The following is a 72089-nucleotide window of genomic DNA, read 5'->3' as shown; positions in this document are numbered from 1 at the left end:
CTCAGCTGTTGAAAGAAAATCGCACAGACGAACTACAAACAAAGACACAACTCTGTGGCCCAGATGATTCACTAGAAGTTATGTCACAAGTACCACCTGACAGCAGTAAAGAATTGGTGGGATCATAAACCCGCAAAGGTCATGGAAATTGAACATGCAAAAATACTGTGGGACTTCCAAATCCAGACTGACAAAGTTTTGGAACACAATACAGCAGACATCACGATTGTGGGAAATAAAAAAGTCTGCATTATTGATGTCGCCATACCAGGTGACAGTCGCATTGAAAAACAACAGGAAAAACTCAGCCGCCGCTATCAAGACATCAAAATCGAACTTCAAAGGCTCTGGCATAAACCAGTACAGGTGGTCCCAGTGGTCATTGGCGCACTGGGTGCCGTGCCAAAAGATCTCAGCCGGCATTTGGAAACAATAAACATCGACAAAATCACAATCTGTCAACTGCAAAAGGCCACCTTACTTGGATCTGCGCGCATCATTCGAAAATACATCACACAGTCCTAGACGCTTGGAAAGTGTTCAACTTGTGATTTTGTGATACGAAATCCAGCATATAGATCTCGTTTGCTGTGACATAGTGCTTTTGTGTCAATAATAATAATAATAATAATAATAATAATAATAAGTAAAATAATAAATAACCTTGACTTGAATATAAGCCAAGGGGTGAAAAACTAGGCTTATACTCAAGTATATACAGTACTTTCTTTCCACTGCTTCCTCCATCTTCTCTGTTTTGCAGCCAGTAATTAACAGGCCTGTAGCCATCCTTATTCCCACCCATTTTTCCTATTCATTTTTTTATGGAAATCTGTAATTGCCTAGAAGGATCATGTCTAGACATAGTCAGGAAAGAATGCCTCTAGAACATGGCCATATAGCCCGAAAAAACCTACAACAACCTAAGACTATACAGTTTCCAGAGAGAAATAACAAAACCATTTGAATGTCTCCTTTTACCATTTGTAATATTAGTAAGCTTCTTCAAAGGTAGAGCTGACACGGTTATTATCCAAGTGTTATCTTGGCTGGCAAAACCACCTCTCAGTATTCCTTGCCTAAGTAATTTCCATAAGGTCACAGTAAGTTGTCAAGTGACTTGAACGTACAAACACACATCTTGATATAAAAAATAAGAATGCCGTAGGTGGTCTTTTCACACAGAGAGAGGATTAGAAACAAAATGGGCTATGCAGCTCATGCCTAAAAGCTATCACATAATACTATGATTTTTTTAAACTTTTAGTTGGCATATTGAAATCAAGGGAAGATTTTGGAAAATGTAGGTTTTGAACAACGACTTCCTCAGTCATTCTAGGTCAGTCATTCCCAACTTTTTTTTTACCACTCTCCAATAGTACCAAAAGGGTTATGAATCAGTTTTTGGTCAACTTTAGATTTGGTTTGGTTATTTGGGTTGCTGATTCAGAAAATTGCATTGAATATACCACATCAGCTGTAGTTTCTTTTTTGCCTCAGTAATCTGATACAGAACATATGCCATCCAGTAGTCGTCATCTGCTCACCTACAAAAAACATATTTAATAAACCTTGGCAATGTAAAAGGGTTTCACGAGACCATTCACTCTCATTGCAATGGTGTAATAACAATGAGGTCGCGAACCATATTTTCATTCTTGCGAACCGCTGGTGGTCCACGGACCACAGGTTGGGAACCTGTTCTAGGTGAATTGTACTCCCAAAATAAATAGCTACAAACTATGGCAAGTCTCTAACTTTTTAGTTATGTAAAACTAACCACAACCAATGGCACTAGTTTTGATACTGGATTGAGCTGCTGAAGTTATACATTTTAATCCTCTTTATGTGAGTTCTGGTCCAAGTGCGTGTTTTAAAAAAACCTTTGACATTGAAACTAAAATTAAAGAGCTTAGGGTGTTTGCCTAACTCTTAAAAGGCTGTAGCCTTGTTTTCCAATTCAGAATTTCCTGGCTTATTAATATTTAATTTGTGTACATGGTAATACAAATTTTATGATTTTCGTAAAAAATTATCAAAAGGGAAGAGTGGTCAAGCACAGCAGATCTGGGGCCACTATCATACCCTGGGATCCCCCAGAAACCCTATGGATTACTTTATTAAAAATGGGGGAAATGCTGAAATAGTTATATCTTCACTTCTGATTCTCACACATGAATCCTTTTTATGTTAAACTCATTAGAGTGGCATTGCAATTTATTTAAAGGGCAAACTGATTTATCTACAGCTTTCTTGTAGAAGCAAGTCATTTTTAATCTTTGTTTCATACACAAAGGCGTTAAATATTTTCTACTAAATTGCCTTCAGGATATGTGTATCAGGTGTATATGAAGCATTAATGACTTCGGTCATATCTCCAAGACAACTCATTATGTTTGTATATGCAAATACAGGGATTCTAAAATCTGAAATCCAAAATATTTCTGGCCATAGGCATTCTATACAAGGGATATTCAGCCTGTAGAACAAGTATGGGCAAACTTTGGCTCTCCAGGTGTTTTGGACTTCAACTCCCACCATTCATTCCTAACAGCCCCAGGCCCTTTTCTTTTGCCCCCTCAGCCGCTTAAGTGGCTGAGGGGGGCAAAAGAAAAGGGCCCGGGGCTGTTAGGAATGGTGGGAGTTGAAGTCCAAAACACCTGGAGGGCCAAAGTTTGCCCAAACCTGTTGTAGAAGCTTCCAAGTTCTAAAAGGGTGGAAAAACAGAAAAGGGCTCTCTGAGGTACCAGTGGTGAGATTACTGAGGCAAAAAAGGCAAACAGGGGGCCCTTTAGGGAATTATGTAGACCTGGACTGCATTGGGTCCACTTCATCTCATGACTCAATCTGCCTCTTTTGAATGTATTCCTATCTCCTGCTGTGTGTTTACCTTTTTAGATCACCACCACTAGGGGGCACTTTAACACCACATTTTCACAATTCAAACTAGTGATGAATTTGTCATGGTAGGCACTCCAAAGTTTCCCAAATCTTCTGTATTTGCAGGTGCCTCGGTAATTTTTACACCTTTTCCCTAGAATAGGAATAGGAAATTATGAAATAGGAGGAATGAACATGGAATGACTGGACAATGATGCTGGGTAATGATTTTTAACAGGATGACATCAGTGATTATATGTTTTAAATGGTTTAGATATGCTTTTTAAGGTTGAGTTGAATGTTTTTAACTGTATTTTTATGAATTTATGGCACTAGAATTGCTATTTTTGTGAGCTGCCTTGAGTCGCCACAAGGCTGAGAAAGGCGGGCTACATATGCTGTAAATAAATAAATAAACAAAATATAGATCTGTGGTGGCGAACCTGTGGCACCTTGCTACCCCCAAGTGCTCCACCAGTTTGGATACTCGACCTCAAAAAGGTTCACCATCAGTGCCCTAAACCAAATACATACCTAACCATTCTGTTATTGGGTTGCTGCAAGTTTTCCGAGCTGTATGGCCATGTTCCAGAAGCATTATCTCCTGACATTTCACCCATATCTATGGTAGGGATCCTCAGAGGTTGTGAGGTCTGTTGGAAACTAAGCAAGTGGGGTTTATATATCTGTGGAATGTCCACGGTGGGAGAAAGAACTGTTGTCTGTTTGGGGCAAGTGAGAATGTTGCAAACCCACCCCCACCCCCCGATTAGCATTTAATGGCCTTGCAGCTTCAAAGCTTGGTTACTTCATGCTATCAAGTAATGAAGTCCAACAACTTTATAAGTATTTCTATCCTAACACCCACCCACAGATACGAGAAGCAAGACCTCCCTCCTCCTACCTCTGGTGCTGTGGCTGCTCTCTAAATGGCTACCACCACTGTTTTCCTCAGTCTTGTGTCCCTCTCAAGCCCTGCTCCTTGACTATCCAACTCCTTGGCTGGAGAGCAGTGCAACACTGGGCTGGAGCGACAGCACCAGGCCAAGCAGACCCTTCTGAGGCGCTGTAGCTTCCCTGTGGCACGGTCCACAAAGCTAAGCTGGGCTGGGCGGAGAAGCAGAAATGAAGAGGAGAGGAGACAGAAGATGGCAATGGCCCTTGGCATGTTGCCAGGGGAATGAATCGACAGTTTTGGGAATGAGGGACAGGGCAGGAACGTGGCCCTTAGCAACAGGTTCTTTAGTGCAGGCATGGGCAAACTTAGGCTCTCCAGGTGTTTTGGACTTCAACTTCCACCACTCCTAACAGCATCAGGCCCTTTCCTTTTCCCCCTCTGCCGCTTAAGCAGGAAAAAGGAAAGGGCCTCAGGTTGTTAGGAATTGTGGGAGTTGAAGTCCAAAACACCTGGAGGGCTCACGTTTGCCCATGCCTGCTTTAGTGCATATGTACCCTACCAACCAAGATGGTTGCTTTCTCTTCCTCCTCTTGCAAGTGTGAGGTAAGTTGGGATCATACAATCATAGATTGGGAAGAAGCCACAGGGGCCATTCATTCCAAGCCCATTCTGCCAGGCGGAAACACACAATCAAAGCACTCCTGACAGCCGCTCCTCTCACCTAATTTCCCAGGAACAGGAAGAGGCAGCCGCCATTCTCATGGACATTCATGGGCTCTGGCCTGCAAAATGTTGCTAAGGGTCAAGTCACTACTAAGCTCATTTCTGTGGCTGTTTCCTACAGCTGGAAAGGTTGCTTAGAGACAAGTCACTGCCCTTCTCCTTTTTGCTATTGCTTCCTCATCTCAGTAGGAATGAGCCAAGGGAGAGAAAAATTAAGGCAGAATAAATACTCTGCAGCACTCTTATCATGTTTACTGTAACTCAACCAGTTCCTCTGGCACACAAGGGTGCCACATGCTTGGCGTCTTCTGCAGAATTGTGGGAAATGTAGTTGGAGGGGTTTTTTAAATTCTCACCTACAGAGGTGTTCACCTTCCCAAACTACATTTTCCAGCATTCTTCAGGAGGCAGAAGACACCAAAAATCAGACTTTAAAATGCTAGTCTAATGAGCCCTTAGTTCTGATGTAATTGTTACCAAACATACAGCTCCTTTGTGTGTAGAATTTTATGCATGCATATAGGAAACAAATGTATACAACTGGGACTAGTGTGATCTTTGCTAATATGAAAAACTTATTCAACCCCAGGAAGTGACTATGATGCACCTCTGACACAATGACTCCATTGAGAGCAAGGAGACAACAAGAGCCCAGCAGGAAAGTCCCAGCAAAGCAGAAAGTCTTCCCCGGAAACTCTCTGGAAACCAGCGGCTGATGGCTCATGGACTGGCAATGTTCCACAGACAAAAGGTTTTGAGCAGCACAACTTCACAATGCCAAGTAGTTGTGGATTAGGGCACTAAACCACATATATGACCCTGTTTGAAGTAGACAGGCTTTTGTTCTATTGATCTAGTGGTGCTTAATTCAAATGGCAGCAATTGTTCAAAGTCTTAGGCAGAAATCCTGGTTCCTGAAATCTTTTAAACTGCTGCACATAGATGTCCCATAGATCATATTTGGGAACTTACTGGTATATATATATAAAATATGCATTCTTCTACTAAGTTGTGACTATATAAAAATAACAAAAACTGCTAATTTTTGTGTTGCCTAGAAAGGAATAATAATCCCATCTCTTAACAGAATGAGGGTGTGGGGTGGTTTTTGCGAGATAGGTGTGCCATAGACTTGTTATACTTTCGCCTCTCCTGGCAAATGCCCAATAAAACTAGTTATCTTCTAGTACATAACTTATTCATGTCAAACATATTTACTTAGGTGATCCCTCGTTGTCCAGTAAGATTGTCCTCCAAGTACGGTGTCCTGGCAGTGGGTACATAGGTGAATGTGGAACCCTATTCTTGACCTGCATGTTCTCCTGCAGTGAGGACATTGGTTTCCAAGTGGAAGGCAGTCCCGGTTGGGGTTGGCTTGACACGCCTTCCTCTTGGCATGCTTCTCCCTTTCGCCCTCCATTTGTGCCTCTTCAAATTCTATAGTACTGCTGGTCACAGCTGACCTCCAGCTAGAGCGCTCAAGGGCCAGGGCTTCCCAGTTCTCGGTGTCTATGCCAGTTTTTAAAGTTGGCTTTGAAATCATCTTTAAATCTCTTTTCCTGTCCTCCAACATTCTGTTTTCTGTTTTTGAGTTCAGAATAGAGTAACTGCTTTGGGAGACAGTGATCAGGCAGTCGGACAATGTGGCTGTTCCAGCTGAGTTTATTGCTTCTTCCAGCATACTGACATTTGTCCGCCTGTCTTCCCAAGAGATTTGCAGGATTTTTCAGAGGCAACGCTGATGGAATTGTTCCAGGAGTTGCATGTGACGTCTTTAAACAGTCCATGTTTCGCAGGCATATAGCAGGGTTGGGAGAACAATAGCTTTATAAACAAGCACCTTGGTATCCCTAAGGATGTCCCAGACCTCAAACTCTCTGTACTCTCAAGAGTATTTCAGTGTCAATGTTGAGTTTTGTGGAAAGGTGGCTGCCAAGGTAGCGGAAATGGTCAACATTTTCTACTGTTACACCATTAAGCTGTATTTCTGGCATTGTAGATGGATTGGCTGGTGCCTGCTGGAAGAACACTTTGGTTTTCTCAATGTTCAATGGCAGGCTGAGCTTCTCGTATGCTTCTGTGAAGGTGTTTAGGGTGGCTTGTAGGTCTTCTTCTGAATGTGCACAGACAATGTTGTCACTTCATAACACAACACAGTATGTTCACTGTTGATAAATTAAGAGCTATAATAATGTTAACGCATGAATTACAGAGGCTTTGGTTGCTCTCCATCAGTATGGTAGTTTTGTGTCATGGTATGAACCAATCACATGTATCCACACAACTCCGATGTACAGAATCCTATCTCTAGAGACGTGTATTTAGTATATCTCCATCTCACCCTGCCCAATTATGAGAGTAACCAAACATGGAAGTTACAAGGTTCATTTTAATAGATTTTCCAGTACAAACAAAACAGTACATTTGAAAACATAAATCACTAGTACTTCCATAAAAGGTTTTAGCACACAATGGTAGTTAGCAAAATATCAAAGTTTACCCAATGAAATTTAACAGTGTACTTACAGTTTGGACTGTATCAATATAACCAAGATAACCAATGCAAAAATGCTAGTATTGTTGGTGTAGAATCAAATCAGAAATATAAACATGTCAGGAGCATAAAAAGAAGCAATATTTAATATACAGTAACTAGAAACTCTTTCTATGTATGGTTATGAAAGCGGGCAGTAAGGAAATCTAACGGGAAGACAGTTCATTTGAAATGTGGTGCTCTAGAAGAGCTCTACAAGTGCCGTGTGCTGCTAAATTGACAAATAAATGGATCCTAAAGCAAATTAAGCCTGAACTCTTCATAGAAGCCAAGATGGCTAAACCGAGAGTATAGTATTCTGGACATATCATGAGAACACACGACTCACTAGAAAAGACAATAATGCTTGGTAAGGCAGACGGCAATAAGAAAAGAGACTTTGGCCACAGCCCTGATTCTGTAAGGCCTGAGTGATGACAGAGTGTCTTGGCAGCAATGAACAGCAAAACTAGAAATGTGAGGAATTGATTTTCTTTACATGCATATAATACTTTGTGAAACCATTTTACAAACAAATGTTTTTCAGTTAATTAAACACACACCACCCACACTAAAAAAAAAAACACTATGGAGATGAAGTTTTTCATTTGTTTCTTTGAAAAGCCCACAAATAATCAGCATCCCAATTTAGACAACATTATCACTGCACAGATCATTAACACCTAAGGGATTTTGCACAAGAGACTTACATCCAAATGAAAAGACCAGGGGGTGTTTTTTTAAAAATAATTTGGCAGAAATTTGATGTATAAATAATAAATACAAGAATAAATGAAGTGAATAAAACACAACGATTCAGGACTATGACAAAAATCATATTCAAAATCTCCCAAATAAGTTGACTACAAATATTAGTTAACTGGGATTTATGATATACAACAATCAGAAAATTTTCCAACTTTTGCAGTAATAAAAACACTGGTTTTCTTCAAAAAAATTAAAAAGCTTATAGGATTTATTTAGTGCAATCTGCACTCTATTTTAAAAGGATGAATGATTTATTTCTTAATGCCCTGATAAAAAGTGTGAGATGTTGGTCCCATCTTTAGAAAACAACAGAGGTTCATACATTTGCAAATTAACCCTCCAAGTTTTTCAGAGATATGAGAGTTAATCTGAGACATGAGAATGTTTCCATGCTTATTAATTTTCAAGAATTTCAAGCAAGGAATGCAGCTATCAGGGGCAGATGAATAAACCTGAGAGTAAGGTAATACCAGGAGCCTGAGCAGAAGCTCTTGGTTCCTTCACATCGAGTGACTGAGCCTTTGTTTTACCCAGAAGCCACCTGAATCAACACCCAGAGACAACATATAGAGGGGAAACCCAAAGAGTAGGAATTTTTAAAAACATTTTTAATTTGTTTATTTAACCATTCTCTTATACACAAAGATTTGACAAGCACCTGGCAAATAAAGGAGTTGGAACTGGCTGGAAAGCAGAATGAAATGCAAAAAAGCAAAGGTCAGTTTGCTCAGTGAAATATGCTCAGCCTCCAAAGTTACCAGGCAGCCATAAGGGAATTAAGGGCAGCACAAAGTGCACACTTGGGAAATCCAAAAACGTCACTCAGAAACACTTTTGCTGAGAAAATTAAAGGCCTAAAATCATTTTGGAGTGTCACATGGAATTTGTAGCACAATTTTTGCCTGTACAACTGCCATGCTGCTGGAACAAACCTACCACTTTTTGTATAAATGAGCTACAACAATTGGTTTGGTGCTTCACATATACTCCCAAAGTTTAAATACTCATAAAATGAAATGTTATTATATTTAGAAGTCTTCTTGTTCCAATCTGTGATCATCAACTTGGCCTTTTATTAAAATAACACAACCCCCCAAAATGTCTTGGCTTTTTGGGCTATCCTGAGGTTATTTGGGATGCTGATTCAGAAAATTGAATTGGATAGACCGCATCAGTGCTAGTTTATTAGATATGGCTATCATGGTTTTCTAGGAGCGAGCAGAAATGTGACTGATATATGATCTGTATATCAAAAACTAGAGCCAATTGGGAGAAATCAGTGTCTTTTTTTGGATTCAGCACGTCAAATATACCTACAAAATGGGCTAACATTTGAGGCACCAAAATGTGTGTTGGCCAGTGTAAAACAATAATCCTGGATTAATGAACTATACTATTAACAACTTTGTCCTACTAGCCAAATCAAATGGAGAATGCAGTGTGCACCTTTATGAGCTCAAGAACAAACCAAACAGCACCTTTTCAAGAATGCACCATTTAATTAAGATACTGAGAATTCAGTTATAGTATTCTATATTCAAATCCACAAAAGTTAATTTTATAAGTATTTGCAAGACAGTTTAGTTGTTATTAACTGTACTAATATTCAGGCCTTTGTGGAAAAATACTCAAGTTTGGAAAAGAAGAACAGTTAATTAAAAGTTAAATAAGTAGGCACATTTGTAAAGTACTTCATTGCCACATAGTATAATCAGAGCTTTAAAAAGTTGAGTTTTTGCATGATTAATCCCAGAGCATTCCTTCCCCTCGAGCCAGCCAGTATGGCCAATGCCCAATGCACATTCACTCAGAAGGAGAATCACTGTTCAGTAGTGCTTACTCCCAAGAATGTCAATTTTGGATATTCAGAGCATGCTACATAACCTTTTCATTCAGCAAAAGACTGAAATGTGCAAAAAGAAGGAATTGTTGTTGCCATTGTGTGCCTTCAAGTCATTTCTGACTTATGGTGACCCTATTATGGGGTTTTCTGAGGCTGAAAGTATGTGACTCACCCAGGGTCACCCACTAGTAGGTTTCCATAGCTAAGTGGGGAATTACCCCTGGTCTCTAGAGTCATAGTCAAACGCTCAAAACACCACATCACATTGGTTCTCTATGGATAGGACTATTAGAAAATTTAACATATATTAGATGTTCTTCACCATTCCTTGTCCAGAATGGGCAAATCCTGGGAAACACTCATTCTCATCCTTATGCCCATTAAATGAGCAACAAAATAATATATGGAAGTACAGATACATTTCCATTTTGTACTCCTTTTTCTTTCAAGATCTAACAAAACTTGTGTCCTATGTAAACAATGTTAACATTTCTGTTTTACTTCTCATGTTTTAAAATGCAATAAAAATATCAACAGCACTATCTCAAGGGAAGAGAAAAGGATAGTCTAAGACTTCATAATGTTCAGGCTTGAGTAGAGGAGAAATAATTCCAGAAATATTACTATTTTCCAGAAAGCAGAGAGAGCACTTGCTCACTGAGTAAAGGTCAGGTGAAATCTGGGGGCAGGAAGAGTAGAATTAGCTGTTATCCTGCAGTTGCACAATTATCTGCCCATTCTTCTGGGAAAAACATATTTTGGAGCATAAACCAAAGGTAAGGTAAACAATCACAATGGTTGGCGAGGGAGTCAATCTTATGACTCTGGGAATCTGAAAGCGCTACTAAAAAGAGAAAACGGTAATGTACTTCCAGCTACATGTTGGAAGGGGGGTATTGTTGATGCTAACAGTGGAAGGGGCCCCTGTGACCTATTTAAAGGCAAGTGACTGTTCCTAGATGCTTCCAAGACAAATCTCTCTCTCTCTCTCTCTCTCTCTCTTTTCTTTTTCCTAGAAAATGAAGATCTAAAATGACCCCTGGAGGACATAAACAGTCCACCCTGTTGTAAAGAATGAGGAAAAACCCATGTCCCAAGGGTGTAATATTTACAGAGTGTAATATTTATAGAGAGTAGGCAGTAAAAATGCATAAAAGATTTCCCCCCACAAACACAAAGTAATTATTCCATTAAAAAACAATTATTCAACAACATTTTAAAGGCACAGAGTTCATGTTACAAGGGTTGAGATGCAGGCCTAAATCCTAGTGCTATAATGTCAGAACAGCAGAAGGTCTGTCCCTAATACCCTTGGAGCTGCCCAAGAATTGTTCCCGAAACCCTTTGAGGCAATTGCTGAAATAAAGGGGTAGGGTACACATGAGAGGATGCCTCCCACCCACATCTACATTCTACTGTTCTTTCGGCAGAAGCCCAGAACTGAATCCTACACTGGAATCTGTAAACCTGACTTTCTAGAAAAAGGCTGCCAAAATATTGACAAAGCCTATTTTTTTCTTGTCAAAGAGAATGTTTGTATTCCTTAACATTTCAAATATTTTTATTACTTGCCAATAGACCTTCTCCATTGATCAGTAATCAAAGGTTGGCCTTTGGGATGTTTAATGTACAGCTTGAGCATCACTTATCCAGAATTCTGAAATCTGAAATATTCCAAAATCAAAAACTGTCCACGTAGGTGGCTGAGATAATGACACCTTTGCTTCCTGATGATTCAATGTACACAGACTTTGTTTCATACACATTATTAAAAAAATTGTGCATAAAATTACCTTCAGGTTATGTGTATAAGGTATATACGAAACATAAATGAATGTGTGTTTAGATTTGGTTCCTATCTATCTCATTATATATGTGTGTATACACACACACACACACACATACATACATTAGAGTCTCGCTTATCCAACATTCACTCATCCAATGTTCTGTATTATTCAACACAGTCTGCCTCCCACCCGGATCCACAGCTGTTTCAATACATTGCAATGTTTTAGTGCTAAATTAGTAAATACAGTAATTACTATATAACGTTACCATGTATTGAACTGCTTTTTCTGTCAACTTGTTGTAAAACATGATGTTTTGGTGTTCAATTTGTAAAAACATAATGTAACTTGATGTTTAATAGGCTTTTTCTTAATCCCTCCTTATTATCCAACATTTTCACTTGTCCAGTGTTCTGCTGGCCTGTTTATGTTGGATAAGCAAGACTCTATATATGCAAATATTCCAGGATTTGTAAAAATCCAAAACATGGATCACTTCTGAATTTAAGCATTTCAGATAAGGAATAATCAACCTGTACTATTTATTCACACACAATTCATAATTTTTATCCTTTTCATACTAACAAAGATTCATACTAACAAAGATTCAGAAACAGCAACTTCATTTGTTTTCCTGAGACAGCATCCCATATATCTATGAGAAAGGAATCCGATGGAATGTCAGCCACACAGTAAACAAGTTGCTATGTTGCTCTATGAGACTATGGAATGTACCAACCAGCAACAACAACTCCAAAATCTAACAAACAGACTAAGCATTAGTGTGTAGATATGCTCATTCTGTTCCACAACACCCTTTGTGTTTCAAAAAGCACAACTGAAATGAGAACATGCACATTTTCTCGATAGCCATAATTTATTCCAAGCAATGAATGCAGATCTCTGGCTATCTTGATTACCATTTCACCCCAATTCTGTCATCCAGTTGAATCTGCTGATGAGAACTTTCAACAGTTCATAATAAATGAGTCCAGGGGATTTCCTTTAACAAATCAGTTTCTCCTCCGCAACTAAAATACACTGGCTGTTTTCATTGTTCAGAAGTATTCCTTTTCCCTTTCCAGCTCTTTTCTCTTTGTTCAAGCTCAGCTTCAGTGAAAGCCGCTGGTCCCCAATTTGTGATCATGTGAGGATTCTTGGAACCTGTAAAAACAAAAAAACAAAAAATACTTATTGTCATTTAAAATACATATGCCCAAATCCACCTCTAATTGCCATCTGGTTTTAAGACAGGAAGGTGCATCCACATCCCATCAAAAGCATTTACGGATTGATACAAAATATGTTTAGGCTACACCTTTATCTTTAAGATAACAACCAATTAATATATTTCATAAATCAATGCTAAATAACGTATCATGTTTAAAATGCCTGGGGAAATACTGAGGCAACTAGAGTCCTCTTTATGGATTTTCCTAAACTTCTGAGTCGTCAGGTGTAGGGAACTCTTTGATAGGGTGGTGTGAGCACCCCGTAGCTCACCCTGTTAGACACAGATGGCCTTGACAAGCCAGAGGCTTGCCAGACCCTCCTCTGCATCACTGGCATCAGCACTAGCCTTGGAATGAAGAGTTCCTACTGATAAGAACAAGACGAGGGAAAGGTGCAGAGCAGACGGCATGGACCATGATGTGAAATCACCTGATTGTATTTTAAACAATTCAGCCTGATAATGATTGAGTGACACCCCAAAAGGGTGGAACAGACCTGTGAAACTATAAAAGCAGATGTACTGTCACTGCTCCAGGTCCCTCCATTTGGGGGGGGGGGGCACCACACATATACACACTGTTTTCTAAGTACAGAAGTTACTAGATGGGCTACCAAGTGGCTTGGTGTGAAGTGTCCACAAAATACTCCTGACATCCAGCCCTTTTTTCAATATGCCATTTGATCAATTGAGATAATTAGATTGCATTTGGTAGTGGAATGTATGTTGGTCAGTAAAGCAAGGTTGATTCCTGACAAGATGGGATCACTCTGGATAGATGGTTTTCATATCCAGAGATCATGTGGGAGATGAAAAGTGGGAATTGCACACTCTCGACCTTGTCTTTGTGGCGGACGATGAATTGATCAGAGTGGAAGATCAAAACATCCTTCCAGTGTCATGGTCTGACCATCATCTGATCACATTTAGACTTACTGCGACCCTAAACCTCCGCAGGGGTGGAGGACAAATTAAGATGGTCCGCCCTAGGAGACTGATGGATCCGGACGGATTCCTGAGGAATCTTAGGGTTCTTCCTGCCTTGGAGCCTGGCGATTCTATCGACGCCTTGGTAACTCTCTATAACGGGGAGATGGCCAGGGCGTTAGATACGATCGCACCCGAACGCCCCATCTCATTGCGTCGTGACAGGCCATCTCCTTGGTTCACCGAGGAGCTGGCTGTGATGAAGCATACGAGAAGGGGGCTAGAGCGCAAATGGAGGAAATCTCGAGATGTATCTGATCGAACACGGGCTAGAGCCTCTCTTAAGGCATACTCCGTGGCCATACGGGCGGCCAGGAAGTCATTCACGACCGCTCGTATAGCATCTGCAGCAAATAGATCATTGGAGCTGTTTCGGGTCGTGGGAGAACTCCTCCACCCACCTGCGGTGGAGGAGGTCCCTGACGACCCCGCAGCTCGGTGTCGCGATTTCGCACACCATTTTGCAGATAAAGTCGCCCAGATATGCCTCGAGCTCGACTCCAATTCCATCGCAGTGCCAGAAGAGGTGACGGAGGCACCTGCTTGTCCAGTTTTATGGGATTCTTTTAGGCTTGTTCTCCCTGAAACAGTGGAGGAGATTCTTGGGGCTGTGAGAGCGACCACCTCATCTCTAGACCCATGCCCATCTTGGCTCATTAAATCAGCCAGAGGGGGGTTGCTTGATTGGTTTGTACTGATTGTCAATGCATCGCTGGAGCAAGGAATTTTTCCATCTAATTTGAAGCAGGCCGTGGTCCGTCCACTTATTAAAAAAGCTTCCCTTGACTCCACGGTGCTGAATAATTACAGGCCGATCTCCAACCTCCCCTTTTTGGGTAAGGTGCTGGAGAGGGTGGTCGCCTCTCAGCTTCAGGGTTTCCTAGACGATACCAACTACCTAGATCAGTCACAGTCTGGTTTCAGGCCTGGTCATGGCACCGAGACAGCCTTGGTCACCTTGGTGGATGACCTCCGCAGAGAACTGGACAGGGGGAGTGTGACCCTGCTGGTTCTCTTGGACATCTCAGCGGCTTTCGATACCATCGATCATGGTATCCTTCTGGGTCGTCTCTCCGGGATGGGCCTTGGGGACACGGTTCTGTCGTGGCTCCAGTCCTTCCTGGAGGGACGAACTCAGATGGTGAAGCTGGGAGACGCCTGCTCTGACCCCTGGCCTTTGACCTGTGGGGTCCCGCAAGGCTCTATTTTGTCGCCCATGCTTTTTAACATCTACATGAAACCGCTGGGAGAGGTCATCCGGAGTTTTGGAGTTGGGTGCCATCTCTACGCGGATGACACACAACTCTACTACTCTTTTCCACCTAACTCCAAGGAGGCTTCTCAGGTGCTAGACGAGTGCCTGGCCACTGTGTCGATCTGGATGAGGAAGAACAAGCTGAAGATCAATCCCGATAAGACAGAGGTCCTCCTGGTCGATCGCAAACCAGATCGGGGTATAGGGTGGTCACCTGTGCTGGACGGGGTTACACTCCCCCTGAAACCACAGGTCCGCAGTTTGGGCGTCCTCTTGGATTCTTCGCTTGCACTTGAGGCTCAGGTGTCGGCAGTATCCGGGAGGGCCTTTGCGCAACTGAGACTTATGCGCCAACTGCGACCATACCTCGTGAAGGCTGATCTGGCTGGGGTGGTCCATGCCTTGGTCACCTCTAGAATGGATTACTGCAATGCGCTCTACGTGGGGCTGCCCTTGAAGACGGCTCGGAAACTTCAATTGGTCCAGCGGGCAGCAGCTAGGATACTAACCGGAGCTCATTATCAAGAGAGGTCTACCCCTCTGTTTAAGGAGCTCCATTGGCTGCCATTTGTTTTCCGATCCCAATTCAAGGTGCAGGTGCTCACCTACAAAGCCCTAAACGGTTTGGGACCACCCTACCTGCGTGACCGCATCACCATCTACGAACCCACGCGCTCGTTACGGTCATCTGGAGAGGCCCTGCTCGTGATCCCACCCACGTCGCAAGCGCGCTTGGTGGGGACACGTGACAGGGCCTTTTCTGTGGCGGCCCCCCGACTTTGGAACGCCCTCTCAAAAGATCTCAGACAGGCCCCCACTCTAGCCGTTTTCAGAAGGAACTTAAAAACTTGGCTGTTCCGTTGTGCCTTCCCAGACTAGGAATCCCCACCCCAAGTCCTAGTAGCACCTTAGCATAACAAATTGTCGCTGCACATCGCACTTTTAACCTTACGTGCCTCCTGTCATTCAGCACTTTTAACCCTTGTACCCCAGTGCGCCGGCCGAACCAGTTTTTAATAATGTCCTGATGTACTGCCATTGTTGTTATTTTGCTTATTGTTTGATTTGCTTAGTATTGCGGTGTTATGTTATTTGCTTATTGTTTGATTTGCCTTGTTGTTGTGATGTTATATTCTCTATTGTATTGTGTTTGAGGCTTCGGCCTGTGTAAGCCGCATCGAGTCCTCTGGGAGATGCTAGCGGGGTACAAATAAAGTTAATAATAATAATAATAATAATATAATAATAATAGTTGTGTCCACATCTACTCCCTGGTCACTATGCTGGTATTCCATCAGATTTAGATCCTAAAAGCTATAAAATTACAGTTGTAATAAAATTAATAGCCTTTAATAAAACATGGAGGAAGTAGATCTAATGTGAGATTTCTGGTGGCAGCTTACACTTGGGAAGAATGTGGGGATTTTGAGGTGTGGTCACCAAAACGTGGTTAACACCACAGTAGTATCTGAAACAGGAAATATTCTCCTTATCATAGGGGATTTGACTCTAGCATTATATTTTCAGTTCCAGGTCAAACATATTTACCCCTCCTTGATGCTGGCAGAATAAAATGGGTTTTTAAAATAGGACTGAGAAAATGACAGCAATCCCCTGCAAAGGCATAACTTGACCTTCTGGAAAGAAACTCTAACATGATCTCGCATGTGCTAACCCAAAATTGCTTTGTTTCCTGAAATTTCATCAAAGAATAAGCTGACACAGTGAAGGTTTCGTAATATTTTTCTCTAAATACACCAAGAAGCTGGAGAATGGGTTATGTAGCAAGAACTAGGAAATGATTATCTTCCAAGAGATTGTAATGATCAACTGACTCCTAAAAGACAAGACTTCTACTGAATTTGTTAGCTTCATGGCATTTTCCCAGGTCATGTGCTTGGAAGTAGGGGCCTTGCAAACTGGGAACATTACGTTAAAATGTATGAACTTTGAGCTCCTGTTCATTTGGATACTTCTTTGTCAGGATGAAGGACAGAAATAGCATTCTTTTCCTTGATTCACCAGCATGGCCTGCTCATATTGCCCAGTGAAGCAATTCCACTTCACTTCCTTCTGCCTTCCATACCATAAAGAAAATACCCACACCTACAACACACCCCGAACTTACCCACATGATCCCTGAATTTGGATTTTTCATACTATGTACTTAAAAAAGAAAACATTTGTTTCACCTGGGCTGACAAATTAAATATTTTTGGTGGCAAAAAATAGGATTATAGCAGGAGGAAAATGGAACAGCAGCAACATCATGCAAAAAGGCTCCCAGCTTACTGATTCAAGCCCACCTCTGTTCTGTTATAAAAGCCTTCTGTGAAAATTAACATTAGTCAGCCAACTTAGTGATGTTTTCTGAAGGTCACTTTTTATCCAGAGTAAGGAATTCGATTTTTAAGCCACTAGCATTTTCCTAGGTTACCACCTGCATTCAACTCACATAAAAGAGAAAACAGAATTTCAAGCATAGATACACATAATGCTGTTTACTCTCTTCTCTCAAACATCATATTTGTCATTGTTCTGCATATTGTACAATCACATAAAAGCTACAAATAGCCATGAAAACAAAGCCTATTGTATTATGTCATGATAGTTTATGAGAAATCTGTCATGTAGGCATTCACAATCTCAGCTACCATTGTTTGCAACGTATGTATGGTCTGCATTCAGTGCTTATTTTAATTACACTTTCCAAACAGTGGCCTTTCCCAGGAAGTGCAACCCAGGGTGACTCAATAGAAGTTCAGACTTCTTGGAAACCACACTAGGATAAAAATAACTAAGAGCCACTGTGCTGACTCATGAAGTAAGACGTTACTTCCTACCTGGTTCAATCAATCGAATTAACCCTTCATGGTGAGCTACTTTGTCTTTCCAACTCTTGGTCTTGTTTGCTGCTACTTCCAGCTTCTTTTTCACTTCCTAAAACAAGATTAAATAAGTTTAAACATCAGCACCACATAGACAACTCAGGGATTTCAGGTCATTCTGTGACTACAAATTCTACTTTGTAAGCAAGATTATCTGAGGACCTGAAAAGAAAGTCACTTCTCACCGAGGCAGGGCATGACATGCATTTGCTGGCAGACACAGAATATATCTCTGTTGACACTTAAAATATAAACCTCTGCAAACACTGAAAGAGAAGTATTTCTACTGCACACAAAACCCATTAGGGAATAATCTTGTGCATGCTGCCAAGTCCACACAACTGCCAAACTACACACTGACCACCCAAAGCTGTGATATAGCTGGATATCACAGACCTCAAGTCTGGCTGACCTCAGAAATACTATTCAAACCCATTTTCCCTATGTCTACACACTATCTCATAGCTATCCTTGATTTAATCCTAACAAGATAATTCCTGTTAATGCCACTATTCTACACATTGATCGTAAGATGGCACGCATGATTTGCCAGAGTTATTGCAAACTTGTTGCAAAGATTTTAACTGTATGGCTGGGTATTAGTTGTAACTTTTCCTCATCCAACAGATTTCCAAGGCATGCAGACATTTCAATAGCTCACCTCGTATTGTTCAAGTGCTTGCTTCCTGTCCACTTCCAGTTGTTCCAATTGTTGCATGGCAACTTGAAGAGCACGTTCTTTCATAATTCTCTGGTTTTCCAGCTCTTGCTTCTCTGCTTCAGTCACCTGAATGGTCTGTTGCTGCTCTAAGTGCCATTTCTCCAGCTCTGCTCTTTTTGCAGATTCTTCTTCCAGTAGCCTAGAATAAAATTATAGTCATATATTAATTGGAAAATTACACCATTCAAGAACTGACCACTTACACCACTTTATAACTTCTCTTGGTGGCTTAAACAGCTGAGAAAATATAACCTAAAGCAAGAACAGTTTTCAAAATGCAAGGCTCAAAAAATACCATACTTGGGAATTGAAATCCTACCATAATGTTTTTACGTATTTCCTTCTCTGTTTATTTTTAACTGATTGCTCTCCACTTATCTAGTTTGATTGCTTTCCTGGATTTCTGCACAACCAAATTTGTGTTTGACATAATAAAGCCATTTCCCCTCTTTTTCTTCATCTATCATACAAGTTAATAGCTATCTACAGAAATATTTGATCTTCTCCTGTAGTTTATCTTACTTATCTCACCCGTTAGGTTTTAATCTATTTATAGATGTACAGATAACACTGGTTTGATAGAACATGTTTCCCTATCATCTACGCTGCAGAACACTAGAAGGAGCAAATGAAAATATAATATATAATACTTTAAAGACCAAGAATTATGTGGCATGCAGGAAAAAAAACAGGTGGAATAATTGCAACATTCAAAATATACAGACAGTCCCAAAATTAACACCCAATTTACAAATGACTCATAGGTTTTTAATATATATATATTCTCAAATTTATTGTGAATAGTGCTACACAAAATTACACAAACATTCAAAACATTTTCCATTGGTAACTCATGTTTACATTATTCCCCCTCTTTGTCTTGGAGGAGGTAGTTCGCTAAATATTTATACCATGTTTTTGTGTCCCATTTCTTTTGGTCTAAAGGGACTGAGGCTTTAATTGCATCTAACATGCAATTTATTAATCTCTCCTATTATTTAAATCCCTCTTCTCCTTCAATTTTCTGGAGGAAAAATTGTGTCTTATTCCAATCTATTTTTATCCCTAATAGTTCCCCCATTTCCTTCTTAATTATTTTATGAAACTTTTGTATTTTTTCACAATCCCACCACATGTGGGTGTATGTTCCGGTTTTCCTGCAGCTGTGCCAACAAATGACTCATAGTTAAGAATAGAGGTGAGACACAGGAAGTGAGAGAAATCTACCCCTTGGAAAGGAAACTTACTCTTGGAAGAGTTATCATGGGGAAAGGGTGTCTCCACTGAAGCTCTATCACTAATCCTTGTCTTCTCAACAAGCCAATTTTAAAAAAAATCTAATTATCACAGGGACAGAAAATGAGGGGAAATGTTCTGAACAGGGGCACAGACAGCAAAACAAACACCACAGAGGTGTTAATCTCTCTCTATATATATGGCGTCACACTTAAAAATGTACCTGTTCTGACTTACATACAAATTCAACTTAAGAACAAACCTACAGAATCTATCTTGTTCATAACTTGGGGATTGCCTGTTCCCTTCAAACCTCCCATTCTGTTATATAAAAAGGCATGTGAATCCTGTCAGTTTCACTCATTACTGATTTATTGATATTGTTACTAATTTATGTACTGACCTGGCCTGAAGTCTCCTGACGGTTTCCTCATCTTGACGTGCCTGTTTCTCATCTTCCAAGGCATCCTGTAGCTGCTTATACATTTCCTCTAGTTCCTTCACTCTCAATAGATATTGTTCTAGTTCAGAGGACTTCTGGGCAACTTGTTCTTCCATCTGCTGCCTTACCTAGCAATATGAATGGAAGGAATGCTGCATCACCTTTTGATACAAGTGAAAGCATTCATCTGTCTCTGAGAGCGAATGTCGTCCCCCACCATATCTCATAAGTTTGCAACCCTTTAGTGTTTGCTTTCCCTCCTCAAACACATGAACAAGAAACAGTCTTAATAAAAACAATAAACTGGGAGCTTGTTTGTTGTTTTGCTGTGCCTTGCTATTTACCATTTTCTCTCTCTCCAGTTCAAGGCTAAATCGATCCTGCAATTCCATTTGAGTTTGCAGACGCTTCTTCTCTTCCTCTGAAGCTCGAGCTGCAGCTTCTTCCAGTTGCTGTGCCAAGGAAAAGAACAACACTTGATTATTTCATGTACACACATTGTATGGATTAACGGTTTATTATGTAAATTTAATGTCATATTTTTGTATTGTTTGTATTTTATGATACTGTTATAACTTGCACTAGGAAAATTACTATACTATGGGTTGTAACTTTAAAATGTTAGAAAAAGCCTGCTTCCAAAGATGGCAACACATTTGCACAATCCTGCTTTGTTACATTTGTTCTACACTTGCAAAAAAAAAAAAACCCTCTGGCACATACATGCACAAATGATTTTCTAGCACAAATGATTCTGTTTTCTATTCTATCCCTGAACTATAGTGACTTACATACAAACAAGTGCCTGTGCACAGTTCAGCCTTCCATCACCTTATTATGTTTGGCTCTTGGATACTAGAAAGCAGTGATACTGTAAAAGACCAGGTTGGATGCCACCTTCCTCAGTCCATGATGTCAAATAAGTAGACAGGTGTCACTTTTTGCTCCAACTAGCCAGACTGATATAATATTTGGGCCACAGAGTCATGAAGCTTTAGGGTTAAATGGTCAGACATCCTACCAGCCTGAATCAACAGTTACACCTAAAGCATTTCAAACCGGTGGAACCAAATGGAGCAGTGCACTGGAACAGTGCTGCTCAAGCTATATAATATGGAAGATAGCTGTATTTTCCTCAATGTACCAAGGACCAATGCAATCTTTGTTTCATTTAACTATAACTATTTTTTTCTTTCTTGGAAATTCTCCACGAATCAGCAGCAGAAAGCTCAGGGACTGGCACCAATCCAAGGAATCTAGCTTTGGGTAGCACAGCTCTAGACAAAATATCAGACAGGATTAAAGTGACACTCTGCATTCATAACTCCCAAGCAGATAATGAAATGCGCAGATAACGCACAAATGAAGGCAACGGAATCAACTGGCTCTCCAGATGTTGTTGCATTGCAAATTCAAGCAATCCCAGCCAGTATTGCTCATAGCAAGACGTTGTAGGGATTGTAGTTCAGCAACCTCTAGAGCAGAAGCAAAGTATGGCCCTGGGGCTGGATGTAGGTTCCATAGGTATTTTGTGACCCATTGGTATTCCCCAGAGCAGGGGTTCCCAAACGAAGGCCTGCTGGTCAGATAAAATCTTCCATGGTCATTTGGTTGCTAATTTTGGCATATTAATAAGGTCCCCACGCTAAACTTTAGACTTGAAGGCACAACAACAATCATAATTAACTTGACTCTCTCATCAATCAAAAGCAGGCCCACACTTCCTATTGAAATACTGGCAAGTTTATATTAAAATCATTCTTCATTTCAAATATTGTACTGTTATTTGGTTTTGTTGGTTTTTTACATACAAATAAAATATGGGCATAGGATATCATTCTTTCTTCTTTTTTTTTCAAACTATTGTCCGGCTCCCCAACAGTCTGAGGGACCATGAACTCTGCTTATAAAAATTAAGGACTCCTGCCCCAGACTGCTAAAAAAGGCAATTTGCTACTCTTGGAAGCCTCTGGGCACAATACATTAGCTTTTAAATAAGTTGCAAAACTTGTTTGTACTGTTTTCTAAAATCTCATTTTGAAAACAGGAAATGGACTTCCAGTCATTTTGGTGGTTTGTTTTATTTTGTGGTAGTCTCTGTAAGTCCCAGATGGTCCTAGGGCATAAAAAGTGACCCCCAAAGCTATTACAGCTGTCCTTTCCTGATCTAGAGCAGTGATTCTCAACCTATGTGTCCCCAGGTGTTTTGGCCTACGACTCCCAGAAATCGCAGCCAATTTACCAGTTGTGATGTTTTCTGGGAGTTGAAGGCCAAAACATCTGGGGACCCACAGGTTGAGAACCACTAATCTAGAGGATTGCCAGATTCCTGTCTCTGTAAGAGTACCCCATGCCAGAAATGAGAAAGCGAGCCCAATTCAAAGTGCTGGCTTTGACCTTTAAAGCCCTAAACGGTTCTGGCCCTACATACCTATCCGAACGTATCTCGGCCTATCAGCCCACCAGGACCCTAAGATCTTCAGGAGAAGCCCTTCTCTCCATCCCGCCTGCTTCACAAGTGCGGCTTGCGGGAACGAGAGATAGGGCCTTTTCTGTGGTGGCCCCCCGGCTTTGGAATGCCCTCCCTACTGAAATAAGATCAGCCACCTCGCTAATGGCATTTCGGAAAAAACTGAAAACTTGGATGTTCGAGCAAGTTTTCAACTAATTCCGATGTGATGATGTTTTGATCATGGACTAGCAATCAAGGATAACGAATTGGATTACGACTTTAACTATGAGATGTTCCGGTCTGTATTGGTGGCCCAATACTATGTATGTATATGTATGTATTTTTATATTTTATTTTATATTTTTAAAGTGAATATTGTATTTTTAAATATGTTGTAAACCGCAATGAGTCGCCGCACAGGCTGAGATATTAGCGGTATACAAGTGTACTAAATAAATAAATAAATAAATAAGATGAAATACTCCAGGATTGTGTTATAGACCATAAAAACATAGGGTAACATACTTCATGCAGAAAACACAAGTGAATGCTGCTTGTATTCACAATTCTGCAACAATGGAGTTACAATACCTCTCTCAATAGAAAGAGAAGTGCTTGGTTTCTCCATACAACAGCACCTGTTTTCTTGAAAGAGACAAAATGCTGCTACTATGCTGTTTAGATCCTGGCCTATATCTTTTACACATATCCCCAGCTTTCCCTTCACTTCAACACCACACTGCCAAAATGAGTTAAGTTCCTCCTGGTATAAAAATTTAGAAACTTTTTTTCTTGCAACTCAGAATCCTTTAATTTCTGGAGCATTATGGAATGTTTGGTAATTTTTAATACCCTTACTCTGAGGTAGAAGACCCCTATTTCATGCAAGATTACTACAGCTCTTGAAAGCATTTCTATGAAGACCTGTCTAACCAGTTTGGCACTTTACAACTGATCTAGAGATAAGGAAGTAGCACTGAATGAAATACTTGCACAATACTTTGTATTTATTACACTGATCTTGCCAGCACCGTAATTCTCTCAGGGCTTATTTAAACTAGCCAAAAACCCCGGACTCACCTCAAATAGAAAGCTCGCACTCTTCATGACAAACATCTATTTCCTGTGAAAATCTCAGAGTTTATGGGTTCAAACTATCTTTGCATCACTTATATGGTAGTGGAGACTCATATAATGCAGTTCAAAGCAGATGTGAATTATCTGCTTTAATAAACTGATTATATGGCAATGTAGATCCAGCCTCAGGAGTAGAATCATAGAATAATAGAGTTGGAAGAGGCCACATGGGCCATTTAGTCCAACCTCTTGCTATGCAGGAAAATCAAAGCACCCCGACAGATGTCCATCCAGCCTCTGTTTAAAACCTTCGAAGGAAGGAGATTCCAGCACACTCTGAGGCAGAATGTTCCACTGCTGAACAGCTTTTGCAGTCAGGAAATTCTTCCTAACGTTCAGGTGAAACTCCTTTCCTGTAATTTGAACCCACTGCTCTGAGTCATTAGGAATAGTTCCAGGGCAGCAGAAAACAAACCTGCTCCCTCTTCCTTATGGTATACTTTCACATATTTATACATGGCTATTACATCTCCTCTCAGCCTTCTCTTCTGCAGGCTAAACATATCCAGCTCTCCAAGACGCTCCTCATAGAAATTCATGGTCCCCAGACATTTCATCATTTTAGTTGCCCTGCTCTGGATACTTTCCAGCTTGACAATATTTTTTCTGAACTGTGGTGCCCAGAATTGGACATAGTATCCCATAGTATCCCAGGTGAGGTCTAACCAAAGCAGAATAGAGGGGCACTATGACTCCTAGACACAATAATCTTTTTGATGCAGCCCAAAATCCCATTGGCTTTTTTAAGCTACTGCATCACACTGTTGGCCCATGTTCAACTTGTTGTCCACAAAGACTCCAAGATCTTTTTCACATGGACTGTTGTTGAGCCAGGCATCACCCATCCTGTATCTTTGCATTTCATTTTTTCTGCCTAAGTGTGGTATCCTACATTTGTCCTTGTTGACATTCATTTTGTTAGTTTTGGCCCACCTCTCTAATCTATTAAGGTCATTTTGAATTCTGATCCTGTCCCCTGCAGTATTAGCTATCCCTCCTAATTTGGAGTCATCTACAAACTTGATAAGCATGCCCTCTAAATTTTCATCCAAGTCATTACTAAAGATATTGAACAGTACTGGGCCTACGACCGAACCCTGCGGCACTCCACTAGTCCTTTCTAGGATGAAGGGGAACCATTAGTGAACACCCTTTGGGATTGGCTGCTTAACCAATTACAGATCCACCTAATAGTAGCATTGCCTAGCCACATTTGACTAGTTTGCTTACAAGAAGGTAATGGGGGATTTTGTCGAAGGCCTTACTGAAATCAAGATATGCTACATCCACAGCATTCCCTGCATCTACCAAGCTTGTAAATCTATCAAAAAAGAGATAAAATTAATCTGGCTTGACTTGTTTTTGAGAAATTCAAGTCATGCCAGACTAATCTTTATCTCTTCAGCTTCAGCGCAGTGGACAGCTGGATTGGGTCTGATTTGGCCCAGTCTGCTGTCCAGCACTACCACAGGGCTCATCAGGACTCAGGGAATCTAGAAGACCCGAATCAGTACATTTTATCTTCACTTACCCCCAGTGCTACAAAAATCCTCAGCTATGGGGTCTGCAATGAATACCATGAATGAAATATGCAACTAATTAAACTCTGCTATCTGTGAAATCTTGAGATTTCTAGTTATTGAGGTGCTTTTCTTTTTAAATAAAAACCAACATGTAAAGTTCCACTAAATCTGCAATGACCTGCAACATTACCCTGTTTTAGGAACAGAATGTGCTTTTCAAAGCGTTATTATCATTAGTTGGAATTGGTTTATTTATCTGTCCATGTTCATTACTAACTTTATATTTATTCTGCATTGTGCTAGCTTGATCAAATTTCTTCTGGAATCCTTCCTACTTTCTACTACAGCCTGGCTTAAAAACAAACTCACACTTCTTTACACTGTGTTTGCATTTTCTGACCAAGTATTGTCTGCAATCATTAAAACTCTTCAGATTATATGCATTAGTATGAAAACACTCCCATTCTCAGACTGCTCTCATCATCTTTAACAGTTTATTATACATGCCAGCTGAGGAAAACACCAAACAATTTTGAGGCCTTCCTTATCAAGTCAGAAAGCCCATGTCAACATCTTTCATTGAAGATAAAAATTGCTTTGGTTTAGTGCACTGTATGTCAATGTGTATTTAAGACATACGGAGGAAAACAAAAGACCTGAGAGTCTCATCTTCTCCCAGATCTGGAAATTCCCTGCAGGTTGAATTGTATGCCTGGCATCATCCAGGAAACTTCTTCCCCTAACTGCAGAACAGTCAAGGTAAACAATGTTCAGATTATTGGATTATTGGCGTAGCACTTTTATATTAGACCGGGCTTCAAAATTTAAGAAATGCTTTATTGCTTGGCATTTATATTCTGAAAAGGAAAAAAATGGATGCTAAGTGCTTAAGAATTTTTTTCTAGTGGCAATACAGGAGCAGAAAGAGGATATCTACCATCCCTATTCCCTCTCCAACTACAGTATATCAAACAACTGAATGGAGGAAAAATACAGTTCACACAGGATGAACATTATGCTGGAGAGAGAGACATTTTAAGACACAGATTCTACAACATTTTAAGTTGTATCTGCTTGAATATTATACTCCATCACTGCCTCACAAAGTACAATTTATAACCAAAGTGTAACACAATGTTCCAGAAAGACAAAGGCCTGAGGACTTCACCCACCTTTCGGACTGTCTCCAGTTCCTTCTGCTTGTTCTCATTTGCCATTTGGAGCTCTTTCATTTGCCTCTCCAGTTCCTCTTGTTCTGCCTGAAGCTTCTGGCGTAACTCTTTCCGTTTCTGCCGTGCCTCCTTGTGAGGTGGTGGGTTATTTAATCGTAACAGATTTATAGTTGTCTGAATGGCTGTTTGCATTGGATATAGGGAGATGGAGTGGTGAGAACAGATATATTATATTGATAAATCATAACATTATTTTTGCTTTAAGTCCACAAATTCCTAACAGCTGGCCTGGTAACACATTTCTTATGCCATGGTGGTGCAGCAGGTTAAACCACTGAGCTGCTGAACTTGGCAGTTTCAATCTGGGGAGCAAGGTGAGCTCCCACTGTTAGCCCCAGCTACTGCCAACCTAGTAGTTTGAAAACATGCAAATGTAAGATCAATAGGTACCACTTCTGTGGAAGGTAACAGTGCTCCAGGCAATCATGCTGGCCACATGACCTTGGAGGTGTCTATGGACAACCCCAGTTCTTCGACTTTGAAATGGAGATGAGCACCACCACCCCAGACACGACTAGACTTAATGTCAGGGGAAACCTTTACCTTCACTCCTTACACTAAGGACATTGAAAAGAGGTTTTGAAAGAGTGCCTAATTTGTAAGCAGGCAATCTCAGACTGAATTATCAAAATGATTCCAAGTAGCACTCACTGGGAAATACCTTAATTTGAGATGTAAGAAGCCATGACTAGCTAGCTAAGTTAAAGACAAGTTAAAAAAACTGGGCCAGTTGTAAGACTCAGTAGAACATAACTCATGTTGACTGACTATATTAACCACACATGCAAGAGAAGAAACGAAGTAAATAATAATAATAATAATAATAATAATAATACCAGAATAAAACAAAAGGGGAACTTGCACTGTATGGTATATGAAATCAGGCTGTGGTGGACAAAGTAAGCTCATAAGAATTGTTAAATTTGCAGCCATATTGCTCAAAAAAATTTTCTAGAGAAGCTAAAAGAGGCTAAGAGACAACATGCAGCGGAGAAAGGACGATAAAAAGCAGGACTCAGAAAGCAGTCTCTCTGCTTTCTGAGTCTCTTGGAACTATATTTTTAAAAATAACTTTTCTAGGATCAGTCAATTATTTTTAATGCTCTTTTAAAGAAATTAGATTTAGAAAACTGCAACTCAGTACCATATATAAACAATAGTGCTAAAAATAGCAAAGAGGCGAACAGATGTATAGTATTCCATGCTACTTCATTTTAGTTCCCAAGACCCATAATTATCTAAATATGTATTGTTAAAAAAAAGAGAGTTTGTGCCATTTGTACTACTGAAGGGCCAACATACACTGCTGTTAAGGATGTGGTTTAGTTATAAACTGATATAATTATAAGTGTCTATCATGCCACAAAATCACATGGTACTGTATTTATATACTTTGCTGCCTGCACTGGAGATGGGGGTGCAGGTTAGAGAAAGAATATGCATATAAAAGGAAGTAGAGAGTACCATTTCCAAAAGCAATAAATGTTTCATTGTATTATGTTGCTGCCTCTATAATCTCTTGGTGGGGGTGAATTTCTGTCATTCACAGAAAAATTATCTCTTGCTAAAGCATAATGATAAAAAGAAAGACTTACAGGGACCTTTGCTAAAGCGCCATCATATGTCATGCATTCTTACCCCACCCTCCAAAAAATCTGCACAAGAAGCTTTATTTCAAAGGAATATCTTATTTCTTACTCTTAACAATTTTTTCTAAACAACAATGACATAAATATTTTTATAGTTTCTGAAACAAATGAAATCTCCAAAGCTACTTCATAGAGTAGACTGAAAATCCCACAAAGACTCAGACTGAAAAACAGGCCCCTGCTGCTTTTTTAATATAAATAATAACAATACTCGTAATGAATTTATTAACCGCATCTCCCTGTGGCTCTAGGCAAGATACAACATCATTAAAACAAGAGATAAAACACCATTAAAAGACATACAACAAAATACACAGAGTTAAAATACAAGTTAAAGTCAACTGATAATTATACATATTTTACAGTATACATATTTCGATATATATATATATATATATATATATATATATATCTTCAAGGCATCTATCAACTTATGGCGACCCCATGAATTTCATAGGGTTTTCTTAGATAAGGAATGCTCAAGAGTTGGTTTTGCTATTTCCTTCCTCAGAAATATTCTACTCATAATTGCATGTTTCAAAGAAGATGAACAATTTGTTGTGAAACAATACAAACATTTACTGAGATAAACAGCTACACATATTTATCTTTCCATGGGTCTACATGTGATTTTTGCAGTCAATAAAAAAGAAAAAAACTGGGTCAAAGGTTGTAGTTGTCAAGTTATTTCTTGCGTCTTCCAGTTTATAAGAGTTTGTAAATTAAGGCAAAGTGCCAGAAGAAGAAGAAAATAAATCAGAACTTTTGAGTCGTGCAAGGGGATTCCTGCTCAGCAAGTGCCAAGGAGTTTCCATCAATCCCTACATATGCACTTGAATTTGCTGAGCAGGTCATTAAGGGTTTTCAGGCAGATTGCATTAGTATGCTTATGATATTCAGCAAAACTTCTTATCATTAAAATTGGTTGGGCTGTGCAGATGTTGGACCAGTGCCTGGATGCTATAATAGGATGGCTAGGGGCCAATACTGGCTCCCATTCATCCTATTTACTTGCTCCATTCATCCTGTGTGGTCTTGGAACTGGGTAGATAATCAGTCCTGATTCCTACTGAAAAATAAGTGAGCAGCTGGGGAGAATTCCTAGATCCTTCTCTGTTACTGGAAATCCAGGTGAACTCTATGTGCTTCAAAAGATCCATCATGTGCTGCAACTTTTCCTGCGCAGGGATAACCTGGTAACTTCCAGTTAGACTACTTGTATTGTGCTTTTAAATGGAACTGCCAGTGGACAAATTGGAAACCACACATAGAAAAACACAGCATCTAGATATAACAATGGTCTTTAACGGGGATGCACTGATTACCTTCCAGAAAAACTTGAAAGAGTACCTCTCCCTACAAATACCTAACTGAGGTCTGCAGGGGGCCTACTTTTTGTTCTGCCAGTGGGGACAATACACTGTAGATGAAAGTAAGAAAGAGCTCTCTCTACTCAATGACGCTGTCTGATGCATCCTCTCCTGGAAACCTAACTGGTACCAAGCAAAGCCTTTTAAAGCCTTTTGGGACCTACCTGATAAATCCCAATTGGCATATGCATTATGGTTCTAAATGAAAGTGTTACATTTATTTCAATTGTCTTGTTTTAACTTGTCAATATTGGGGATAATGGATCACGACCTGTTAGGATAACTGACCATCGGGGTATATAAATCATGAACTCTTAGGATCACAATCTAATTGGGGTAGCGAAGTTTATTTGGTAATGAATGATCACTGGGCATGTAGATATTTTGTTTCTGTTTGATGCTTTCAGCAGACAATGATGCAAGCAGATTTCTTTTAATGATAAGTTTTGTTTACTGATAAATTCATGTATTTAAAGATACAGGCATAATTTTTGTCGAGGGTTAAAGGTTTCAAGTAATGTTTCAGAGGGTTTGTATCTTGAACTTATAATTGATAACAGTTTCTTCATAAACTATGTTGCTTTATACAGATCTCTTTAACAAGAGTTTATACTTTCAAATAAAATACAAGCCTCAACACTTTCTAACTTCCTAACATGAGTTTCTGCACTCTGACAGACTTCTCTACTCAAGCTCATTCAAGGTACAATACACTTCTCTAGCAGTCATTTCTCAACTGACATTACCTGCCATCCTGTTTAAACCTAAACATTCTAAACTGTCACTAAGTCAGTCACATCACCTGCAGCCCCTCCCACCTCTTTAGGAATATAGAGATAAGGAAACTACAAATCAAATTAGACATATACTTTAGGTTATAAAACGACACATTACAAAACAAACATCATATAGAGGAGGTTGCTTCCTCCAGCAGTCAAGTTGTTTAGTATGTTTTAGTTAGCTTAAATTACTTTTTAATTTAAAAAATAAAACTGTTATTTCTTACCGTGAATCCACTCCTGTTTCTTTTTCTTATCAGATGCACTAATCTCAAAACATTTCTCAAAACTGTTTATAAGGAACAAACATTTCTTTCCATCTTTGTCAGGTAAGGCCTAAGGGAGGGGAAAAAAGAAGTTTTATCTATATAAATAAAAATGTAATGTTAGTTTGTGGGATTAGCATAACCCAAAAACCACTGGACAAATTGACACCAAATTTGGACACAATACACCTATCAGGCCAACGATTGACCATCCCTCATAAAAATACTGAAAACACAGCAGAAGAGACTTAAAAAGCAAAAAAATACATGCACAAAACCATATATATATATACATACACACACACAAATACACACACACACACACACAAAACACATATACACAGACCACAGCAACGCATGGCAGAGGACGGCTAGTATAAAATAATAAAGAATATGCCATATCCTAACGCTGATGATATATTTCAATACAATTACTGCTTGCTTAGAGGAATCGTCATTTTGATTCACAAAAAACAAAAGAGACTCTGACAAAGATAATAATGGAAGTTACATTATGTAACAAGAACTGAATAATGATAGCTAACATTATGCTTTTTTCTGTATCAGCACAATTTTCGGGAGTTTCTTTCCCTAGCAGAGGGTTTTGAACCACTAGGATAATGTTGGCTTAGTAATCAATGTTGTTACATTTAACACTTAATGCTAAACTGCTATCAGTGGAAGCATAAGACTACATTAAAAGAAATAGTGCTTGCCAATTTTATGCATATACATATGCTTGCCTTTTTTTCAGGCACTGCTACTGTGAAAACATTTGCAAACAGCAGCTCTGTAATGTGCTTTTCCCACTAAAATTAAGGAAGCAGTCCAAAAAAGCAAGTAGTTTTCTTTATGAATTTTTCTATAACAGGATATAGTAGCTGAGGTGTGGCTAATTTTGTTATATTAATTATTACATTTAAAATTACAGAAGTAGCACAACTGACTGAAATAACTGCTAGATGAAAATATTTAAATACTCTGTTACCCTATTTTCTATGAAAAAATATTTAAATTGTTACTTTTACAATTCATTTTTTTACCTCTACAGTACAGTTGCCATTCAGTGCTATATCGCCTCTTTTGTCTTTTAAATCTTCACTCACATAGTAGGATATAATATTGGGTTTTAAAACAAACCAACGCTCTGTCCAGTTTTTCCGTCTATGGCCTTTCTTCCACATATAACCCTGTAAAACATTTTTTTCATAATTTCTTAATAACAGAATTTCTGGGTTAGAATTCTGATCTGAAATCCAAAAACAGTTAGTACAGCTTTAGAGTTTTCAAACATGGAAATATATATAGCTTTCACAAAACTACTTATTCAAGATTGATGTCAACTGAAGAAATAGCCTCTCAAGAGATTGTAATGTTTACAATTAAGCACAATATATAAATACAGCACACCACTACATAACAAAGATTCAACAGAATTGTAATTAGCATGCGTCTTATGAGAATACAAAAGTAATCCATGCAATACATCAATGTAGAAAAATAGTAATATTTCAAACACACTTTTAGTGCACAATAATTATTGGCATTGTTTGTTCTGAACTTAAAACAAACGTAAAAGTTTAGGAGAAATGGAGGGGATTGTGATGCAACGTGTCAACTAAGAATTACAGGAGAAAGGTGCTTCAGGCTATGACAAGTCATGGTTTGATATTATATGAAAGAGTTGTCAAGAACTGCTCAGCTCCAGAACAGCTGAGGTAAACTATAGCTTGCACTCGTCAGTCAATACTAAACCAAATACTGATTAGTAGTACAAGTACAAATGAGAATTTACTCATTTAATGAAATTGCAAATTATCGGTTGCCTCAAAGCAGGATCAGATGCTTAACTACAAACAAAGAAAAAAATGTACAAATGTAAAGTTCCTGACTGCAATGAAACACTATGATTTGACATTATGTTTGAACCACTATAATACATTATAAAATACCTTCACTGGTTGGGAAAAGCCCGAGCATAGGTTCGGTTTATACAGTACATGCACTGCACAGACATGTAAAACTGGCCAAATCTTCCAACACTCATTCCCACTCTTAAAACAACTAGAACAGAAGATACTGCATTTCTATCAAGACAGAGATGGAAAGAGAAACACACACAACATGCAAGAATTGAGCCTCTGAGGTGCACAGATTGCTTTCCCCAAGGTCATTTAACTAGAAGTTTAAGTGTCAGAAGCATCTCTACATTTGAGAAACAGTAGAACATACCTCATAGTTTTATCCAATTTGGGCTAAGCTATTCAAATGGTATCACAGAAAAAAAAGAGAAAGAGACAGAAATGCATGTTTAAAACACACCGTTCTATGTAATTATAAATTTTGCTGGATTTAAAAAGGACATTACAAACTTTAAGTAAAAGAGGTTGGTAGATACCATACATGGGTATATTCCCCTATTCCCCTGACATTAATCTTACTACCTGACTCGCTTGCTCTCATAGAAATGTTTCCTTGGAACTGTTGCAATAAACACAAGTAAAATCAGAAATGACGGCCATTTATCTGCTTCTATATGAAGGAAGGAGAAAAGCACATCTGTTTTAATGTATTGTCGAAGGCTTTCATGGCTGGAATCACTAGGTTATTGTGGGTTTTTTCGGGCTATAGAGCCATGTTCTAGAGGCATTTCTCCTGACGTTTCGCCTGCATCTATGGCAAGCATCCTCAGAGGTAGTGAGGTCTGTTGGAATTAGGACAATGGGTTTATATATCTGTGGAATGGCTGGGGTGGGGCAAGGAGCTCTTCCCTGCGGCAGTTAGGTGTGAATGTTTAGCTGATCACCTTCATTAGCATTTGAAGGCCTGCCTGAGCCTGGGAAAATCTCTTGCTGGGAGGTGTTAATCTGTGCCTGGTTGTTTCCTCTCTGTTGTTTTGCTGTTGTAATTTTAGAGTTTTTTAATACTGGTAGCCAGATTTTGTTCATTTTCATGGTCTCTTCCTTTCTGTTGAAATTGTCCACATGCTTGTGGATTTCAATGGCTTCTCTGTGTAGTCTGACATGGTGGTTGTTGGTGTGGTCCAGCATTTCTGTGTTCTCAAATAATATGCTGTGTCCAGGCTGGTTCATCAGGTGCTCTGCTATGGCTGACTTCTCTGGTTGAAGTAGTCTGCAGTGCCTCTCATGTTCCTTGATGCGTGTCTGGGCGCTGCGTTTGGTGGTCCCTATGTAGACTTGTCCACAGCTGCATGGTATACGGTAGACTCCTGCAGAGGTGAGAGGATCCCTCTTGTCCTTTGCTGAACATAGCATTTGTTGGATTTTCTTGGTGGGATTGTTTGTATGTTGTGTTTCCTCATCAGCTTCCCTATGCGGTCAGTGGTTCCCTTGATGTATGGCAGGAACACTTTTCCTCTGGGTGGATCTTCATCTTTACTCTCGTGGTTTGTTCACATCTGTTTTGCCTTAAACACTTAACCCCTTTTAGACAATATCTGACCAACACTCAACAGAACATTTTGTGACACATTAAGTTTGAAAAGCAAGCTAAATCCAGGGGAAGCTAGGCTAAAACATTTTGTTTTCTTCAATTAGATTTAAAGTCTGGCCTAAACACAACTACCGGTCCTAACCAAAATAGATCAATTAAACAAATGGGATTGATTTGAGCACTGACTCACCATTCAGCAATTGATTAAATGGAACTCCTCTTACTAGTCATAAAATAGACCTCTGTCTGTACATACAAAGATTTCTTCAAAACAGTGCTAAAAGAGATAACCTATCTGGCCAGAAGCTGGTATTTAGCACTTTTCCTTTTGTCATGGAGCACTGCATGCAGAGATATCACTGGTGGACCCTGGACCACAGGTTGGGAACCACTGCTTTAGTGTCTCACTGAAGCAAATTCAGCTCCCACTCTCTCAGCCACAGACTCCACTCGTGCACCTGGGCCTCCTGAGAGCATTTGTACTTCCTCCTTATTTCCCCACATAGCTACATGTTTAAAGTCATATTCAAACTTACAACTCCACATGAGAAACTGTGGGCTTTAAAAACATGCAGTGCAGTTTCGGTAGAATTTTTGCTCCACCCAAAAGAAATTCTGCCAAACTACTAGGATTTTTATTGTATATATATTTTATCTTGTTTTTAACACTTCCAAAATGTTTTACATAGTTACTTTGGACAAATTGAAACATCTGAAATATGTTCCTAATCACAGTAACTGAAATGTGAAGATGATGCCTACTGGGCCAGTTGTAGAAGGGTGAATTACAGCAACATTGATAACATTTGGATAAACTATACTACTATTGCTGTTTTTTCTTAAGCAATGATAAATTTATTGAAGAGCAAATTTATTTGAAACCTGACACTTCTTATCAACAAGATCCTTAGAACAACTGCATTTTCCCCAAGCATTATTGAGAGATGCTGTTGTATGTTTCTGGGTATGAGACATTTGCAGTTCATTCTGTGACCACAGCAAAAAAATACTGGGGCAGAGAATCCAATGTCCACGAACTTTAACTTTCATTTCACACAAAAAGCGAACAAATAAGTTTCTGCTAAAAGTGCAAAAGCAAGCTTCAGCATTTTGATAAAGCCTCAGAAAAAAAACAGGAAAGATAGTTAAATGTCTCAAGTGACTGGGACCCTTAATCTCCGCTCTCGCTCTTTCTCTCTCTCTCTCATATCAAGAACAAAAAGAATACAGTTATGCAAAACAGGATAATACAGTAAAGTTGCTTTTCAGGCTGACCAATCTGTCTGATTTTATACACATTGCAAAAGTCACACTTCTACAAAATTTGTTTATCTTTGAAAGACTTATTTTTAGAAAAAAAAATCATACCATATCTCACTAAAATCATTTATGCTAGCACTTTTAGAAGTTGTGTACATTTCTTACCTGTTTCAATACGTCCAATATAAGTTCATTGAAGACTTCATTAATTGCCATAGATACTGTCTGTCTATCCATCCCTTTGCTAAACCGTCCACTTCCAATGAGCTCAATCAGTTCCCAGGCAGAAAGGCCTTTTCCATTAGCATCCAGGCTGATCTTGTAATGTTCAAACTGTTCCTGGTGCCAGCCTAATCCCATAGCTTCTGTCAGCTTCTTAAGCAAGTATTCAATCTGTATAGAAAACAGAAAGAATCTGACCAAAAAGAACAGCAAATCATCTAAGTGAAAGATGAAAGAGAGAGGTACTGTCTCCTATTTTACAGTTGTCAATTTGGTTTAAGTCTAAATGACCAAATGTTCTCTGTTGTATTGGAAACTCAACAATAAATGTATTGGAAACTCAACAATAAATGCCTCTGAGGGTGATTCCCTAGTATGCTTTCATTATCCCAAGTATAGTCAAAATACAGTGTACACTATTATCTATGGTTATTACATTCCAGCTTCACCTCCAAGATGTTTAACATTATTTCTCTACAAACTCAAAACAATGTTGGCCTCTTCTACACTACCATAAAAATCCAGATTATCTGCTTTGAATTAGATTATATGGCAGTGCAGATTCATATAATCCAGTTCAAAGCAGATAATCTGGATTATCTGATTTGATAATCTGAATTATATGGCGGTGTAGAAAGGGCCTAAATGAAACCAGAAAGATACAGCTAGTATAGGAATGCCTGGAAAAAGAATGTTTGGACATCGGAAATAATGATTTCATACCTCTTCTGGTACAATGACGAGTGGATACTTATCCTCAGATAAGAAATTGAAAATGACCCATACTTTAAAAGCATCATCATCAGTAAGGAGCAGGGTATTTCTTGTGAGGTTCTTTCTGGCACACAATGTCCAACACATTTTGTTGAATTCTACCTTGTCAAAAGTTCCTTGAACCTAGTGAAAGTAAAACAATTTTGAGTGATTTATAAGGATACATAATTGCAAAAGCAGTAGGATTGTGAGGGCTCCCGTACTCTTAAAAGAGACATATTTAGAAGCTTTCACAAGAATCCTGAAACTAAACAGCATGTTAATTTGGCTGGCCTCCTCATGAATATGCGGTCATCTCAGCATAGCCCTGTATTTAAAGCTGGACAAAGCGGAATTGAGGCAGTTGTACAAATGGCTTAAGGAAAAATACCTGTGCTAGAACTGACTGTGATCATTTCAGGTTGCATACACAGTTCTCTCAATTGTTACTTAAGTGTTAAGGGCAAATGTGCAAAATTATCATGTGACTATGGCACACCAGTTAGTGGTGTGCTTCTTTTTTTGCCTTCAAAACTAGGCTAACTTAATATGTGAGAAAGTCTGTCACTCACGTTGGAGCGTGATCCTCTAACAGTAGTATCTTTAGGCCACATGTACACTGCTATATAATGCAATTTGAAACTGCATTATACAGTCAGTGTAGAATCATTTAATGCAGTTCAATGCAGTTAAACTGTGCTATATGAGTCTACACCGACCAAAAAGAGCAGTTTCAAACTGCATTATATGGCAGTGTAGATAGGGCCTTAGATTTAGTCATAATGTATTCAGGGTTTCTTTTTATTTAGACTATTCTTCATTAGCAGCATCAGTAATTCTCCAACACATTTGCAGCTCTTTGCTAAATTGCCAAGCTGGGCATTTTTCCACATTTTCTTGGTTCAACAATGCAGACTCTGTTAAAGGGTAACTCACTCTCTCCACTGCCTGAGCTAAATAAATAATTCATTTGGAATCAGGGGCACAAGAGAAAGTATTTTGAGAAACTGAGTGGGGTGGTCAATGAAATTTACGTGGGAAGTGTAAAACGGGGGCTGGGAGGATAAGAGATTTCCTGTTGAGCCAAGAACTCATTGTGGTTTTTTGCACAGATTGTCACTATTGCTCAGAGAGAAATGATCTAGAGTAATCTATGAATGGGTGCTAGCTGGAAAAACAATACACTGAATATGGCTAGATAAAGTTCGCAACTCAAACAATCAGTGAGAAAAACATTTTTAGCCAAGGATCAAATTTACCAGCAAAATCTACCAGTACAGTAAGAGGCTGTACATCCTAGGAAAGTGCTTAATAGACCGTATGTCTGGCATATCAAGGTTTATTCCTGGTACTTCTGCTTACAAAGAATCTTGCCTAGCAAGCCTCAGAAACTGTTCCCCCAAGAACTGCGAGGGGGGGCAGAAGGAGGTGTGGCACACAGAAGCTCATAGTTTCTGTACCTGATGTTAAGTACTGTGACCAGCTAAGAGTAGTGGCAGTATTGAATTGGAGTAGCTTACCCAGCAGATTGAATGTGAATGGACCAATGGAACAACCACGGACTTGATTTTGCATGGCGTGATTTTAATAACTGTTTTTAAACCATGTTGTTTATTGGTGGATCTTAATATAAATGTTAATATTGATGTTTAATTTTCATGCTTTATTTCTAAATGTTCTTTTATGTTTATGTTTTAATTTGGTTAGGTTAGTTTATAGTTATATGGTATTGTTTTGCTATTATCTTTTGGTTTTCACATGTATGTATGGCATTGAATTTTGCCTTTAAAATGTTGGAAACCACTTTGAGTTCCCTTAGGACAGTGGTTCTCAACTTGTGGGTCCCCAGGTGTTTTGGCCTACAACTCCCAGAAATCCCAGCCAGTTTAGCAGTTGTTAGGATTTCTGCGAGTTGAAAGCCAAAACATCTGGGGACTCACAGGTTGAGAACCACTGCCTTGAGGCTACTTGTAACATGGGAATTTTACACTGTTGGGGAAGGAAGGAATTTACCTTCCCTTCTCATGTGGTCTGGCTTGAATAAAAATAACCCCATTTAGTTAGCACTCAAAATATGAGAAGAGTATTGCATTAAAGTACACATTATATAACATAATCTATAATTTAACCTATATACTATAGTGTCCAAAAGCCTCTGTCAGCCACAATAGTCTCCAGATTTTATTTTTTTTGTAAAACCACCTGTCTTGATACTGCACAATGGCAGGTTCAACAACACTTATGCAAATGGAAACATTCATTCAGTTCCCATGAGACACTCCTGAGAGAAGGTTGGCAGTATTCACTGACCGTGTGAGAAGGGGAAGAAGACGAAATAATACTACCACTTCCTCTCTCCTGGTACCTAAAATAAGAATTCAATGCTACTAAAGATGAGTTGGATATATTCAGCACTCTCTTACTGAGTTGCAGAAAAAAGCATTCACCATTCAAAAAGAGAATAAATGCAATCAAAAGAAATATATCCTACATCTACTGAAATTCTATCTGTACTTAATTGTAAGTACAAAACAAGGAAGCTGGTTTTTCTTGGGATTTCCCCACTCATAAAATTGTCTTTGCAATTTTTTTAACAAAAATGTTTAACCTTTCTTGCACACAATTTATAAAGAACAGTGGGAAATTTGTGCAGCACTGTTCTATTCTCTCATTTTTTTATGTCATTATTTCACAAGGTGCTCATTATGAGAGATCACAGGCATAAGACTGTATTTTTGGAACCTTTCCCACAAAATTATCTCACATATCTTCACCCATGGAAGCCCCCAGTGGTGCAATGGTTAAACCTTTGTGCTGGCAGGATTGCTGACCGATAGATCAGCAGTTCAACTCCAGGGAGAGCAGGTTGAGCTCCCTCTGTCAGCTCTAGCTCCCCATGCAGGGACATGAGAGAAGCCTCCCACAAGGATAGTAAAACATCAAGCGTCCCCTGGGCAATGTCCTTGCAGATGGCCAATTCACTCACAGCAGAAGCGACTTGCAGTTTCTCAAGTTGCTCCTGACACACAAAAAACCCATGGAAAAAAAACAAACAGCCACATGTCTGCATGCCACATCTATTAGTAGCATCACCTGTGTGGTGGCCATGGTTATAATCCCATTTATAATAGGTTACAGGGCCACTCTATGGCATACAAGTAAATGGCTGGTTAAAATATTGTTTTTATCCAATAGGTTACAGAATGATTTCAATTTACAACACGTCAGAATACACACTGCAACTTCCACATGGAAATTGTCCAACACAGCTATTCCGATCTATAGCAGTATCCACTGATCAAAATAAAGTGTTTCAGGTTCCTCAAGTTCTGTCAATGTTTAAAGGCCAGCCTTTTTTACATCTGGGAATGTCCTGCAGCCAAAAACAGTAATTATATATGATTTCTCTCACTTGAGCAGTTTGCATATATAAATAGTATAACAATTCTATCCACTTTGGTGTTCTTTGTTTTGTTTCTTAAAATATAGTTTCCATATATGTGAGTATGTGCTGTATAAACAAACACATAGATGCACACATATCACATTCATATCCTAAGTCCCTTTGTTTACCTTTTGTTATTTTATTGAGTTAAATCTTATCTTTTCCATTTGCCCTGCTTTACTGAGAAAGCTCATTGGCCAATCTAATCCAATACTGCCAACTGATCAGTTCAATTCAATACTGCAATAATTACTTTTCAGGGTTTCAGGCCCTACCAAGATTATTGGTCATACTTGGTGGACTCCTATTAATGGACTAGCCAGTGATGAGTCTGTCTAGCTTTTGAAATCAGATGAGTTCAAATTTGTTCAGGGTGGTAATGTGGTTTCCAGTTCAGTTTCCCAGAAAAGGAACAATGCTTGAACTTTCTTAAGCTATCTGATGCCTCTTCACAAGGAAATGAGTGTGGCAGCTTCTACACAGGCATTATGTGGATCTGGATAAAAGTGACCCAGTTCCACTGTGCAATGCCAATACAAACATCCTAGGAACCAGTTTGAGGTTGAGACAGTGGTCACAGTATCTGCAGATCGCAACAGAACCATTTTTTTCCTAGTCAGCTCACTGAAAGAGGCTGATGTGCATATCCATGTCAGTTTGGAATCACTGCTAGATCCTGGCAAGGCACAGAAAATGAGAAAATGAGGTGAAAAGTGGGTGTCCCCATGGGAATTATGTAGTTCCTCTCCCAGGGGTGCTTGTTTACCTTCCAGACAGCTGTGTTTCAGGGCTTTGTAAAGTGTGCCATGCTACGAGTGTCCTGGCAAACACTCAGAGTAGAGAATTACATGGGATGTCCTCTGATCACCTCCAGAAGATTATTTTCAGTTATTCTGGCCTTTCTGGTGAGTTTTTTAAATATGCTATTCCTGGTTTAATGCACTCTGCAGCACACACTGGGGGTATAGGTTTTGTGGACACCCTAACCTCAAGCCAGCCTCAAGCTGCATTATATGGTCTGTGGGTCTGCATTGATACTGCCTGAGTCTCTCCTTTACCATCTTCTAATAAATTATTCTGGAAAGCCTCTCAATATCCATGGCACCAGAGTTTTTAATTTTATTTCGCCATACATTTCTGCATTTTCTGAACCCTGGCTCTCTTTACAGTTTGTGTTCATTTTTGTTTCCTTTTCTAGGTTGCAATCATATTTTAATCACCTTGGTTTTTGTTCTGCTACGTTTTGCTTATTAATATCAACAAAATAGTTGGCTTTTAAAGCATAAAATAAAAACCTAAATACAGCATGTATATGGATCTAATGACACAGCTACATACCTTTTCCAAAATGAATCTGTTTAAATAAGGCATATATCCCTGATTGGAAACAGGCCCTTCGTCGTCATCTCTAAAATGCTCTTCTAAAGCCACTGGATCATGTGGAACATTCAGCAGTGTGCACAAATTGTGAGAAAGGACCTAACAAAAAAAAAGAAAAAAAGAAAAGAGATAAATGATAATGCATAATCTGTATCACATATTTTGGTAAATACAATTTTTCTGATGGGGCAGACACATATTTTCAGTAGAGTCACTGGTAATATTAAATATAATAGGCTACATGTACAATATCATTTTTAAGAGAATACTGGTTGAGCAGCCCTTATCTGGAATTCTGAACTATCCCCAAATTTTCCACACCAGAAGCTGAGATAGTAATGGCTTTGCTTTCTAAATATGAAATTAATATAAATTAATTTCATATTTAGAATTGGGTCCGATTGCCAAGATATTTCATTGTATACGTACATACAAATACAGGCATTTCAAAACCAGAAAAATCTGAAACCCAAAACATGTCTCGCATTTTGGATAGGTGATACTCAACCCTGCCAATGAAGTATTGGATGTAGATTTATAAAGCTCCATGTTGGGAGCTTTATCTTTTTTTCCCCTCAGACATAAGCAACAGACACAAAAATGGTACAACTAACCTGAGTCTAGACAGATAAGAAAATATGTTCCTAAGCAGATAAAGTATAATGCTAATTCTCATGCAATGTAATCTGAGTTTGTACAGTCAGATTTGTACTAAAAACAACAATGGTGTGGAGAGAGTCAAGCATATACTGTTCAACTGCTATGATTCTGTGTCTGATTTCAGGTTTGAATGAGTAGCTCAAACTACCCTACTGACACCAACTTTGTTTTCTCCATATTTTCAAAACAACAATGTATACATTTTAAAACCACAAAGTATGCATTTTAATTCCTGCATCATCCAGACACATATAAATGCACTCAACATATGTGACAGCAAATCAAAGAAAATACAGATTTTGCTCATTCAGAAGCAGACAGATTGTACAGGCAGTCCCCAAGTTACAAATATGCAGATTACATACGACTCCTAGTTACAAACAGATGAGACAACAGGAAGTAAAAAGAAATTTATCCTAAGGAAGAGAAATTCACTCCTGGAATGGTTATCATGGGGGAAAGTATCTCCACTGAAGCTTTATCACCAATCCTTGTTTCCACAAGTCAATTCTTTCAAAATCCAGTTGTCACAGGGACAGAAAGTGAGGCAAAATCTTCTGAATGGGGGCCACAGAGCAAAATAAATGTTACAGGGGTATTAACTCTTCCCTATGCTATCCGAAACTAAAAATTTGGCTGGCGTTACACTTTAAAATGTACCTGTTCCATTCTACATAGAAATTTAACTTATGAACAAATCTACAGAACCTATTTTGTGTGTAGCCCAGGGAATGCCTACATATGCTTGCAATCTGCAGGCTCACCAAATCCTCAGCTATCCAGATGGGATAGCAAGACTTGCCTTTCTGATGACGTTGGCAGTATATTTGGGGGGTGGGGGAAGCAGTGAGGGGAGGGAATGGATATATGAACTAGAGAAAGGTCAGGTGGTTATCAGGTTTCAAGCAGTAATGAGGGTATCTCTTCAAATATTTCCTTCATTCAGTTTGGTTTAATTCGCAAACACCCCAGTGAATCTAAAACTGCAGTGAGATGAAGTAATAAACCTGCGACTCAACTAATGATTCAGACTGCAGGTGGAGGCTCATATGATAAAAGGTACCCCCAGGGAGCAAAAAGGAAAAGTTCTTAATTTGAAAAGAACCACAAGCATTTAAAGATAACTCAAGGTTAAAAAGCTCACATAAAAATCCCTCAAGAGGGGTGTTTTTTTTTTTAAATGGATCATGTGAGTCTCTGTCTGATGACAACCATGTGAGTTCTAAGCTCAACTGCTCAGTTTGTAAGAACTAGGTGGTAAATATGTGTGTATGCGGACCGTACTTCAAACTGCACATATAGTTTTTTAATGGTTCCCACATCTGAAAAAATGCAAAGAAAAAGTTTCCCAGCATGTTGTGAAGTAGCCATCAATAAGAGAAGCACTAAACCCTTTTTCATGGAAGGTATCTTTTCTATATACTGTACAAGAAAAGTTTTTATTTTGTGCAGAAGTAATATTATGCTTCACCAACATATTGAAAAAAGAGCTAAAGTGGTATGGTGGTTTGAGCATTGGACTACACAACCTATATAAAGGGCATGGAAAGTGAGTAAGATTACCATCAAAATGTTTCAGAACTCTAGAAGATCCAAGTGGTGCTCTGTGCAGGTTGACCCACTTGTATGTTTCACAGAAACTACAAAGAAGCACCAGGGATCAAATTCCCACTTGGTCATGGGATCTCACTGGGAAACTTTGGGTAAGTCCTCACTCTCAGCCTCAGAGGAAGGCAATGAAAAACCCTCTCTGAACAAATTTTACCAAGAAAACCCTGTGATGTGTTTGACTTAGGGTCACCTTGAGTCAGAAGTGACTTGAAAACACATAACAACAATCTGAAATGATACAGTGCATTGTATATCAATCAGCTTATTATGCTATACGCCAGCTCATTCTGCTACAGATCCAGCTTTCATCTGGATTATTTCAGCTATGGAACCTGGCAAAAAGCAAAGTGCATAAAACCTGAGAGCAGCTCATACAGCTAGGCTAAACACAGATGACAAGGCTGCACTTAAGAGAAAGCTAAATTTGGAAAGGGTTTCCTGGCATAACATACGTTCTTACACAATAGAATGAATAAGTAACAATCGAAAATGCTTAGAAACAGTGTAGAATCAAAATTAAGACTATGTTTGCAATAGAAAGCATCAAGAAAACACACTTGTCAATCTGTATGCCTTGTTTTTCAAAGTGCTTTTGTGATGTTTACATTTTTTAATAATCTAAGAGCTTATTTTGAACAAATGTGTCTCTGATCAGGAAGATGCTCAAATGGTTTTTAAACGATTCTTGAGAGACAACACAGTAATAAAGGTATCAGAATGCTTTACAAATAAGACAGTTACCTTGCTTTTAGTACAATGGCTGTAGCCCGAGTCTCTAGAGATCTATTGCTGCTCAGTAGATGGACCATGGCAGCCACAAAGATTTTATGGTGGCTGTATATAGAATACAAAGAATAGTATCTCTGAGGATCAACTTTGTCATTCATGAAGTCATCATTTCCTTTATACATGCTTTCCTCCAAATTTAGTAGAGCATTAGCTATGAAGGAATTAATCTCATTAATTTTCTCTTTGGGTTGTGTGGCCATGTTCCAGAAGCATTCTCTCCTGACGTTTCGCCTGCATCTATGGCAGGCATCCTCAGAGGTTGTGAGATCTGTTGGAAACTAGGAAAATGAAGTTTATATATTTGTGGAATGTCCAGGGAGGGAGAAAGAACTCTTGTCTGTTGGAAGTAGGTGTGAATGTTTCAACTAGCCACCTTGATTAGCATTTAGTGGCCTAGCAGTTTCAAGGTCTGGCTTCTTACTGCCTGGGGGAATCCTTTGTTGAGAGGTGATTAGATGTTCCCAGTTTCCAACAGAACTCACAACCTCTGACGGTGCCTGCCATAGATGCAGGTGAAAAGTCAGGAGAGAATGCTTCTGGAACATGGCTATACAGCCTGAAAATCTTACAACAACCCAGTGATTCCGGCCATGAAAGCCTTCAACAATCCAATTTCCTCTTTTCTCATATTTTATGAAACTTTGCTAGCTATAGAATTTTAACAAATAAAACACATAGGACAAGAATCGGACACCACAGAGCAACTCCTGAATAATCATACATAAATACTGAATTCTGAAATCATAAAGGCAAATGTTGATGTTTGGGAAATTTACTTGCTAGGGGTAGAACAGCTGAAATAGTTTCCCAACTTTGAAGTGATAATGACATCTCACTTTCTCTTTACAGGTGAATGTTTCATTATGCAAAAATATTATCATTACAAGAATATAACTATCTTTCAGTTAGAAGAACTCATGACCAACTCTGGAAATAAATCTGTTTTGATAAAAGATGGTAGGGAAGACCAGGCTGGTAGCAGCATGTACAAGCTGGTTCATACGGAAAGCTAATCTATCCAAATAGGATTATCATACTATAATAAAGTTAACTTAGTAAGACTCCAAAAATATTGGTCTGATCTACTTTCTGCAAGAATTAAGAGCTAGCATTGGATTGTCACAAGTCAGAGCTGACTTGCCAGCAATTAACAACAAATCCATAATGTGTGCTAAAAATACAGCAGACTTCACTACTTTGAAAATTACTATGAACTTTACACCACTAACAGAAACACAAAAACAATAAGGAGAAATGACAGGTTTTTTAAAGTATGGTGGCTGCTGCTGTTGTATTATATCAAGTTGTTTTTGACTTATGACGACCCTGAGTAAAAGTATTCCAGGTTTTTTTAATGACATGGTTTGTTTAGAGGGAGCTTGCTCTTGCCTTTGTCTTCATCTGAGAGAATGTGACTTTTCCAAGGCTACCGAGTGGTTTCCATGGCAAAGCAGGGATTCAAACCCTTGTCTCCAGAGCTGTAGTCAAACCATGCCATGCGGGCTCTCAGAGGTGAAATTCCAAAAAGCAAATCTTTATTTTGCCACAAACTGAGTATTGCCTTGATGTGCATGCATACTCTGCTGCAGCCTCCCACCATTTCACAGATTTCTCTAGCACTCGTTTTATTTGCCATTTTACTATGTCGTTGTATATAATGGGAGTAAAGCATCCATGGATTTTGGTATCTTCCAGGGTGGGGCAGGAACCAAACCCCAGTGAATACTGAGGTAGACAGTAACATACAGCTTCCATCCAAGATTGCAAGAAACATATTCATATTAGACTGTGGAATATTGCCTCATCTAACAATATTTTCTTCCATTAGGAAACACACACAGTCTTTAAAGGGAAGTTGATCAAAAATTAAGGTCTCTTTTAACCTGCAAAATGCAGGACACAGGACAGAGGGAGAAAAATGTGCCACGCAAATTTGTCTACTGGGAATTGCAGAGGAAATTGATACCATGGGAGGAGAGGAGAGGAATGCAAGGCTGATGCTGCAGAAAAATACCAAAGCTGTGGAAATAATGTGAAAGTGATGTTGACGGCAATGCTGAATTCTGCCATAATGCTGGGGAAATTATGAGAAAAATTTGATCTAAGCATCCCTTTAGATCCTTTGCTCCTAGTCCCAAACTTTCATGAGCCCAAGGAAATCACATCATCCTCTTCCTCTCCCTCTGTCTCAATGTCCCATGCAAACCTCCTCACATCTCACAGAACTGCTAGTTGGGATAAACACAGAGATCATGGTGGGATCTGATGCCTAGGAAGTCCAAGGTCTTTAAACAGGGATTGGAAGGGCATCTTTTAGGGTGCTTTAGTTGTGTATTTCTAAATGGCAGAAGGTAGGACTAGATAATCCTTCTGATTTATCCCACCCTCTATGATATGTTTCAGGTGGGTGAATAGTCATGTGGCTCTTTGAAATTTCAGGAGAAATAGGTGTGATCCAAGCAGAATTCAAAATAGATGAATTAGTCTATTCACATAAAACCCCAGTTGAGTATCAAACATATTATGCCTGCAAAAGATAAAAAGGCATTCCAGGATGTGCAGGAATGATTTAACTAATTTTATCTTCCAACCACTTCCTTAAAAAGCTTACAAGGAGAGAAGAGTGACCTGGACCTAAAGAACAAGTGCTGGAAAGGACTGATCAAAGTCTTACAAACATACTGAAAAGCTTCTAGTATCCTTGTTAATGAAGACATACAAGTAGCTATAGGGTTTTTACTTCCTCCAGCAAGACTCCTGTTAGTTTCAGGTAGAGGGAAGACATCTTGATTGGGAAGAATAATCCAATATAAAGGCGTAAATTCTAGGCTTGTGCTCCATTTAGCTCAATGGAGGATCTATCCAATTTGGACAGGGCATTTTGGATAAAATGCAAAATGGAGACCATATCAGGACTTAGAACAAAACAGTTCATAATTTTGGAATACTATTATTTACCACATTGGATTCCTTTGTCTCAGTTTCAGAGCCACCCAATAGCAGGAGCAGCTCTTCTCGGGTACATCTTACACAGAAAGCAAGGCAGTGGTAGTCAAAACACCACTCCTTTTGCTAGTAGAATATAAAAGTTGTTTTAAAATGAGGAAGGAAATACAGTGTTGCCTTCGACTTTGTGATAAATGTTCCCTCCCTTGAAACAATGGCAGAGCATGAAATGAAGCTCTGAAACTACATAAAGAAGCACCAGAATCCGGGAGAAGATATCCCTAACAAATATTAGGACTCTTGTCTGATCCCTAATCAACATTACTATCCCAAGTTCAGTCCCCTTCCCCTATCGTGTTTTGAGCTTTAAAACACATTTTACTGATTGTGTGTGTATACACACACACATACACAATTGCACTATAATTACCAGAAGATGTAACTGGAGAAATACACTTAGAAAAAGGACAAACTGTGTTTCCAACTTAGAGCTGCCAAGTTAAAATCCATATTACATGGAGCTTGGGGAATAGCAAGTCAAGAGATGAAAGGCTCTCATGACCATCACTTACAAACTGTGACTCAGGAGAAAAATTAAAAACCCAGTAAGCATATTTATAATAGGAAAGTATAAATAAAAATAGACTTGCCTCAAGATGTCATGATAATGCAATAGACAATAGCAAAACTGAGATATTCCTAAAATTGTGTAACTAAAAAGGTAACTTTTAAAGCTCTGTTATGCAACCAGCAGAGTAAGGGCAGTAATCAATACCAATGACCAGAACAGGAAGCAGACAATTATTTCCTAAGATCCTATTTGTAACATTGCAATAATAAATATATTAGAATCAGGTTCGGGATCCACAATTGGAGAACTCTTTTGTACGTAGATCCTATTCATAGCCAGATGCTGCTGCAGCGCAAATATAGGAAGGATGTGTTAGCACATTATATGCTTCAGTGATGAAACAATGTAATGCATATAATTTTCTTGCTTGATGTTTCAATCATTCCAAATGACATATGCATTCCAAGCCAGACAAGTTCCGTACTATATTTCAATATAGATCTGTTCTCAATGTTGCTGATTTTCCACTAATTTATCATTTGGAATTTCCTACTCTATGTCTGTAAATACTCTGATGTTTCCTATTTGAACAAACTACATGGTCCATCTTTTTAATTCAAGTTGTGATCTTTTGAGATTCACAAAAAGGACGTCAACACTTGCATCTTTCATTACACTAAAATATCAGTTATGTTATAGATTTTGCCTAGGCTAGACAATGGAATACAAGAGAGCAGCAAAAAGGTGAGTGGAAATGGAATTATCATTATCCAACCTAAAGGACACTCATAAAGAAAAGTTGCAGATGTATTTTAAACGATGTTTGATAATGGGAGTGGGGCAACCGAGGTTGAGACTACAGTAAAAAAAGCAATTGGCTCTAAGTTCTCTAATCCAATACAGTAGGGCTCCTGTTTGATGTGGATTCCCTACTTATTTTTGAGTATAAAGTGGGAGTAGCTACATCTTTACAGTAACATGTAGTGTGATTCTTAAAGCATATCCAGCAGACAATAAGTAAGCGTGCCCTGTGCTGTTAATACTACAATGCTTTTTTCTGATAACTGCATTCAACCAGGTTTTTAAACTGAAACTTGAAAAATGAGCACTACAGCAAGGTTCAAAAAGAGAATCTTATATTTATGTGCAGCACAGACACAGATACTATAAAAAGCAACCTACAATTACATCCAGAAAATACACTATGATTTTGTTCTGCTAGGGTGAAAACGAAAATAGAGCAAGACAATATTCAGTGTAAGGAAAGAGGGAGAGTTATCCAGGAGTGAATTTTTGATTCAGAATTATATCCTTCAACTCTAAATTATGCAAAAAAAAAAGTTCAGGACAGTGCCAAATACCCCACACATACATGAAAAACAGATAAATTATTGATACAGATCTTAATTACTTTACAAATAAAGTGAAGGGTTCAGAAATAAACACAGGATTCCCCCAACCTCAGCATACTGCCCCGACCTCATCATACTGCACTTTGGTCTTCAGTATTAACAGGACTCATAATTTGGCTAGCAGTAGCATCTGCCTACAGCCAACCTAGCAATCATGACAATGACTGACTGTCCAAGGCATTCCCCAGGTGTTGAGCCTATTCAAAACATTTTTAAATGTTGGCTTAACTCAAAGTATTTAAGGCCAAGAGAGCCCAACAGAGTGTGCCCAGATTTGCTGATCAAAGTTCCAAAAGCTGAGTGAGAGTTTTGTAGAAAACACTCTGCAGAGTCTGCAGCAAGAAAAAGAATGGCACTCTTGACTGGTTCTCCTGTTTGCTCTCCAACAAGAGAGCAGTGTAGCAGCTCTGTCTCTTGGTTGGCAGGCTCCACACTGAGCTGAAACAAAGCCAGTTCTTTCATTTGGGTGCCTGCATGCCATGGACCACTGGAGTAGAAAGACAGCTCTGGCTATGACAAATAACTTAAGGAGGAGAGAATGGGGTCTGACATACTTTTATGGTGCAAAGGATGAAGTCAGGCTTGTCAGATAGGAAACATAAAAATGGGATAATTGTTATAATAAAGTGTGTGTGTAAATTAGCTCCATTACAATTGTGCCCAACATCCCCAGTCATGATGCAACATAGCCTGGCTTACGTGCTTAATGACTACACAGTACAGAATGGTTTGCAACAATAATTGCCAATTATTATTCAACAAAGTTTGAAGGGACATCACAGCAAAGGCCAAAGGATCCTCTGAACCAAACGGAGACTTGGCTCGAGCATTGTCTGCACCAGATCTCTAGCCTGCTAGAATTGCTCAGTCATTTAACAATTTTGTAAACAGAAGGAAGAAAGAGTCTATTATTGACCTAATTCTTTCATTCAAAATAAAATGTTTAGCCTGCCTTTCTAAACAATAATTTATAGATCATAGTCCATGGTGGGAGAACATACACTCTGTCCACAGGAATTTCAAGGGTCAGATACAGTAAGAGCTGAGTGGGGGGAAAACAGGTTAAAAAACAAAACAAAATGGAGGTCTGACTTAAACCATTTTTTTATTTTGTTTAAATCAGGGTTAGGTTGCTGGTTTTGTTGGTTTGTTTTTTAATCCTTGTTTTAATGAAAAAATGAACACAACTTATTATATGATATGGAGCTGTGGTGGTGCAATGGGTTAAACCCTTGTGCTGGCTGAACTGCTAACCTGAAGGTCGGCAGTTTGAATCCACGAGACAGGGTGAGCTCACATCTGTCAGCTCCAGCTTCCCATGTAGGGACATGAGAGAAGCCTCCCACAAGATGGTAAAAACATCCGGGTCTCCCCTGGACAACATCTTTGCAGACATCCAATTCTCTCACACCAGAAGCGACTTGCAGTTTCTCAAGTCACTTCTGACATTATATAATTATTATTGCAGTCAATAACCAGCACCAAAAAAGAACAAATGTCAAAATAGGAACATGGCATGCATTTATGTATTATTTATTTATTTCCCTCACTTATATACCACTTCTCTCCCCCTCCCCCCCCAAGCGGGGGACTCAAAGCAGTTTCCAACATAATTATGGCAAAATTTAATGCCTCACGTACAGAAACCTAACAACGATGATAACATACAATTATCAATTAAATCATAAAACACGACATAATTTAATATTAAAAGATGGAATTAAAAACATATCAATATAAACATTAAAATCGCACAATCCAACAATCGTAGAAAACATTGTCACAAGCAGTTACTATATTAATATTATGATACATTAAAATTTGATCATTCATATATTAATGCCTAAAAGTGGTATTTCTAAAAATATTTTGGTCTAAACCAGCAAATCCTGTGATTGAACCCTAATTAATCTCTAGGTTCAAGTTCCATTTCAATTCATCACCATTTGATTCATATAGGTGATGTTGGAAAAGAGGTCGGCCCTTGAATAGCCTAGTCAAATAATACTGCATTATAGGAACAAATGCCATCAAGTTGGTATCAGAGTCCTCAAATTTCCTAAACTATCCCGAAAGCCCAAACTCAGTCCCATCAACTGGAATAAACAAATCTGGAAAAAATATTAGAATAAAGAAGTATTATGCGCCTTCAGATACCCAACAGCCCAACAAACAATATTAGGGAATATTCCTAGAAAGAGTCCAAGACACTTTTGTTAAATGAGGAACAAACATAGGAAATACTAGCTCAGTACTGTGTACAGAGGGGGCTGGCAACATGCAGCACAGGGGAATTCCTACAAGCTGCTGAAGTATCCAAAAGTATCCAACGTATCCTAGATTTTTTATATATAATTAAAATTTTATAATTATTTTTTGAACTCAAAAGACAGACTTTCCTGGCAGCTGCTATCATTTCAAAACAAAGCAAAGGCCACAATTTGCTATGAAGCCCTCTGTGTCTCATATGTACCCAGAAAGATCCTTAAGAAATAAAGACGGCAATCAACTTCACTGCTTCTGACCACTTCAAGACAAAAAAGAACAAAATTGAAGGAACCTTTCCTGTGTGGAGGAGATGGCGCAGCGCCTTGCAATCAGACACACTCATCATAGCAGTTATTTTGGGATGCGGTCCTTTCTTGATCTCTGAAATGTGCCCACAGGCCCCAAAAGGCTAGAAACCCCAAGTCTACACAGAGGGGCAGAGTAGCTCTCCATAAAGTCAGCCAGGGGTCATTCACAGGCCAAACTGGGAATCCAAGCGGTCAAACCTAGGACCTCTGGCATGCAAACCATGTGTTCTGCCATGGAGTCAGATAATCTTAAGTTGTCTCAGGGCCCTTCCAGATAGGCCCTATATCCCAGGTTTTCTGTTTATCCCAGATTATCTGTCAATGAGGACTCGTATAATCCAGAAAATCTGGGATCAGATCCTGGGATATAGGGCCTGTCTGAAAGGGCTCTAAGAAACAGGAGAAAAAAATCTTTATTATTATTATTATTAATAATAATAATAATAATAATTTTATTGTTTTATAGTGTACACAAGAAACAAAGCAGACAACAGAAAAATGAAAAGAAAGAAAGAAAAAAACATATACAAAAGAGTAAGCAAGTTCACAAAATGGTATACAGTCAGCACTCACTAAACATGTGAAAAATCAAATTTGGCTGTTCAGTTACTATACCTTAAGATTTCTTGTCCCTCTAACCCCACACCCGTGAATCCAACCCCCAGGAACTGCAACACCCCTCAATATGGATCACATAACTAACCCACAACTACCCATATGTCTTCTTTCACTAAATCCCCTTTATGGCAATCTTCAAATCTACCTTTGTCTTCTTTTCCAGATACCAGCCTCCATTTTTTACCCCCCAAATTTTTCATTATTTCCTCCTCTACTGCTATTTGTCAGTTTGGCAATCTGGATATAATCTACTAATTTATCTCTCCGATCTTTAATAATTAATTATTTTTCCTCCTTCCATGTTTTAGCTATTATTAGTCTTGCAGCAACAAAGCAATATTGACAAATTTCTTCATCTCCACCTTCTAAATAGTCCTAATAAACACATTTCTGGGAGAGCAAATCTGAACATTTATAAATGTGACAATAAGAAAACAGGTGTTTTCCCCCTTATACAGGTATTTCCCTCATGCATTGCTTCCTGATAAATGTTTCCTTATACAAGGCAAACATTTCCATTCCAAAATACTCCAAAATTTTCCACAGGGGAGGCTGACATGGTGACATTTCTGCTTTCTGGTGGTTCAATTTACACTAACTGTGATTCATGCAAACCCCCAGTGGAGCAGTGGGTTAAACTGCTGAGCTGCAGAACTTGCTGACTGAAAGATTGGTAGTTCGAATCTGGGGAGCAGGGTGAGCTCCCGCTGTTAGCCCCATCTTCCACCAACGTAGCAGTTCGAAAACATGCAAATGTGAGTAGATCAATAGGTACCGCTTTGGTGGAAAGATAACAGCGCTCCATGCAGTCATGCTGGCCACATGACCTTGGAGACGTCTACAGACAACACTGACTCTATGGCTTAGAAATTGAGATGAGTCAGACTTAATTTTCAAGGGGAAGCTTCTTATCTTTACCTTTGCTTCATGCACACAGACTAGACAATGTCAGGGGAAACTTTTATCTTTGTATTGTCGAAGGCTTTCATGGCTGGAATCACTGGGTTGTTGTAGGTTTTGGGGGCTATATGGCCATGTTCTAGAAGCATTCTCTCCTGACATTTTGCCTGCATCTATGGCAAGCAACCTCTGAGGATGCTTGCCATAGATGCAGGTGAAACATCAGGAGAGAATGCTTCTAGAACATGGCCATATAGCCCGAAAAACCTACAACAACCCAACCTTTACCTCTGCTTCATGCACAACATTATCTATATAAATCAAATTGTAATGTTCGTTTGTGGGATTAGCATAACTCAAAAGCAAATGGACAAATTGACACCAAATTTGGACACAATACATGTATCAGGCCAACGAGTGACCATCACTCATAAAAACACAGCAGAAGAGACTTAAAAAGCCAAAAAATGAAAAATAATTACAACACATGTGCAAAACCACTTATATAAATGCAAACACACATATATACACATATACACAAATATATACACACACAAAACGCATATACACAGACTGGGCCACAGCGATGTGTGGCAGGGGACAGCTAGTGAAAGATAAACAGGGCATGTGTCTAAGGTTGTACATGAAGCACACATACCTTATTTATTTATTTATTCATTTAGGGCTTTTATATCCCGTCCTTTCTCAACCTCCGCAGAGGGACTCAGGACGGCTAACAAAGTGGCACCCCATGGCGCCCACATCAAAACATAAATATACAATTAACAGCAATGTAATAATAACAATATAAAACTGTATAAAACTGTATAAACAATATAAAAACAGATAACAAATAGTCAGTGGTTACCGATTTAAATCATTATCCAAGGGCACGTTTAGATTTGAATCCCATCCCCAAGATATTCTGTTATCTGTAGATCCAGCCATGGGCCAACTGGGGCCTTGCCTCCAGGTGTTTTGGACTTCAACTCCCACAATTCCTCACAGCCCGACCAAAAGTCCAAAACACCTGGAGGGAAGGGCGAAGTTGGCCCGTGCCTGCTTGGCTTCCCTCTCCCCCGCCTCCTGGGTCGTTGGGGCTCGTCTAGGCCTCACAGAAGGCCTTCTGGAAGGGAAGGCGGGTGTAAAGGCCAAGTAAGGAGAATCCCGGCTCCTTCCTTCCTTCTTTCCTTCCTTCCCTGCCTTTGGGACTCGCCTTGAGCTGGGACTTGGAGACCTTTCCGCTGCGGTCCACGTCGAGGGCGGTGAAGGCGTGCCAGATGGGCTTCAGCAGCTCTTCCTTCAGGCTCCCCATGGCTCCCCTCAGCTGGCCAAGCGAGCCCCGAGCCAGGCTCTGCGCGAGAGGGAGAGAGGGAGAGGGAGAGAGGGAGGGAGGCGCTTGGGCCTCAGCGGGCAGGCCTCTTTCGGAGCGCCAAGGAGGGCGGGCCTACACGCCACGCCTTTCCCTCCTTCCCACGCAGGGAAACGCAAGGAAACCTGAGGCCGTGCCCCCGCTTCCTTGTTTCCTGGCTTCTGAGGGGAATCTGTCGGGAAGGTCCTCCTCCCTCTGGCAGGCGGGACCAGGCTGGCTGTGTGTGTGGAGGGGACCTTAAGGCAGGCATGGCCGAACTTGGGCCCTCCAGGTATTTTGGACTCCAACTCCCACAATTCCTTACAGAGGGGCTCCCATTTGCTATAGACACACATTATAATTAATTGATTGATCGACTTACATAATCCTAAAGAGTCATTAAAATGGGAGGCGTGCCCCAGGACCTTTCTCTGTAAACACTATCAGTGGCCCAAATGAAAAGAAAGCCATGCACTCCTAAAAACTAGGAAGGGCCCGCCTCACATTCATGCTCTGCCTCATCTCATATAAAATACATCACAGCAGCCCCAGAATGAAATCTGCAGGAATTGAAAGATTTGAGTAATAATATACAGGGTTGTTGTAGGTTTTTTTCGGGCTGTATGGCCATGGTCTAGAGGCATTTTCTCCTGACGTTTCGCCTGCATCTATGGCAAGTATCCTCAGAGGTAGTGAGGTCTGTTGGAACTAGGAAAAAGGGTTTATATATCTGTGGAATGACCAGGGTGAGACAAAGGACTCTTGTCTGCTGGAGCTAGGTGTGAATGGTTCAACTGACCACCTTGATTAGCATACAATGGGCTGACTGTGCCTGGAGCAAACTTTTGTTGAGAGGTAATTAGATGTCCCTGCCTGCTTCCTCTCTGTTGTGCTGTTGCAATTTTAGAGTTTTTTAATACTGGTAGCCAGATTTTGTTCATTTTCATGGTTTCCTCCTTTCTATTGAAATTGTCCACATGCTTGTGGATTTCAATGGCTTCTCTGTGTAGTCTGACATGGTGGTTGTGAGAGTGGTCCAGCATTTCTGTGTTTTCAAGAGAATGCCTCTAGACCATGGCCATACAGCCCGAAAAAACCTACAACAACCCAGTGATTCCGGCCATGAAAGCCTTCGACAATGCATTAATAATATACAGTTCATAGGGGCCCCTGGTGGCGCAGCAGGTTAAATCGCTGACCTGCTGAACTTGCTGACTCAGAGGTTGGTGGTTCAAATCCAGGGGGCGGGATGAGCTCCCGCTGTTAGCCCCAGCTTCTGCCGAGCAGTTCGAAAACATGCAAATGTGAATAGATCAATAGGTACCACTTTGGCGGAAAGGTAACGGCTCTCCATGCAATCATGCCAGCCACATGATCTTGGAGGCATCTACGGACAATGCTGGCTCTTCGGCTTAGGAATAGAGATGAGCACCACCCCCCAGAGTCAGACACGACCAGACTTAATGTCAGGAGAAACCTTTACCTTTTATACAGTTCATAAATATAGCTGTATACTGCACATGGCACTCAGCTTTACCAAGGATGAAGCTACATTATAGAATTAATACCACTTGACACTACTTGGCTGCAACTCAATACTATGGACTCGTGGGAATTGTAGTTTTTACAAAGCCTTTAGCTTTCTCTGAGAAAGTACATCTCTCATGAGTCCATATCATTGAGTAAAGTGTTGGCAAATTAAATTAATTATACAGTGTAGCAGCAGCCCAAAATAGTCTCACAGTGTAAAGAAAATGCATCAGTGACATAATTGTATTAAGTCAGTCTTCACACAGTTCATAAAGCAGCTGTTCTTTGGCAGCTGTCATGCCGTTGATGCTAATTGAGGTTATTATGGTTGGTCCTGAAAGGGTCCGTTGGTTTGGTTGGTTGCATACTGTAAGTTGCCTCTGGTGTGAGAGAAGCAGCCATCTACAAAGATGTTGCCCAGGGGACACCCAGATGTGTTACAATCCTGCAGGGAGGTTTCTCTCATGTCGGGAAGTAGCAGCCAATAATGAAAGGACCAAGGCAATGACATCCCCAACCCATCCTCTGTTTGGATATCAGTTAGCACGGCAATGCCTTTGGTCAAGAAATAGCTGTCTAAGATCTACAGAGATACTTGCAGGGACACCTCAGCAAGCAAGGGTCCAAAAGTGGCTGGCTAAAACCTGGAACCTCCATCCATGGCTGATACCAAATGAGAGACTCCCTCCTGGGCACACAGAAGACTGGGCGACTTGGAAGGCACTGAACAGACTGCGCTCTGGGACCGCGAGATGCAGAGTCACCCTTAAGAAATGGGGCCACAAAGTGGAGTCCACAATATGTGAGTGTGGAGAAGAGCAAACCACTGACCACTACTACAATGCAGTCTGAGCCCTGCCACATGCACAATGGAGGACTTTCTCACAGCGACACCAGAGGCACTCCAAGTGGCCAGCTTCTGGTCAAAGGAAATCTAGCACAAAGTTTTTAACCTTGTTTGTTTTTTTTAATACATTATAACTGTACCTTCAATTTGCTTCTGACATGATAAATCAATAAAATGAAATAAGTCAGTGAAAGTTAATTTCTATTGATTTCAGTGGATCTTCTTTAAGCGTAACATGAGACAGAATATAATTATGGAATAACTGATGGGACTGGTAGAAGGCAACCTCTGCTCCCCAATCCAGTTCCCCCTGCTCCCCAAAGCTCTGCTGAAGAGGCTGACAAACCCTCCAGAGCCTGTTCACATTCACTGCTGAGGGATGGGGGAAGGGAAGAGCTGAAAACTGATGATGCTACAGCACAGCCAGAGTGCTGGATTTAGACACATTCATTTAACCACAATTAAGCTTTAATTTCACCTAGGAATTAAAACTGGGTTAATCACCTTTGTTTTCCTAAGCAAGACTCAGCCATGGAACTTGGTAAGATAAAAAGAGAGAATTTATGCAAAGTGCTTTTCTCCACTTGTACATTAGTAAATTGTTTTGAGTTTTTTTCAAAGCCAAAGAATGTGGTTTCTAGCTAGGCTTGAAAGTGGCCCTGCCTTTCCACCTCCACTAGTTAACCATTGCTGAGGATCCCATAAACTGTTTTCCGGGACAACCTGAGCTAGCGTTCTGCCTTTGTCTGCTGATTTCCTGGGATTCCTGCAAATAATGCTGATCTAATGCTGGTTGGAACTGATCCAATGAACTGATTTCAATAGGCCCATCATGTGAGCAGGGTTTGGTACTCAGGGTTTGGTACATTAATACATGAGGACAATCACACTCCAAATTATTAAATGTCAGTGACATGAACAATTCGGTGTGTCTGTCATTCCTGTCACCATCATTTATTAAGTAGGAGAGTATTTGAAAATGTATTACTGTTCTGTAAATTCTTGCACAAGTCAGTGGAAGATTTCCCATAGTAGTTGGGTGGTTGCATTGCATTAAAAATAGGTTGGCGCAAGAAGTTACAAGTGGTAGCATATGCCTTCTGGTTGGTTATGAACATGTCTTCTGGAGACACTTTTCTGACTCATCAGGCCAGAAATAGGCTGAAAGTGGAAGAAGCTTTCAGATTAGTGCACAGAACAGTTTTCCCCCCCCTCTTCCAAACATAATCGATAGACAATACCATGGTTCTTTATAATGATTACCATATAATTTAACCTAGTCATCACAGCTCTGTTTAGACTGTTACCCAATTCATTCCAGTGCTTCCAGCTTTTTAATCAATTTGGATCGTCAAGTATCATTACAAATATAACATGACTAAGCTTTCTTATCTGTGAAGAAAGCATTATGCATTCAAATAATTCAATCAATTTCCATTATTATAATTATGACATGGAGGAGTGGTTTAATATTGTTATGAACTGCACATTATGCCAATTTTAAGAGATTTTATCTCTTAACCATTCATTTTATGATATAAATTATTAACTTGTGACAGATCAAGATAATTGGTTGCATGAGGCTCTGTGACAGGGCAGTAATTTCAGAGTAATTTGAAAGTAATTGGAGAGAAGCTAACTTATTGTTAGTGACATATTATACAGGAGTAGGTTGCAGTACTCGTGCAGAGTGTTTTGTTTTGGGATTGTTGGGCAATTAGTCATGGTCATGTCTAGCTGATGATAGCATGAGCAGGTTGTGCATGGTACGACATTGCTCACATGGTACGACATTAAAGTACATAGTGTATAAAAGCACAATGCTTCTATGTATTGCTATTTCACATTTCAATTTCATAGTAGCCATGGCCATAAAGTGCACTATGTTGATATTCAGAATAGGAGTTGTATCATGCAACTGTGCCAGCAGACATTTATGTTATGCTGAAGACATTCACCAAAGTGTTTTTATTTTAACAGAAGTGAATTAAGGAACCAAATCCCTAAAAAAGTTTGTTGAGGGGGTATACCTCATTTTAGACTGTATACTTACAGTAAGATACTGTTTCAAAATCTATCACAAACTATGCAGTCAATATGCATGTTTAAGTAGTTGCTGTTCTTGACGAAAGCCGCAATTAGGAATATACAACCATATACTATTTCAGCAGTAATTATGTTTTCCTGCAGCACGGGGAGGCAATCTTGACATCGGGTATTTCTCTTCATTCATCTTTTGTGTCTATTTGTGTCTAGTTCTTTTTTACCTCCTTGGAAGATTTCTTTCTTTCAGAATACCTTTTCTTACCTGGGTCTCTCCACTCTAATGAGAATAGCTAGCCTCAATGGGTTGTGACAAATCATGGATATAGTCTCGAATTCTCCTCAGACTAGGAGTCAGTGACTGACTGCAGTGCAGGAAGGCGTGCACTCAGAGAGGAGGTTGGATTCTGTTAAGGTATACAGAGAACTGGGTGAGTTTTTACAAGGATCAACACCAAGTTTAAGGTAGATGTATGTAGAAAGAAAGAAAGAAAGGGTCCACAGGCAGATGTGTTGCATGGGTTAATAGATGCAAGTGATTTCTCTTGCTGCAATCAACAGGATATAACTACAGTGGTTTGAATATACCATTTGGGGCTCTTTACAAACTGCTGTTGAGGATGTCGAGCTCTGTTATTTTTCTCCTGCAGATTGTTGATACAATGCTCTTTGGAAAGGACCATTGTTTTGTATGTAAGCTATATCTTATTTTGACTGCAGAAGGGCAACATTTTCTGCTGGATAAAGCTGTTTATTCTCTACTGAAACTCTGCTGTGAAGAGTAAAGGAATTTTCTTTTTGCACAGACCTACTGCGACCCTTGTGTCATTTTATCTTCAAGGGCACTGCAGTTAGACTTTAAGTTTGGTGCTATAGAGGGACAGATTGTTTTCTGGCACTAAAAGCAACAGATTCTGCTGTTGCTGAAACCACAGAAATGGCAGACCATGAGTCTCTGTTGCAAGAGGTGGGCTTGAGCAAACAAACGGCTTGAGGGACATAGCTTTGCCTGGGAGGATTAGTGCAACCAACACCTCTGGGTTTTTGAGGGACAGTCCCTTCTCCCCATAATTGTATCAATGGATGGAAGGTAGGAGCACCTGAAGATCAGTGAGTGAGGTGTGGTGGTGGTGGCAGCTCTAAAGGCCACCCTAAATGGCAGGTAGCCCAAAAAGTGCCAGAAAATCAGGTGCAAGAACCAACGCAGGCTGGTGGAGTGCTGGTGGAGTTGCAAATCCTCTAGTGTCCCAAAGTATGTAAAACAGGCTAGAAAGTGTGGATCTTCAAAATCCTCTCTTTCTAGGATAGGAGGGAGAAATGTGAGACAGGAACTTGCTTGCAGATACTCCCCCCCCCCCCAAAAAAAATTACATGAAAAAGCATTTATCTGCTGTTACTTCTGTGGTAAACACTGAGATGCCTTCTCTCCAGAAATCTCGAATAGAGAAGGTGGACACCTATCCTTCATTTAACTGGTAGAGTTACAGGATTCTTTTCCAGAACATGTTTCCCTGTGTTTATTTGAGGCAAAGCATTTTACTGTCTTATTTATTGCCTCTTGTCTGAAAAGGAGGAAGAAATCATTGTAGGAAGGAAGAAGGAAGCTACCCCAAATTATAAGAGTTGATATAAAACCATCATCAACCCCGGTAACTTGGTAACATCTTCACATATTTTTGTTTGTTCATTTTTTAAAGACACCTTGGTAAAAGGGAACCATATAAAATAAATAATCAATCTGAGTTTGGCATATTTTATTTAACACTAGCCGTCCCCTGGCACGGGGTAGCTGTGGTTCACATGGGGGTTCTGTGTGGGAGGTTTGGCCCAATTCTATCACTGGTGGGGTTCAGAATGTTCTGTGATTGTAGGAGAACTATAAATCCCAGCAACTACAACTCCCAAATGTCAAGATTCTATTTTCCCCAAACTCCACCAGTGTTCACATTTGGGCATATTGAGTATTTGTGTAGAGTTTGGTCTAGATCCTTCATTGTTTGAGTCCACAGTGATCTCTGGATGTAGGTGAACTACAACTCCAAAACCAAAGGACACTGCCCACCAAACCCTTCCAGTATTTTCTGTTGGTCATGGGAGAACTGTGTGCCAAGTTTGGTTCAATTCCATCGTTGGTGGGGTTCAGAATGCTCTTTGATTGTAGGTGAACTATAAATCCCAGCAAATGACAAAATCTTTTTTTTAGTGAAGGACATACATTGGGTTGTTAGGTGTCTTGTGTCCAAATTTGGTGTCAATTCGTCCAGTGGTTTTTGAGTTCTGTTAATCCCACAAACGAACATTACATTTTTATTTATGTAGATCATAGGCATATTTGTGAAGGTATTATAGCTAAAGAGAGATATTCATCTTGGGAAGAACACATAGAGATGTGTATACTGGAAAAAGCACACTTCTGGTGTTTTGACTTCCTCCTTTGCAATGCCTAGTTCAACTTTCCCCCATCTTGGTTGTTTGTGACTCTAATATGAACCCTACAACTGAGTTTTCTTGGAAAGATTTGTTTCCTGTAGCTGACCTCCTCTGAGGCTGGGGGCCTTCTACACAGCCATATAACCCAGAATATCAATCCACAATGTCTGCTTTGAACTGGGTTATGAGTCCACACTGCCATATAACCCAGTTCAAAGCAGATGTGGGAGTTTATACAGCTGTGTGGAGGGGGGGGGGCAAGAGAGTGTAACTTGCCCAAAATCATCCAATCATTTTCCATGTTTATTATTAAAAACGCGATCTTTTAGTCCAAACGGCTTGAAGTCTACCACAGGCATTTAAATCAGATTGATATAACTGTGATGTGTCATGAGCTCAATACTTCCTCTGCCTAAACACTTGGGCATAAAGAAATGTAGCATTCAGGTTTCATTCCTCCCACATACACACACACATCAAAAAGGTGGTGATGGGAGTCTTTGTTAATATCTTGTGGAGACATGGAAATCCCAAATTCAATAATGCTTTATTAAAACTTGCAAATGTGCAGGATTCATGTTGTGTGTGAATATGTACCCAATTCTTTTGCACCGTCATGTATTTTTAAAAAGCAGAAGTATACTCTGCCAATCAATCTTTTATCTTTGTTTCTGCTTTGTGAGCATTCTGACCAAATATGTTCATGGTAGTTACAAAGTGTGATAGGGAAATTGTCTCATGGTTTCTACAGTGACTCACATCTTCAGGAGGAAGCATTGGCGAGACTCCTCTGTTTTCAGCCATAGAAAATCACAATCTCTTTCCCCTCAAAAGCTTAATGACTTTTAGTTTAGTTTACTAGTCCACAGATTTGTAGCTACATTCAGTACAACTGAAAATATAGGCTACAGTTTAGATTCGTGAATGGAATCTGGTAGTAGTTTTCGCCCAGCAGTTTATTTAACATGATGTCCTGTGAATTCAGACTTGTTCCACACTGAATGAGGAATTCAACCAACTTTATATAGAATTCTTACAAAGACAAGCAGCAGCAGCAATCTATGGTAATCATACAAATACATGCTATGTGCCAAATTATGTACATCACACTTCTTTGTAGCTCAACCTTTTGGAAACATGGCTAAGACTGTTTTTGCCTATTTAATTTAACTTTAAAATGCTATGAGCTTACATTTTCTGTCTCCAAACAAAACAAAAAAATTCAGCATGTCTCTACTTAATTTAGATCTACTTTCTGACCCCACCCCCACCCCAGAATCTGAGTTCTATTTCCATCTCTATGCTGCATCATATTATTATTACTATTATTATGATCATCATCATCTTGGTGTATAACCTGCCTTTCTCGCTGTGGGGGCTCAAGGTAGCTAACATTTCACACTAAGCAAGTTTAAAGGGTGCAATACAAAAGTTAAAAAGCAATTCAAAAGCAATTAAATAGTAGCAGTATGGTAAAACAAAATTAAAATACAGTAATTATACTAAAATGGCATTTAAAACTCATATTCCCCTAAATTCCACCCACAGCACACACACACACGCCCAAATTAAGAACCACAGCACTCCCGAACTGATCTTTAAAACCTTTTTCTTTAAAAGCTGGTCTGAATAAAAAGGTTTTAGCCTGTTGAAAAACGGATCTGTGCACAACTTTACTAGATATAAATCTAAGGTAAGAATCATGGATGGGAGCCAGCATGGTGCCATGGTTTGAGCATTGGGCTAAGGCTGGAGAACTGAAGTAATTTTCAACTTGGCAACTCTGAGATGATCTTACTGTGCTTCTCCTGGCAAGTTTTGTTCAGAGGATATTTCCTCTTTTTATAAAGTATGACTCATTGGCCATAGAAACCCACTGGCCAAGCCATGCACTCTCATCCTCAGGGGAAAGCAAAGGGAAATATCCTCTGAAATATTCCCAAATTTCACCATTACCTTTTCTTTCCCTATATCATGTCTTAAACAAAAAAAAGTAATTGCAAAATTATCACTGTTATTTGTGCTACATCTGTTAATGAAGAATGTTCGCAATAACACTTTTGACAAAAAGCTGTGCCCTCATAGATTGCTTTCTAGTTAGTTCAGTTGCAGTTTTATCTGATACGAGCTATGCTTTCTTGTTGAATCAATTGGAAGTCTGAAATTCACCCAACCCATCCTGCATCAAAAGCATTGCTGTGGTTGACAGCTAAGTAATTATTTCAATAAAGAAGCTAACTAGGTGAGCAGGATTGTGTAGACCAGTCCTGAGGTAAGAATGCATTTTCATGAGTGGTTTACATGCTTGTTACTGATTTGCAATATTAAAAGTTGACAGAAACATGACAGTATTAATTTCAAAATGTCACTTTAATATTCCAATTCAATACTAATTAAAACAAAGTGAAACATTTCAAGTGGGAAAACATTGGTTCAAACCAAACACCCATAATGGATAGCATATATTTTGTCAACACCAGAACAAATTATCAGAAGGGCCAATTTATATTATCTAACGCTGAAATATCTTTGTATAGAATCTCCTGGCATCTCAAACTACAGCCTTCAATATGATACACTATAAGAACAGCTAAATACATTCATGTTGAAAAATGGTAAAACAGTACATCTATGTACAGTTATGAAAAAAGCAAACATTCAAATATTAACAGAGGAAGGAAGAGGAGGAGGAGGAGGAGAAAGGAGAAGATTGATGTTTTAGAGAACTTTTATTAGAAAGAATTACAAAACAAAAATATTTACACTAATAATGTAATTCAAATATAAAATTGGCGCAATGACTGTACATAGTACACTAGCTTTAGAGAAGGATGCTGCTTTCCCTAAGGCAGCTTTGACATTTTTCACATAATTTTCTTTAAGAAGAAAGCCTGCTAACACAATGATTGTTTTAATGCTACAGTTTTACAGCAAGGACAAACTAAAAATAGCAGCAGTTTCACATGGCATGTTTCCACAGCCTTATTCCTGTGGTCTACGCAATGTCTAACAAAGTGCTCCCAGTTGAATACACAACATTCACAACAGTTTACCTGGCACCAGGTATGGTTCAACCTGCTAGCCTCTAGCATTTGGCATCTCTTCCCTCTATTCCAAATAGAGCCAGTTTACAAAGTTCCTGAAGACGTCTAGGTAAATGCCTTTCATCAAAACTAAAAAGCAGCCCACCACCCTCCTAGTGGTTAGCTCCAGGTGTAAATGAAAGGCTTGGAAGTTAACATCCTAGATTCTTTTGAGGATTTAGAGAAACAGTTACTTAACTGCATTTGGTAAAATTAAAACTGTAAAAGGCTCCTTTTAAAAAGCAGTGACAGTGATTAAAGAGAAAATAAGAAACAGAATCCTCTCTTCCATTCTTAATGTAGTCCAGCAATATTCCATCCATTTCCTTTGCCAGTTTTATGGAATGATCAAGTCAGTATATTGTGAGGCTAACTGAGCGGTTCATTTTCTTTCCATGAAGACGAGCCGTTCTGGTCTGTACTGTAGATCGAGTTGCCATTCGATCTGTAATCTGTGCTCGTTCCTCAGCTGCTGCCTTTGCCATCTGTGCTTTCTTTAATTCCCTAGAAGGGGGAAAAAATTCTGTAATTTCCTTCCCATATAACACTGCAGCCAAAGCAATATTAAAATTAAAATAGGCTAAAAAGAACAATTCATCTTACTCATGATCTATCATATCCGGACCACAATTTACAGAATCACACATAGCCTTCCAAGGGGAACACCCCCATTATTGTGATACCTGTTTCCCACACTCCATTTCTGCCAAAATGTAGCACATTTCGAAAGCAGGCCCTGGTTTGACATCTTACTCCTACTTCCTTATTCTGTACACAGATGCTATCTTTTTAATAAGGCTGAGCAAAGTGCAACCTATAGGCTGCGTGCATGCCCTCAAGAATGTTCTAAGGCCCGTCGCAAACTAGCGTCCTGCTGGAGAAACCCTTGCTAGCAAGTCCTTGACGTCATGAGCCTGCGCCTCTCTCCCCGCCCCTTTCTCCACCCCTTTCTCTTTGCGAGCGTCGTTTTTCCTTTGCTAGGGCAGCATTGCCCGCATTTTCTCTCAGTTGAATTCTGCCAACTGAGAGAAAATGCGGGCAATGCTGCCCTAGCAAAGGAAAAACCACGCTCGCATGGAGAAAGGGGCGGAGAAAGGGGCGGGGAGAGAGGCGGAGTCTCGTGACGTCAGGGACATGCTAGCAAGGTTTTCTCTCGCAGGAACAGAGTTTGCGACGGCTCTAAGTGCGGTTCAAACTGGAAACACTTTCTGTGTTTGAAAAGATCCAAATGCAGGCAAAGACAATTTTTCTCTATAGCCTCTAGAGGGCGCAGGAAGCCCTTTTCTGAAGGGAGAGGCAGGGCAGGATTGGCATTCTCAGATCCAGGACTGTTAGATATACTGGATGCAGAGAAGCCGCCTTCCATACTTCAAGTTAGTCCTAGAACTGAGGTGGCACTCTATAGTTTCTAAGCAACACTTTGCTATTTTGCAAAAATACAATTACTCTGAAACTACCTGTCAAACATTATTATGCATAGCTTTCCATACAAAATAACAAGGATGTGCACCAACAGCTATGCAGTATGCTCAGAGATTATTTTCAGGACCATGCCTTGCTATCAGAAGAATCAAATTATTTTTCTGTCCAAACACTCGTTGAACTCAGTTTGCACCCACTGTTAGTCGAGGCTAGTATGGTTTCAGCACTTCTTCTGGAGTAATCTTAACCAATCAGGGATCCCATAGTAAGAGTACTGATGTCACGGAGTGCAAGTATCATAATGCTTCCTAGTATGGGAGCCGGGTGATTAAAATCCAGCAGTGGGAATCAGGATTCCTCACCAAGGGATGTGCTAGCTAGGGCTGATGGGAACAGCAGTCAAAGAACATCTGCAGGACTACTTGGTTTCCGACCTTGCTCTAATTAGACAGGAAGGACAGAATGGTCTCCTCCTTGCTGTCCTTCTGGCGACAGGCTAAAACCTTTTTATTTAGACAGGCTTTTAAAGAAGAAGGTGTTTAAGACTGTGAGGGGCTGCTGTGGTTTTAACTTTGAATATGTTTTGATGGATTTATAACTGAATTTTTAGTGCTGCTATTTGTGTTTAATTCTGTTTTAATTTTTGTATATTTTAAATTATGTGCAAAGGCTTTTATGTCAAGCTGCTTTGAGTCTCCTTTGGGGACATAAAGTCGTGTATAAATTGATATGATAACAATAGTATTAATTGGACAAATATAGAGGGATTCTATTATATTTATGTTCTGCTTCATATGCTTTTTTCTATTATTGGGTAATCACAGCATTATTATCTCTAATCCTACTACAATTTACTGTCTAAATAAAAAGGTTTTATCCTGCCGCCGGAAGGACAGCAAGGAGGGTACCATTCCGGTTTCCCTGGGCAGGGAGTTCCAGAGTCAAAAGGAAGCCCAGTGGGAAGGCCTGCTCTCTTGTTCCCACCAACCAAGCTTGAGACCCATGCCAACTAAAAACCCATACCAACTACATTTTTCCCTGCACAGTGCATATTGGGATTTACACTTAAAGCACCAATGCCTGCAGATAAAATGAATGTATGTACTAAACTATAGATCCCTTATACTACAGTCAATTTGTGCTTCAAACGTTTTTTATTTGATGTTTTAGTTAAGTATTAGCCAAATAAAGAAAACAAATAATTTTGATTTTAAGAAGACACTGTTCTGTAACACGAATTTCAAAATAATTTCCCAGATACATTAAGTTAAAGCTGATAAAGATTGGTTTGAACATACTTCTGTAACAAAGAGTTTTTGAACTTCTCCGCGTTCAGTTCTATTCGCAGTTGTTCAGCACTCTTCCTGGCAGTAGATAATAGTGCAGAATGCTTAACTAGAGCAACTGCTGAAGGTCTTTTCTCTGGATCAGAGTGTATCATGGTCTGAAAAACATTGAAATCAAGGTTCACTGTCTGTTTCAGTACCAAAGGGGGAGAAAGAAACAGTCATTCAAGCAGGCTTTTGTAAACATATTATAATGCTCTTACTTTCAATAACTCTAAAAACTCCTGAGAAAGTACTTGTGGAATTCGAGGCAGTTTTCCTTGTCGTATTTCATGCCACTGGTCTCCATTGGCTGGCAGTGGTTCAGCACCAGCAGCGCACACCACAGTTAGTGCAAGGGCAAAAATATCAGCTTTTGGTAAAGAATTATAGTTCTGAAAAAGAAAGGAAGGTTTAGTTGCTTCAGCAGAATATCACACTAGACACCCAGGCTTGGATCCTACATTTTCATGGAATGAAAAGTGTCGTTTTCATGTAGTGAAAATCAAGTATCTGGACCTCAGTTGACATTCATATGCAGAAAGAATGAGACCTCAATTGACAAGGCATCCTTACCTCTTGTAAAACCTCATTGGCAAGGAAACGACTATCTCCTTCCTCCACTTGTGGACTGGAAATTCTAGTGACGTGACCGAGATCTCCTATATATTAAAAAAGTAGAAAAGATAAAAATACTGTTTTTCTCTAAAGTGCAAAAAAGTATACATAATAATGTAGCATCTTTTCTTACCTATTTTGAATACAACGTTGCTAGATGACCACTCGTCGTCATCACCATCTTCAGATATTGTGGATGGGATTGAGGTTCGAGATATAAATATATTGCCTGCCAAAGAATTAGAATAGAAAACTATATAAAAATGTAATTTATTTTCTGAGCCATTGCAGCATTCACCACCATTGGCTTCTTTTATGGAACGGTCACATTTTATTCTTATTGACATATTTTAATATATGCATATTCCACATTCCTTTCCAGTTTTGAGGGTGTAATACTTTATTACAATCTGACTCCCACATTCTTTTGAGGTGCTCCTGCTCCTGGACTCCCTCCAACAGCGTTTTGTAGATATCACTTGTTATACCTTTTGTTCTTTCTTTTTCTTCCTTACTCCCCCTTTGGCTAATTGTTACAAAGTGGTGTGGAGATGGTATCTCACACCAATCAGATTAAATCAAATCGATAAGAAACATTCTAAGCAGTGCTGGAGGGGCTGTCAAGAAACTGGTACATATATATACATGTGGTGGTCTTGTAAATATGTTCAAAAAATTTGGGAAAATGTATTTCAAGAAAAAAGAAGAATCACCCAAATAGAGATAACAGGAACACCAGAGATAGCACTGCTGTCATTTATTGGTTAAAATACCAAAAGAACTAAAATAATTAATTTCCAATCTGGTAACAGCATCAAGATTGTTAAGAGCTAAAAAAATGGAAAGAAGGAGGGGAGTGCCAATTGGAAGAGTGGTATAGGGAGATCTGGGACATTGAAATAAATGATAAACTGACAGGAAACATAAAGGTTAAAAGAGGATTATAAAAAAAGATTATTTTGGGAAGATTTGGGGAAAAAGTGATAGAATACGTATATATAGAAGATAAGGGGAACAGACCAGTAATAGAAACAACTGATTTTTGGAAATAAGTATTGTAATTGGATGGTCTGGGGTGAAGGGTTAGCACTGGGCGATTGGACAATATTAATGATGCGAGAGGATGAAATATTATAGGCATTAAGACATACATGTTCTGTACAATTTGTTAAGAGGAAGTGGTAAGTATAAGAATGTTTAAACACTGAATATGTTAAAATTACAGTAAATACTTAAAAAAAAAGTAACCGATACAAGGAGTAACAACCTCCTTGGACAGAAGCCAAAATTTAAGACAGTGAACAAACAGCATAATCCCACCATCCAAAAAGACAAAAACAAACTTAACAGAAGTTTGTCAACCATGTACTTTGAAATTGTTCTTTCATTGTATTCTCTATTCAGTCTGAAAAATTTTCAGTTACTAAGGTGTGGTTCTCACTGCATATTTTACTACCACATATTGAATCACCTCTGGAAATTGCAAACAGTTCAATTACAGAAAAGCAAAGATCTTTGAATACTTACTAGGTTTTACATCCATGTGTACTAATGACATTGAATGGATATATTTTAAACCACGAGCAACCTGAAGTAGTAGATCTTTCAATTCAGGCTCACTGAAATAGCGCATATTTCTGTAGTTTTCACTTATGGCATCAGCTAAACTGCCACCTGCAAGTCAATTTTAAATTACGTTAACTTTAAAGGTAGAAAACCAAATTCATTCTAGTATAAAACATCATCACAGTAAATGCATAGTCCTTTCAAAATACCTTATTCATGTTATTTTGTTTGTTTGTCAACATGGAACAAAAGACAGCACAACACATACTTTTAAAACAAAATAAAGGTTTAAAAAAAATTAAATAATATATCAAATTAAAAACATCACTAATTTTAGAAACTAACACAGCAACAAATAGGAAGCAGAGATAAGACCAATACTGTTATTCTGGACGTGAGACACGGCTGCCTGGTTGTTATCCTGCTTTGCCCCCTGAGGACTTCTGCCTAATTCTTCATCTTTCTCAACAGGAGCAGGACCCTCAGATATTTAGCCAGCTTCCCACAAATCGGAAGTGGAGGGGGAGGCTTTGTCCTCTTTTGAAAGGAGTTGCCTGACTGAGGCAATAGGCTACTTCTTTGGGGGAGTTGTTTTAGAAATGGAACAAGACACTAACCCTTGCTTTGGGGAGGGAATGGGGAAGGAGGATAATTCTATAATTTAGTATTTTTAGAAAACAATCTGCCCTTGGAAACACAGGAGAGAGGGCAGCCCAGGTACAGCCACTGCAATAAATTGGTGGAGCAGAGATACACTGCTATCATCATGGGAGAGGGGGGAGCCACCATGTGTTCACTGCCCCCCAAAACTCTTGTACTTCTAATAGTCTCAATAGCATTGGCATTCCTGCTTCTAAATGCCCAATTGGTGAATGGAAGAAGAGTCATGATACAAGACTTGATCCTGAATAAGCATGCCAATATAAATGAATGAAGCCAACTGAAGTGTTGTCTACTTGGATTTTCTGTTCAGCAGCAGGCAAAGCCTAGCAGGAAGGAGGCTGGACTGCACTCCCATTTTCACCCTATATGGATGACAGTAATGCACTCTATATGAAGATGTCTTTTGAAACTGTTAAAAAATGTTATAGCCAGACCATTAACTTGGGCTTGTTACAAGGATAAGACAGGTTGCTTGTGTATAACTGTCTTTGGAGCAGCATAGGAAACACATGGGATTTCCTACGCATCCAATCTTTGGAAACTAGAGCCAAGATCTGTTTGGCAGAAATTCCACCATGCCTCTTTTGTGCATGCCCCATATGGTTCATGTTCAAATGCCTTCAATCCCGTCTGCCAGAGTAGTGTAGCAACCAAGAAAGTTAAGTGTAAGACCCGTAGCAAACTAGCCTCCTGCGGGAGCAAACCTTGCCAGCACGTCCCTGACGTCATAAGACTCCGCCTCTCGCCCCGCCCCTTTCTCAGCCTCTTTCTCCGTGCCAGAGTGGTTTTTCCTTTGCTAGGGCAGCATTGCCAGCATACTCTCTCAGTTGGCAAAATTCAACTGAGAGAATACGCTGGCAATGCTGCCCTAGCAAAGGAAAAACCACTCTGGCATGGAGAAAGGGGCGGGGAGAGAGACGCAGTCTCATGACGTCAGGGACGTGCTGGCAAGGTTTGCTCCCGCAGGAAGCTAGTTTGCGGCTGCTCTTAGATAGAAGAGAGGCACAACAGTTTTGTGAATTCAGATGATCACTCGAAGAACCAGAGTTACTGGTAAGCAACCTGCCTGTCTTCTTTGTGGGAGACTAACAAGCTACATGCCAGGACAGAGGGTGATTTATGCTCACAAAGACAGAAGCACAGCTCTGGAGAGGAGGTGGAATCCTTGGCTCAAATATAATGTCCAAAAAAAGGTAAATGGCTGATCCCAGGTAGCCAGCTAATAGATGCCATGCATGAGCCGAGAAAGACAAGAGACCGAGAAAGGCCTTGCAGAAATAAGGTGGAGGAATGAAGTCAATGGATTCTTAGTTAACTAGGAAGCAAGCAACATGGTAACAGCGACATAGCCTCATAAAGAGTCTAGCTATGATCCTGTATGTAAGGTATGAAGTGCAGAACTGAAATACTTAGCAAAAAGTAGTGATCATTATCATCCTACCCTCCTGAGACAAGTATTCTGTATCCTAATGCATTCATTTTTCCTTGGGGAAAAAAACATAGTGGGGTTAATTTAACTGTAGCTTTACTTACCATTACAATATTCATTCTGTATAAGCATATGGTCATCTTCCGCCCAGGCAGAAAAATATCTGACTACATGAGAATGCTGTCCCAAAACTGCATGAGCATAGACTTCTCTAAGAGCATTTTGCCTGTGATATTGAAATAAAGTTGTCATGTCAATGAAGAGTTCGGAGACTTTAAGACGGGTAAACATAATATAATGTAACTATGAAAAGCAAAAATTTATATCAGGATTTGAGAATATGCTGTTTGTTTTTATTTCCATTGATGCATCTTTAGACAAGAGCATTCTGTTATTCTAGATGAGTACGTCATGCAAGTTGAGCATAACTTCCACCAAAGTAGACAAAATTATGACAGCAACCACTTCAGACACAAGTATTGATAATAAAATTGTTCTGGATACACTGGCAGCCCAGAGGGAAGTGTATTCTTGTAGACATTGGTATGAATTCATGTTTTTATTCATTGTTGTTATTGTTTTT

The 72089-nt window shown here is 39.5% G+C and overlaps 2 protein-coding genes across 2 annotated transcripts in view; both read right to left on the bottom strand.

The window, feature by feature from the left end:
* Window positions 1-11962: 11962 nt before the first annotated feature.
* On the bottom strand, window positions 11963-54614 carry SWAP70 (switching B cell complex subunit SWAP70). The gene is made up of 12 exons (XM_060767053.2): window positions 54416-54614; window positions 41075-41215; window positions 36262-36435; window positions 35482-35709; window positions 31647-31793; window positions 30565-30673; window positions 26480-26661; window positions 20540-20647; window positions 20157-20323; window positions 18458-18656; window positions 17752-17848; window positions 11963-12599 (listed from the first exon to the last, which is right to left on the bottom strand). Exons 1-12 carry the CDS (start codon window positions 54512-54514, stop codon window positions 12487-12489), a joined length of 1764 nt encoding a protein of 587 aa, XP_060623036.2. The 5' UTR covers window positions 54515-54614; the 3' UTR covers window positions 11963-12486.
* A 9137-nt stretch (window positions 54615-63751) lies between these two features.
* The window catches only part of WEE1 (WEE1 G2 checkpoint kinase), a 16502-nt gene continuing 8164 nt past the window's right edge, over window positions 63752-72089 (bottom strand). The window contains exons 5-11 of the mRNA XM_060767062.2: window positions 71611-71732; window positions 69376-69522; window positions 67982-68077; window positions 67807-67892; window positions 67455-67625; window positions 67204-67349; window positions 63752-64987 (exon numbers count right to left, since the gene is read on the bottom strand). Of these exons, the coding sequence (XP_060623045.2) occupies window positions 64837-64987; window positions 67204-67349; window positions 67455-67625; window positions 67807-67892; window positions 67982-68077; window positions 69376-69522; window positions 71611-71732 (919 nt within the window). The 3' untranslated portion in view covers window positions 63752-64836. The remainder of the gene's footprint in view (window positions 64988-67203; window positions 67350-67454; window positions 67626-67806; window positions 67893-67981; window positions 68078-69375; window positions 69523-71610; window positions 71733-72089) is intronic.

Source organism: Anolis sagrei, chromosome 1 (genome assembly GCF_037176765.1).
Source record: "Anolis sagrei isolate rAnoSag1 chromosome 1, rAnoSag1.mat, whole genome shotgun sequence".
In the NCBI taxonomy this organism is placed as follows: domain Eukaryota; kingdom Metazoa; phylum Chordata; class Lepidosauria; order Squamata; family Dactyloidae; genus Anolis; species Anolis sagrei.
Note: the sequence above shows the minus strand (reverse complement) of the source record. Positions and strands in the feature narration are given on the sequence as shown.

What these genes read in the sequence shown, in the direction of transcription:
- SWAP70 (XM_060767053.2), bottom strand. Translation starts at nt 54,514, where the DNA reads ATGGGGAGCCTGAAGGAAGAGCTGCTGAAGCCCATCTGGCACGCCTTC. An exon ending in ACAGATTCATTTTGGAAAAG is followed by an intron (nt 36,436 to 41,074) that starts GTATGTAGCTGT and finishes TACTTTCACTAG; the next exon opens with GTTCAAGGAACTTTTGACAA. An exon ending in AAGCACTTGAACAATACGAG is followed by an intron (nt 17,849 to 18,457) that starts GTGAGCTATTGA and finishes ATCTTGTTTTAG; the next exon opens with GAAGTGAAAAAGAAGCTGGA.